The sequence below is a fragment of the Heteronotia binoei genome, chromosome 2 (genome assembly GCF_032191835.1).
Source record: "Heteronotia binoei isolate CCM8104 ecotype False Entrance Well chromosome 2, APGP_CSIRO_Hbin_v1, whole genome shotgun sequence".
Classification (NCBI taxonomy): Eukaryota; Metazoa; Chordata; class Lepidosauria; order Squamata; family Gekkonidae; genus Heteronotia; species Heteronotia binoei.
The window spans coordinates 9,178,822-9,249,465 of NC_083224.1; the positions used below are offsets into that span (position 1 = coordinate 9,178,822).

Here is a 70,644-nt window from a genome sequence, read left to right on the forward strand (position 1 = left end):
AATCTGAACCCCTAGACTGAGCAGGTGGTGGCAGCGAGCCCAAGGGGCAGGAGGAGAAATAGCTCCCTCCAGGAGTTGGCGACTCGATAGGGAGCTGACGGGACCGGGTCTGAAGGCAGAATCGGGCCGGTTCCGTCACAAACATTATTATTATTATACCTCTCCTGGTCAGTTTCCACCAGTGCAGACCCCATCAATGTGCATGCATAGATGATTTTGGACTCCGATGTGCATTACTTTGCACTTGCCCATGTTGTACCTCGTATGCTACGCTGATGCCCACTGAGAGCCAGTTTGGTGTACTGGTTAAGTGTGCGGACTCTTATCTGGAACAACCGGGTTTGATTCCCCACTCTTCCACTTGCAGCTGCTGGAATGGCCTTGGGTCAGCCATAGCGCTCTTATCTGGGAGAACCGGGTTTGATTCCACACTCCTCCACTTGGAGCTGCTGGAATGGCCTTGGGTCAGCCAGAGCTCTCTTATCTGGGAGAACCGGGTTTGATTCCCCACTCCTCCCCTTGCAGCTGCTGGAATGGCCTTGAGTCAGCCAGAGCTCTCTTACCTGGGAGAACCGGGTTTGATTCCCCATTCCTCCCCTTGCAGCTGCTGGAATGGCCTTGAGTCAGCCAGAGCTCTCTTACCTGGGAGAACCGGGTTTGATTCCCCATTCCTCCCCTTGCAGCTGCTGGAATAGCCTTGGGTCAGCCATAGCGCTCTTATCTGGGAGAACCGGGTTTGATTCCACACTCCTCCACTTGGAGCTGCTGGAATGGCCTTGGGTCAGCCAGAGCTCTCTTATCTGGGAGAACCGGGTTTGATTCCCCACTCCTCCCCTTGCAGCTGCTGGAATGGCCTTGAGTCAGCCAGAGCTCTCTTACCTGGGAGAACCGGGTTTGATTCCCCATTCCTCCCCTTGCAGCTGCTGGAATGGCCTTGGGTCAGCCATAGCGCTCTTATCTGGGAGAACCAGGTTTGATTCCAGACTCCTCCCCTTGCAGCTGCTGGAATGGCCTTGGGTCAGCCATAGCTCTTGCAGAGGTTGTCCTTGAAAGGGCAGCTGCTGTGAGAGCCCTCTCCAGCCCCACCTACCTCACAGGGTGTCAGTTGTGGGGGAGGAAGATAAAGGAGATTGTGAGCCGCTCTGAGACTCTTGAGTGGAGGGTGGAATATAAATCCAATTTCGTTGTCGTCAATAGGAGCCCTTCAGGGCCCGATTTGGCCCCTGAACTGCATGTTTGACACCCCTGACTTAGGGTCATCTGCAAACTTAGCCACTTGGATGCTATCTGGAGAAGTGAGCATGACTCATGAAAGCTCCCGTCCAGCCACAAACGTTGCTGGCCTTTCAGATCCTCCTGGACTCTGGATCTTTTCTACCATCGCAGACTAACACAGCTACGCATCTCGATCTATTGCAATGAACTGAGACACCGAATCTCTTCAGTCCAGCTAGGGCTGTTTTTAATGGAACTTAATTCTGGCTGGCAGGGTCAGTGTGGGGGGGGGGGAACCAACAGTTCCTAGATGGGAGGTTTAAAACCTCCAACGTGGGGCAGTTCGGCTGCGCAACGGTCCCTGCGTCAGCTCTGCCTAGCGACGGGGCAGCTGCGGTCTACGAGGCTGTCGTTTCGGTGACGGAGGCGGGTCCGTTCGGCTCCTTTCTGGCAACTACAGGATCAGTTCCTCCTCTGTGGGGATGTTGAGGACGACGTCCATATCGGGGGTGCATCTGGAGGGAAACGGCGAAGAAGAGATCAGGAGCCCCCCCCCGCAGATCAGCATCTTAAAAATCTTAATAAAGAACACCCCTCCCCCCCACCCCAGCCTGAGACCCTGGACAGCTGCTGGCAGTCTGAGTATGCAGTGCTGACCTCAAGAACATCACATCAGAAGAGCCCTGCTGGATCAGACCAGGGAGGGTCCATCTAGTCCAGCCTCCTGTCTCACACAGTGGCCAACCAGTTCCTCTGGAGGGCCAACAACAGGGCAGAGAGGCCGAGGCCTTCCTAAGAACATCAGAAGAGCCCTGCTGGATCAGACCAGGGAGGGTCCATCTAGTCCAGCCTCCTGTCTCACACAGTAGCCAGCCAGTTCCTCTGGAGGGCCAACAACAGGGCAGAGAGGCCGAGGCCTTCCTAAGAACATCAGAAGAGCCCTGCTGGATCAGACCAGGGAGGGCCCATCCAGTCCAGCCTCCTGTATCACACAGTGGCCAGCCAGTTCCTCTGGAGGGCCAACAACAGGGCAGAGAGGCCAAGGCCTTCATAAGAACATCAGAAGAGCCCTGCTGGATCAGACCTGTGAGGGTCCATCTAGTCCAGCCTCCTGTCTCACACAGTAGTCAGCCAGTTCCTCTGGAGGGCCAACAACAGGGCAGAGAGGCTGAGGCTTTCCCCTGAGAAGAACATCAGAAGAGCCCTGCTATCAGACCAGTGAGGTCTATCCAGTCCAGCCTCCTGTCTCACACAGGGGCCAATCAGTTCCTCTGGAGGGCCAACATCAGGGCAGAGAGGCTGAGGCCTTCATAAGAACCTCAGAAGAGTCCTGTTGGGTCAGACCAGTGAGGGTCCATCTAGTCCAGCCTCCTGTCTCACACAGTGGCCCACCAGTTTCTCTGGAGGGCCACCAACAGGGCATGGAGGCCGAAGCCTTCATGAGAACATCAGAAGAGCCCTGCTGGATCAGACCAATGAGGGTCCATCTAGTCCAGCCTCCTGTCTCACACAGGGGCCAACCAGTTCCTCTGGACAGCCAACAGCAGGGCATAGAGGCTGAGGCCTTCCCCTGATGCTGCCTCCCGACTCTGGGATTCATAGTCTTAGTGCTTTTGAATGCAGAGTTTGGCTGATTGATTCAGCTTAACGAATTGCCTCATTCCAGCCCGTGCCAGGCTCTAGGCGATGTATGACGACGAGTTAAAACACACACATTTGAAACAGTGCAACCGATTAAACGAAAAACGCATTACAAACCCCGACGACCTCTCATTAAAATGCTACTAAAGCAGATTTCCAGAAGCTGCATTGGCCTCTCCAATCCCTCCTTTTAAAGCTGTTTCTTCCTGCGGCCACATTCTCTGGCAGCAGATCCCACACCTGAATCACTCTCTGTGTAAAGAAGGCTTTCCTCCTGCCTGTCTTGACCCTACCGCCCATCAGCTTCGTCGGATGCCCTCAGCTCCTACGGTTCGGGGAGAGGAAGAAAAATCTCTCTTTTGTCCTCTCTCTCCTACCCTACATGGACGATTCGACAGGCTCCGGCTCAGCTCAATCCCGAACTCCTCCTATATGCTAAAACGACTCAACGACTGAAGCGACTGTACTTTGGCCGTATTCTGAGAAGACAAGAGTCATTGGGAAAAGAGGATCCTGCTAGGGAGAGCTGAAAGCGCCAGGAAAAGAGGACGACCCAGCTCCATCAGAAGGAACCATCAGAGGAGCTCCATCAGTAGGAACCGAGGAAGCTGCCTTCTACCGAATCAGACCCTCAAAGGTCCATCAAAGCCAGTCTTGTCTACTCAGACTGGCAATGGCTCTCCAGGATCTCAAACTGAGGTTTTTCACACCTATTTGGCTGGACCCTTTTTAGTTGGAGATGTTGGGGACTGAACCTGGGACCTTCTGCTTCCCAAGCAAATGCTCTACCACTGAGCCACCATCCCTCCCCTGCTCTCCAGGGTCTCCAGCTGAGGTTTTTCATGCCTACTTGCCTGGACCCTTTTTAGTTGGAGATGCCGGGGATTGAACCTGGGACCTTCTGCTTACCAAGCAGATGCTCTACCACTGAGCCACCCTCCCTCCCCTGCTCTCCAGCTGAGGTTTTTCATGCCTACTTGCCTGGACCCTTTTTAGTTGGAGATGCCGGGGCTTGAACCTGGGACCTTCTGCTTACCGAGCAGATGCTCTACCACTGAGCCACCGTCCCTCAAGGAAGCCACAAGGGCCCTCCATTTGCAAGATCAGAGCAAGGCTGCGGGACGAGAGGACGTCTTGGAGACCATTAATTCATAAGGTCAACTTATTAATTCCTAAGGTCATCAATCAGTCAAACCCGCGAACGGTGTGCCTTTTTTTCTTTCTTGTTTAGCTCTACATTGACAGTCATCAAATATTTATTAATAATTTTTCAATGTTCCATCTATCCTTAATTATCTTCATCCTTCCCTACTATCTTATCAGTTTTGCTATCGCTACTGCTGCTAGGCATGCTAATTCCTAATTTAAATTTTATACCAAAATATCTTTAGTTGGATCATTTACACTCCTTTAGTATATTAATACTGGCAATATTGTTCTTATCATGGTACTGGCGCTGGCTGTACATCGTGTTTTGCAATAAACATGGTTTGCAAACGAAAAAAGAAATACATTTCGTTAGGTCAATTCATAAGAAACAAGTAGGTGGCACTTCACACATACACCCCTACATAAACCCCACAGCTCTCCAGACGGTTTTTTCTTTTTGCCTACAACTCCCATCACTCCCAGCCAGCATAGCCAATGGCTGGGGCTGATGGGAGTTGCAGGCATGTTTATGTAGAGGTGTTTATTAATAAGTTGACCTTATGTATTTATGTTACCTGTTAAAAGGTAATTCAGTTACATGTTACATGCTAAACGTTACATGTTAAAAGGTAAATTAGTTGGACGGGAAAAACTTCTGGGAAAGAAATGCCCTCATTTGGACTCAGGCGAATTAGCAATTAAATAATTAACAGACATTCTCACATTCTGACCTGTTACTGGTTTATTGGTTTGCCACGCCGATGCAACCCAGATCAAAGGTTTTCCCAATTTGTTAATTTTACTATTCTATTGGATTTTAACTTTGTACCACTTTGCCTTCTAAACCTCACAAGCTCTATGTAGCTCTGCTTACTGTACCTCATTCCTCGTCTGAAGAAGTGCGCCTGCATGCACGAAAGGTTACATTCTAAATAAAACTTCGTTGGTCTTAAAAGTTGCTACTGGACCTTTGTTCCCCTACGTCCGGGGTGGCCAACGGCAGCTCTCCAGACGTTTGGGGGGTTTTTTGCCTACAACTCCCATCACTCCCAGCCAGCATAGCCAATGGCTGGGGCTGATGGGAGTTGCAGGCAAAAAAAAAAAAAACATCTGGAGAGCTACCGCTGGCCACCCATGCCCTACGTAACTAGTTCCTGTTCTGGACACTGATTTTGTCCATTAGGGATTAACTCCATTGCATCCTTAACCTTCGGTGGATTCTTTTGCTAACCTGATGTGAAATGCATTGTGGGGAAAGGGGAGGGGCCTACAGGATGCACAAAAGACCCAAGGCCCATTAAGCCAAATCAATGGCTCCAGCCGCAGGTACTTACATGGGTCTCCGGAGCAGGACATCCTCAAAGATCACGTCGCGAGGGTGCCGGATGCACTCGTGGAGTATCACGGTGCCCTTCTGCAGCATGTTGATTTCTTTTCCCAGGTCATCAATTATCTGAAAAGAGTTCAGGAAGAAGGCAGCCGGTCAGGAGTTCTGACGCTCCCCGCGGGGGAATTAATTCCGGTCCTTCTGGAGCTTCCTCAAGGACGACCGTCGGATGCCAACTGAGCCACCTTCAACCCTTCTGAGGAACGAGGCCTGCCTAGGTAACTAGGTAGACAGAGCGCAGCCAAAGAGTGCTTGCGAATGGCTCCTCATCCTCTTGGAGAGGAGCGACAAGTGGAGTGCCTCGAGGGTCTGTCCTGGGACCTCTTTCGTTCGACATCTTTCTCAACGATTTGGGTGAAGCCATAGAGGGAATGCTTATTAAATTTGCAGGCGATACTAAATTGGGAGGGGGTTGCAAACACAGTAGAGGACAGATACAGAATGACCTTGACAGGCTGCAAAACGGGGCTAAAGCCAATAAAATTCACTGCCACAGGAGGTGGTGGCAGCTATAAGCATAGCCAGCTTCAAGAGGGGATTGGATAAAAATATGGAGCAGAGGTCCATCAGTGGCTGTTAGCCACAGTGTATTGTTGGAACTCTCTGTCTGGGGCAGGGATGCTCTGCATTCTTGGTGCTTGGGGGGAGGCACAGTGGGACGGCTTCCAGCCCCACTTGTGAACCTTCTGATGGCTCTTGGTTTTTTATGGCCACTGTGTGACACAGAGTGTTGGACTGGATGGGCCATTGGCCTGATCCAACATGGCTTCTCTTATGTTCTTCTGTGACACAGAGTGTTGGACTGGATGGGCCATTGGCCTGATCCAACATGGCTTCTCTTATGTTCTTCTGTGACACAGAGTGTTGGACTGGATGGGCCATTGGCCTGATCCAACATGGCTTCTCTTATGTTCTTCTGTGACACAGAGTGTTGGACTGGATGGGCCATTGGCCTGATCCAACATGGTTTCTCTTATGTTCTTCTGTGACACAGAGTGTTGGACTGGATGGGCCATTGGCCTGATCCAACAGGGCTTCTCTTATGTTCTTATGTGACACAGAGTGTTAGACTGGATGGGCCATTGGCCTGATCCAACGTGGCTTCTCTTATGTGACACAGAGTGCTGGACTGGAGGAGCCACTGGCCTGATCCAACATGGCTTCTCTTATGTACTTATGTCTGAGGCAGTGATGCTCTGTATTCTGGGTGCTGGAGGGGGCACAGTGGGAGGGCTTCTAGTGTCTTGACCCCACTGGTGGACCTCCTGATGGCACTTGGGTTTTTTTGCCACTGTGTGACACAGAGTGTTGGACTGGATGGGCCATTGGCCTGATCCAACATGGCTTCTCTTCTGTTCTTATGTGACACAGAGTGTTGGACTGGATGGTCCACTGGCCTGATCCAACAGAGCTTCTCTCATGTTCTTATGTGACACAGAGTGTTGGACTGGAGGGGCCACTGGCCTGATCCAACAGAGCTTCTCTTATGTTCTTATGTGACACAGAGTGTTGGACTGGAGGGGCCACTGGCCTGATCCAACATGGCTTCTCTTATGTTCTTATGTGACACAGAGTGTTGGACTGGAGGGGCCACTGGCCTGATCCAACATGGCTTCTCTTATGTTCTTATGTGACACAGAGTGTTGGACTAGATGGGCCACTGGCCTGATTCAACATGGCTTCTCTTATGTTCTTATGTGACTCAGAGTGTTGGACTCGATGGGCCATTGGCCTGATCCAACATGACTTCTCTTATGTTCTTATGCCCCCAATCTGGAAGAGAATCCTGAAGCTGGATTCGACTTGTCGATGCCCGTGCTGTGGTTAACTAAGGGGGCTCGGAAGCCAGTGCACTAAACTGTGGTCTTCGAGTGTGGTTTGGGGTCTCTTGCACATGATTGTGGTTGTGGGGGGTAAAGAGAAGAAGAAGACTGCAGATTTATATCCCGCCCTTCTCTCTGCCACAGGAGGTGGTGGTGGCTACAAGCATAGACAGCTTCAAGAGGGGATTGGATAAACATCTGGAGCAGAGGTCCATCAGGGGCTATTAGCCACAAGGGGTAGATGGAACTCTCTGTCTGGGGCAGTGATGCTCTGTATTCTAGGTGCTTGGTGGGGGCATAGTGGGAGGGCTTCGAGCCCCACTGATGGACCTCCTGATGGCCCCAGGGGTTTTTGGCCACTGTGTGACACAAGAGCGTTGGGCTGGTTGGGCCACTGGCCTGATCCAACATGGCTTCTCTTATGTTCTTATGTAAATGAGTTTTAACGGGGATAATTGTAAAGTTCTGCATTTAGGGAGGAAAAATCCAATGCATGGCTACAGGATGGAGGAGATTTGTCTTAGCAGTAGTCTGTGCGAAAAGGATCTAGGGGTCTTAGTGGATCATACGCTGAACGTGAGCCAACAGTGTGATGCGGTGGCTAAAAAGGCAAATGCAATTTTGGGCTGTGTCAACAGAAGTATAGTGTCTGGATCACGTGATGTGGTGTCACTTTACTCTGCTCTGGTAAGACCTCACCTAGAGCAAAGTTCCCTGTAAGCTGTGGAATCTTGTGAGCATAAATTCTACTTTGTGAGCAACTGGCATTCAAGTTGTGGGCTGCTGCATGAATTTGTTTGCTCTGGGGCCATTTTTCCTGAGCGAAGACAAAAATGTGTGAGCCAGAGGCAAAAAACCCCCCTGTGAGCTACCTCACACTAACTCAGCTTAGAGGGAACACTGACCTGGAGTCTTGTGTTCAGTTTTGGGCACCACATTTTAAGAAGGATCTAGACAAGCTGGAACAGGTCCAGAGGAGGGTGACGAAGATGGTAAGGGGTCTGGAGACCAAGTCCTATGAGGAAAGGTTGAAGGAGCTGGGGATGTTTAGCCTGGAGAGGAGGCGGCTGAGAGGTGACAGGATCACCACCTTCAAGGACTTGAAAGGCTGTCCTGTACAGGATGGTGCAGAATTGTTTTCTGTGGGCTCAGAAGGGACTGATTCAATAGAAGGCAACTCCATGTGTTCCCTAGCTGGATACACCCCTGGCTACACACCAGACACCCACCTTCCTTTACACATCATTCAAGTTACATGCTGCTCTTGTTCCAGTTCCAGCAAGAAGAAGAATTGCAGATTTATACCCCGCCCTTCTCTCTGAATCAGAGCGGCTTACAATCTTCTTTATCTTCTCCCCCCAGAACAGACACCCAGTGAGGTGGGTGGGGCTGAGAGAGCTCTGACAGAAGCAGCCCTTTCAAGGACAACCTCTGCCAGAGCTCCAGCTGACCCAAGGCCATTCCAGCAGGTGCAAGTGGAGGAGTGGGGAATCAAACCCGGTTCTCCCAGATAAGGGTCCGCACACTTCACCACTACACCAAACTGGCAAGAAGATGATCCCAAGGGAAGCCGCTTAAATGACAGAGCAGCTATCGTCTGGTGTGGGAAGATGCAAGCCCTCGCCGAGCCCTGCCAGCCGCAAGGAGTCCCTGGCCGCTGCCCCCACCTTCTTTTGCGTCTGGATCTGTCGCCGCAGTTCCCCGTTGTTCCTTGCCATCTGCTTGAGGCCATCCTGGTACTCCAACACTTTCTCCTGCGTGGGGAGAGGGAAGGATACACGTGAGCGGAGGTGGAATCGCCTGACACTGAATCACACCACTGGCGCATCCAGGTCAGTATTGCCCGCTCAGACTGGCAGCAGCTCTGTGGCAGAGGTCTAACACGTCACTTATTATTACCTGAGCCCTTCGAAGTGGCGATGCCAGGGATTGAACCTGGGACCTTCTGCATCCCAAGCGGATGCTCTACCACTGAGCCACCGTCCCTCCCCACATAATATGTGACTTGCCAACACCTGGCTCACATCACACACTGAGATACATATGAACATATGAAGCTGTCTTCTACTGAATCAGACCCTGGGTCCACCAAAGTCAGTCTTGTCTACTCAGACTGGCAACGGCTCTCCAGAGTCTCAAGCGGAGGTTTTTCACACCTATTTGCCTGGACCCTTTTTTGGAGATGCCAGGGATTGAACCTGGGACCTTCGGTTTATCAAGCAGATGCTCTACCACTGAGCCACCCTCCCTCCCCTGCTCTCCAGAGTCTCAAGCTGAGGTTTTTCACACCTACTTGCCTGAACCCATTTTAGTTGGAGATGCCGGGGATTGAACCTGGGACCTTCTGCATCCCAAGCGGATGCTCTACCGTTGAGCTACAGCAGCCCCCAAAAGCGGAACACGTGAAGCTGCCTTCTACTGAAGCAGACCCTCGGTCCATCAAGGTCAGCCTTGTCTACAGTACTGTGAACTGGCAGGGACTGACCAAGAGAGATCTTGGGGTCATGGTAGAGAACTCACTGAAAATGTCAAGACAGTGTGTAATTGCAAAAAAAAAGGCCAACACCATGCTGGGAATTATTAGGAAGGGAACTGAAAACAAATCAGCCAGTATCATAATGCTCCTGTATAAATCGATGGTGCGGTCTCATTTGGAGTACTGTGTACAATTCTGGTCACCGCACCTCAAAAAGGATATTATAGCATTGGAAAAAGTCCAGAAAAGGGCAACTAGAATGATTCAAGGTTTAGAACACTTTCTCTATGAAGAAAGGTTAAAACGCTTGGGGCTCTTTAGCTTGGAGAAACGTCGACTGCGGGGTGACATGATAGAGGTTTACAAGATAATGCATGGGATGGAGAAAGTAGAGAAAGAAGTACTTTTCTCCCTTTCTCACAATACAAGAACTCGTGGGCATTCAATGAAATTGCTGAGCAGACAGGTTAAAACGGATAAAAGGAAGTCCTTCTTCACCCAAAGGGTGATTAACATGTGGAATTCACTGCCACAGGAGGTGGTGGTGGCTACAAGCACATCCAGCTTTAAGAGGAGATTGGATAAAAATATGGAGCAGAGGTCCATCAGTGGCTATTAGCCACAGTATATATGTGTGTGTGTGTGTGTGTGTGTATACACACACACACATATTGGCCACTGTGTGACACAGAGTGCTGGACTGGATGGGCCATTGGCTTGATCCAACAGGGCTTCTCTTATCTTCTTATGTGACACAGAGTGCTGGACTGGAGGGGCCATTGGCCTGATCCAACATGGCTTCTATTATGTTCTTATGTGACACAAAGTGTTGTACTGGATGGGCCACTGGCCTGATCCAACAGGGCTTCTCTTATGTTGTGACACAGAGTGTTGGACTGGAGGGGCCATTGGCCTGATCAAACATGGCTTCTCTTATGTTCTTCTGTGACTCAGAGTGTTGGACTGGAGGGGCCACTGGCCTCATCCAACAGGGCTTCTATTATGTTCTTCTGTGCCACAGAGTGTTGGACTGGATGGGCCATTGGCCTGATCCAACATGGCTTCTCTTATGTTCTTCTGTGACACAGAGTGTTGGACTGGAGGGGCCACTGGCCTGATCCAACATGGCTTCTCTTATGTTCTTCTGTGACTCAGAGTGTTGGACTGGAGGGGCCACTGGTCTGATCCAACAGGGCTTCTATTATGTTCTTCTGTGCCACAGAGTGTTGGACTGGATGGGCCATTGGCCTGATCCAACAGGGCTTCTCTTCTGTTCTTATGTGACACAGAGTGTTGGACTGGATGGGCCATTGGCCTGATCCAACAGGGCTTCTCTTCTGTTCTTATGTGACACAGAGTGTTGGACTGGAGGGGCCATTGGCCTGATCCAACATGGCTTCTCTTATGTTCTTCTGTGACATAGAGTGTTGGACTGGAGGGGCCACTGGCCTGATCCAACAGGGCTTCTCTTATGTTCTTATGTGACACAGAGTGTTGGACTGGAGGGGCCACTGGCCTGATCCAACAGGGCTTCTCTTATGTTCTTTACTCAGACTGTTCTTTACTCAGACAGACACCCTGTGAGGTAGATGGGGCTGCGAAGATCCTGGATTTATACACCCCGCCCTGCACTCTAAATCTCAAGAGTCTCTGAGCCGTCACAATCTCCTTTATCTTCTCCCCCCACAACAGATACCCTGTGAGGTGGGTGGGGCTGAGAGAGCTCTGGCAAAAGCTGCCCTTTCAAGGACAACTCCTGCGAGAGCTGCGGCTGTCCCAAGGCCCTTCCAGCAGCTGCAAGTGGAGGAGTGGGGAATCAGACCCGGTTCTCCCAGATAAGAGAGCTCTGGCTGTCCCAAGGCCCTTCCAGCAGCTGCAAGTGGAGGAGTGGGGAATCAAACCCGGTTCTCCCAGATAAGAGAGCTATAGCTGACCCAAGGCCCTTCCAGCAGCTGCAAGCGGAGGAGTGGGGAATCAAACCGGGCTCTCCCAGATAAGAGTCCGCGCATGTCACCACGGCACCCAACTGGGTCTCACTCACCGCGACGACAGCCTGCAAGATGTGCTCCGTTTCCTCCTGGGTCCTCTTCACGATTGTCTCCAAGAAGTGCTTGGCCATCTCCTCGGCCTCCTCCAGCTCATCCTGGGAAGGGGAGGAGACGGGCCGAAGCCCCCGGGGTCAGGAGGCGGAGGAGGGAGACCCCCGCAGCCGCGCCCGCCTCTCCCTTCCCCGCCCACACCTGCTGCTCCTCGCTCAGGTCCTGGATGCTGCGCAGCAGAGAGGCGATCTGAACGGATTTCACCGGGTACTCCTTGTCCATGTACGTCCGCAGGAAGTTGAGCTCTTCCTGGAAAGCCCGGACTTTGGCGTTCATCCGGCCCAGCTCCAGCTCCAGTTCTGGCCAGGGAAGAAATCAAGGAGAGGAAGAGGCTGGAGGCTGCTCTCATCTAAGGGAATGGAGAAGCTGACTTCTGACGCCTCTAGCTCTCTTCAGCAGGGAAGGGCTGCCTAGCTCTGGGACACGAGGCGGCGGCTGCAGGTGGAAATCCTTCCCTGGACATGGAATCATAGAATTGGAAGGGACCTCCCAGAGTCATCTAGTCCAACCCCCTGCGCGATGCAAGAAACATAGAATTGGAAGGGACCCCCCAGGGTCATCTAGTCCAACCCCCTGCGCGATGCAAGAAACATAGAATTGGAAGGGACTCCCCAGGGTCATCTAGTCCAACCCCCTGCACGATGCAAGAAAAAATAGAATTGGAAGGGACCCCCCAGGGTCATCTAGTCCAACCCCCTGCGTGATGCAAGAAATTCACAAATAAAAAAGTAAAGGTGTGCAAGCACCAGTCGTTTCCGACTCAGGGGTGACGTTGCTTTCACGTTTTCATGGCAGACTTTTTTACGGGGTGGTTTGCCCTCGCCTTCCCCAGTTGTCTACACTTTCCCACCAGCAAGTTGGGGACTCATTTGACCGACCTCGGAAGGCTGGAAGGCTGAGTCAACCTCGAGCCAGCGACCTAAAAAACCAGCTTCCTCCGGGGATCGAACTCAGGTCGTGAGCAGAGCTTAGGACTGTAGCACCGCAGCTTTAACACTCTTCGCCACAGGGCTCTATATATATTATGTTAAAGGTAAAGGTAGTCCCCTGTGCAAGCACCAGTCATTTTCGACTCTGGGGTGACGTTTCTTTCACGTTTTCACGGCAGACTTTTTACAGGGTGTTTTGCCATTGCCTTCCCCAGACATCTACGCTTTCCCCCCAGCAAGTTGGGAACTCATTTGACCTACCTCGGAAGGCTGAGTCAACCTCGAGCAGGCGACCTAAAAACCCGGCTTCCACCGGGGATCGAACTCAAGTCGCGAGCAGAGCTTGGACTGCAGTACTGCAGCTTGACCACTCTGCACCACGGGGCTCTTAATTTCACAAATAAAGGTAAAGGCAGTCCCCTGTGCAAGCACCAGTCGTTTCCGACTCTGGGTTTCCGACAGAGCACCACTGCCCCAGACATAAGAGAAGCCATGTTGGATCAGGACAATGGCCCCTCCAGTCCAACACTCTTGTCACACAGTGGCCAAAAAAACCAGGGGCCATCAGGAGGTCCACCAGTGGGGCCAAGACACCAGAAGCCGGGGTGGTTTGCCCTTGCCTTCCCCAGTCCTCTACACTTTCCCCCCAGCAAGCTGGGTCCTCATTTCACCGACCTCGGAAGGACGGAAGGCTGAGTCAACCTCGAGCCGGCTACCTGAACCAGCTTCCGCTGGGATCGAACTCAAGTCGTGAGCAGAGGGCTCCGACTGCAGTACTGCAGCTTTCCCACTCTGCGCCACGGGGCTCTTAACGGAATTCACAAATCCCTTCCCCTAAATTCACAGGACCGACACTGCACGATAGTCAGACTACGACTCTTGGCAATTCAGGTTCCAAGTCCCACCTCTGCTTTGGAAGCTTGCTTGGGCGACCTTTGGCCTGTCACAGACTCCCTACCTGGCCCCCCTCATAGGGTGGTTGCTGTGAGAAGACAGGGAACAGAAGAACGATATCCTAAACAGTTCTCCTAACTGGGGAGAAAAGCGGGATATAAATAAAGCAAAAAAATAAATAAATAAAGGCCCGGAGACGGGGCTCTTCTCCCCACCTTGATGGAGCACCTTCTGGGACTCTCACAACTACGATCTGCACCTTCTCAAACCAGGACATGATCTGTGTGGGTGCCAAGGGGACAACAGGCCCTCAAACCAAGCTATACTGGCTGGGGCAAAGGAAGAGGAGAAGAAGGAAGAGAAGGAGGAGGAGGAGGAGAAGGAGAAGCAGGAAGAGGAGGAGAAGGAAGGGAAGGAGGAGAAGGAAGAGGAGAAGGAGGAGGAGGAGAAAGAGAAGGAGAAGGAGAAGAAGGAGGAGAAGGAGAAGAAGGAAGAGAGGAGGAGAAGGAAGAGAAGAAGGATTAGGAGAAGAAGGAGAAGAAGGAAGAGAGAAGGAGGAGGAGAAGGGGAAAAAAAGAAGGATTTATACCCTGTCGTCTTCTCTGAATCAGAGTACCAGAGCAGCTTACAATCTCCTTTATCTTCTTCCCCCACAACAGACACCCTGTGAGGTGGGTGGGGGCTGAGAGAGCTCTCCCAGAAGTTGCCCTTTCAAGGACAGCTCTGCGAGAGCTATGGCTAACCCACGGCCATTCCAGCAGCTGCAAGTGGAGGAGTGGGGAATCAAACCCGGTTCTCCCAGATAAGAGTCCGCGCACTTCACCACCACACCAAACCGGCTCGCAAGCAGGACAATGCTTACTTCCCATATTCTTCTCCACCATTTTCTCAGTCTCTAGGAGCTCCGCTTTAGCCACGCCCACTTGGTTCTGACTGAGTCCTGGAGGGTGGTGATGATCGTCTGCGGGGACAGAAGCCCGGGTGTCAGGACCTTGGGGCTGTGCTCAGAACAGTGCGGACCAAACTCCGGCTCCTGGGCAGTTTGGCGGCCACTGGAACGTGAAGAAATGCCCCACCGCCGCCCCCAGCAAACTGAAGCAGGGGTGTGGCAGAGACATGCTTCCTTCATTCCCTGCCTGTTGCCCACTCAGAGGATGACAAGGAGGCAGAGACCCCCTGGGTGATTCCATTCCTCCAAAAGGAGGGGAATCAGCATCATGGCCTGCGGGAGACAGGCGACAGGGCTTCTTTTGCAGCAGGGACACCTTTGCATATTTGGCCACACCTCCCCGATGTAGCCGATCCTCCTGGAGCTTACAGTAGGCCCCGAACTAAGAGCCCCATAAGCTCCTTTGCATATTTGGCCACACCTCCCTGATGTAGCCGATCTTCCTGGAGCTTACAGTAGGCCCCGCACTAAGAGCCCCGTAAGCTCCTTTGCATATTTGGCCACACCTCCCTGATGTAGCCGATCCTCCTGGAGCTTACAGTAGGCCCCGCACTAAGAGCCCCGTAAGCTCCTTTGCATATTTGGCCACACCTCCCTGATGTAGCCGATCCTCCTGGAGCTTACAGTAGGCCCCGTACTAAGAGCCCCGTAAGCTCCTTTGCATATTTGGCCACACCTCCCTGATGTAGCCGATCCTCCTGGAGCTTACAGTAGGCCCCGCATTAAGAGCCCCGTAAGCTCCTTTGCATATTTGGCCACACCTCCCTGATGTAGCCAATCCTCCTGGAGCTTACAGTAGGCCCCGTACTAAGAGCCCCGTAAGCTCCTTTGCATATTTGGCCACACCTCCCTGATGTAGCCGATCCTCCTGGAGCTTACAGTAGGCCCCGCACTAAGAGCCCCGTAAGCTCCTTTGCATATTTGGCCACACCTCCCTGATGTAGCCAATCCTCCTGGAGCTTACAGTAGGCCCTGCACTAAGAGCTCCGTAAACTCCTTTGCATATTTGGCCACACCTCCCTGATGTAGCCGATCTTCCTGGAGCTTACAGTAGTCCCCGCACTAAGAGCCCCGTAAGCTCCTTTGCATATTTGGCCACACCTCCCTGATGTAGCCGATCCTCCTGGAGCTTACAGTAGGCCCCAAACTAAGAGCCCCATAAGCTCCTTTGCATATTTGGCCACACCTCCCTGATGTAGCCGATCCTCCTGTAGCTTACAGTAGGCCCCACACTAAGAGCCCCGTAAGCTCCTTTGCATATTTGACCACACCTCCCTGATGTGGCCGATCCTCCTGGAGCTTACAGTAGGCCCCGAACTAAGAGCCCCATAAGCTCCTTTGCATATTAGGCCACACACCCCTGATGTTGCCAATCCTTCTGGAGCTTACAGTAGGCCCCGCACTAAGAGCCCTGTAAGCTCTTGGAGGATTGGCTACATCTGAGGGGTGTGGCCTAATATGCAAAGGAGCTCCTGCTATCAAAAAAAGCCCCGGGCGTTTCTATTGCTGCCGCTCCTCCAACCCCCAGCCGCCCATCCTGGGCTTACCCCAAACATGTCGTACTGCTGGAGGAGGTCTCTGGCTTGCCGAGCGGTGTCCGCATCCTTCTCCTGGATGTCCTCCCTCAGATGCCGGTTCTTCTCCAGGAGGAAATGGGAATGGCGCTTCAGTTCCTCCAAGGAGCTCATTTTGGCCTTGGAAAGTCTCTGCGGAAGGAAGGAGGGATGAACACATGAAGGCTGCCTTACACTGAATCAGAGGCTTTGGTCCACTGAGGTCAGTCTTGTCTAGTCAGACCGGTAGCTGTTCTACAGGGTCTCCAGCGGAGGTTATGACCTTTAAATCCCTGTATGGCCCAGGGACCGCCACTCCCCAGATGAACCTCAGAGAGCACTTTGATCAAGTACACACAATCTCCTTATAAGCCCCGGGCCAAAAGAAACATGGCTGGCCACGACCATTTTCTGATCACCAAAATGTGGAAGCACAGTGGTGAATTCTGAATATAAGAACAGAAGAGAAGCCATGTTGTATCACGCCAATGGCCCATCCAGTCCAACACTCTGTGTCACATAAGAACAGAAGAGAAGCCATGTTGGATCAGGCCAGTGGCCCATCCAGTCCAACACTCTGTGTCACATAAGAACAGAAGAGAAGCCCTGTTGGATCAGGCCAATGGCCCATCCAGTCCAACACTCTGTGTCACACAGGGGCCAAAAAATCAGGTGCCATCAGGAGGTCCATCAGTGGGGCCAGAACACCAGAAGCCCTCCCACTGTTGCCCTACCCACCAAGCATCAAGAATACAGAGCATCACTGCCCCAGACAGAGAGTTCCATCCATACCCTGTGGCTAATAGCCACTGATGGACCTCTGCTCGATATGTTGATCCAACTCTCATAAGAACATAAGGGAAGCCGTGTTGGATCAGGCCAGTGGCCCATCCAGCCCAACACTCTGTGTCACACAGGGGCTAAAAAACCAGGTGCCATTAAGAGGTCTGTCAGTGGGGCCAGGACGCTAGAAGCCCTCCCACTGTCGCCCCTCCCAAGCACTAAGAATACAGAGCTTCACTGCCCCAGACAGAGAGTTCCATCTATAAGAACATAAGAGAAGCCCTGTTGGATTAGGCCAATGGCCCATCCAGTCCAACACTTTGTGTCACACAGGGACCAAAAAACCAGGTGCCATCAGGAGGTCCACTAGTGAGGCCAGGACACTAGAAGCCCTCCCACTGTTGCCCCCCCCCCCCCAAGCACTAAGAATACAGAGCTTCACTGCCCAAACATAAGAGAAGCCATGTTGCATCAGGTCAGTGGCCCATCCAGTCCAACGCTGTGTCACACAGGGGCCAAAAAACCAGGTGCCATCAGGAGGTCCACTAGTGAGGCCAGGACACTAGAAGCCCTCCCACTGTTGCCCCTCCCAAGCACTAAGAATACAGAGCTTCACTGCCCAAACATAAGAACATAAGAGAAGCCATGTTGGATCAGGCCAGTGGCCCCTCCAGTCCAACACTCTGTGTCACATAAGAACATAAGAGAAGCCCTGTTGGATCAGGCCAGTGGCCCCTCCAGTCCAACACTCTGTGTCACATAAGAACATAAGAGAAGCCATGTTGGATCAGGCCAATGGCCCACCCAGTCCAACGCTGTGTCACACAGGAGCCAAAAACCCAGGTGCCATCAGGAGATCCACCAGTGGGGCCAGGACACTAGAAGCCCTCCCGCTGTTGCCCCTCCCAAGCACCAAGAATACAGAGCATCACTGCTCCAGACAGAGTTCCAACAATATGCTGTGGCTAATTGCTACTGATGGACCTCTGGATATTTTATTGTATTCCTTTTTCCTATGGCAAACCAGAATTATGTTAACATGTTAAAAAGTAAATTAGGTGGACAAGAACATCACTATCCAATGTATTTCTGGACTTCCTGTTTGGCTGGAAGACAGTCTGCAGCTCCCTAACAGAGGGGGATTTTATTGTCACTGTTCAGGGTATTAAAGACCCCTGATAAGGTCTATGCTCATTAACCCTAGGCAAGGGTTAACCCAAGACGACTTATCTTCCTTTAATGCTGTTGATATCGAACTGGAGGAGTCAGGAAGCTGGCTCCTTCAGTTCTTGATGTCCGGCAATGGAATTTGTCAACCATCGTCTGCAGTGACTCTAAAGTGACTTCGGTCACTCAAGGCTGTCGGAATCCAAGCACTCTAGAAGGACGGATTTTAATTGCAAGAAAATAGCAGCCGGGGGAGTTGAGAACATCTAAAAGGTACACTCATCATTCTTATCTTCACTCTGAGAGACTTTGAATATAGTTTAAATACTGAGTGGATTAACAACAGACGAAGGCAAAGCATAATTGAATGGAAAAAAAACAAAAAACTTTTACCTTGTTAAGCTGAGCTCTGTGGCTTTGGAAGTGAACAACAGCAAAAAATAAAAAAACCCTTCAAGATAAGAGTGAAAGTTGGCAGTCGGAGGCTGGTGACGCAGAAGAAAGAAAAGAGAGTTGCCGTGTATATATGCCCATAAACTGCAGAACCTTGAATGAACTGAGCTGAGTGGGGGCATAGTAGGAAAAGAATTCAGCTTGTGAAAATTGAACGCCGTAAAAATAATTGCCTTCAAAGATATTTGGAGAAAAGACATATTGTTGTGGATTTTTGTGGTTGCGGTTTCTTCATGCAGCTCAAAAAACTGCGAGACTAGACACGAGATCAGTCTAAGCTGTGACAGGAAGTGAAACTAAAAGGGGCTGGACAATAAATCAGAGCCTATAAGGATAACAAGAGCTGTGACATCCGACCTTTGAACTAGGAAGGAATTGAGTCCAAGACTCAGACCAAGAAAGACGAAGAGAGACCTCTCTAGGCTGGAACTGTACCATAGAGAAATAACGATTGCCATTTTAAAAGGGAGAAAAACTGTCAAAATTGTTAAAATTCAATATCTTTGCTCAGGAAGAAGGGAGAAAAACGAAACTAGTCTCATCTGAAAGAACTGGCTCTAAGCTATTGGATTGGATGCTAAACTTTATGTGGGGATTTTTTTAAGGTTTGGTGATTTTTTATATGTCAGTAGAAAGAATAACACGTGCAAGAGCCCAATCATTTGACAAGATGCAGTCTCAATTTGACGCTCTGGAGGCAAAAATGTTAAAAGCTATGGACAAATTGCATTTGGCAATAAAAAAAGATATTAAAAAAGAAGTTGGAGACCTTAGGAAGGAGATAGAGAGTTTTAAGGAAGAGACTCAAAATAAAGTGAAAGAGGTAGAGATGAAAGTGGATACACAGGTCTCTGCCTTGCTAAAAATTCAAGAAAAGGTCATAATACACGACTGTAAGTTGCTGGAGTCACAAGTGCGTCTAAGAGGGGTACCTGAAAAAGAAGAGACAGATTTAAAAGGCTATATGGTGGATATCATCACTGAGTACATAGAAGAAGACCCTGACAGATTTAAGAGTATGTTGGAGGGTGCCTATAGAGTCAACTCAGTTTATGCGAAAAATAAAGGCCTGCCAAGAGACATCGTCATAAGATTAAGATCAAAAGAGGTGGCAGAGAAAATCGTGAGAAAAGGGTACCAAAAAGCCTGGGCAATAGAAGGGAGCAGAGTTAAAATAATGAAAGAGCTACCAAGAGAAGTGATCAGCGATAGGAAAAAGTACAAGAAGCTAACCGATCAGTTACGTGCAGAGGGCACAAGATATAGATGGATAATACCAGAGGGTCTTGGATTTGAACAAAATGGCAAAAGGATTACAATAAGAAGCGAACAAGAGATGCATAGCTTTTTTGAAGAAAATAAAGAACCAACATCATAATGGAGTACAAATTACTATCTTGGAATATAAATGGACTAAATTCACCACAGAAAAGAAGGAGAACATTTCATTGGATTAAAAAGCAAAAATGTAATATAATTTGTTTACAGGAAGTTCATATACAACGCAAGGACAGTAAATTTTTGTGGAATAGAAATTTGGGGTTGGAATTTTTTTCACTAGCAGAGCAAAAGAAAAGAGGGGTGGTTTTTTACATTAAAGAACAACTTGACCCAAAATTAATCTTTAAAGATAAAGAAGGAAGATATATTGCTGTTGAGGTGACGATAGAGGCGAAAAAAACGTTACTACTAGGACTTTATGCACCCAATGGAGCGAAAGACAAATTCTTTAAAGACATAAATCGACAAATGGACGAAGAGATCTATGACCAGGTATTGATGATGGGCGATTTTAATGGGACAATACAAAATAACCTTGACAGATCAAGTCCAAAGAAGAATGATAAAGAAGGGAAGCTGCCCAATTCTTTCTTTGAGTTGATTAAACAGGAAAATCTAGAAGACATTTGGAGAAAGTTCAACCCTGAGGTAAGAGACTATACATTTTTCTCAGCAAGGCATAATTCTTTTTCCAGAATTGACATGTTGTGGGGTTCCCAAGGCTTGGGCCTCATAACAAAAAAAATTGAGATTCTTCCAAAGGTTTGGGCGGACCATAATCCAATATGCTGGTCCACAAAATTGCAAAGAAAATCAAGAAGATGGAGAATTAATGAGGATTTACTACAAAATAAAGACACTGTGTCATTCTTAGAAAAGGAGACTGCAGCATTCTTCCAAATAAATGAAACGGATGATATGGAGTATCAAACAGTATGGGACACTTATAAAGCAGTAATGAGGGGTATATTAATTACATTGAATAATAAAGACAAAAGAGCAAGAGAAGAAAGGCTGTCAGCACTGCAAAATGAAATAAATAAAAAAGAAAAGGACTTAAAAAAAAGACCAGGGAAGAAAAAATTAATAAAAGAAATTACGATATTACAATCCCAAGTTAAACATTTGCTGAATAAAGAACTAGAATGGAATTTAAAAAATTTGAAACAGAAATCGTTTGAAAGTGCAAACAAACCTGGTAAATACCTGGCCTGGCAATTAAAAAAGAAGAAAGAAAATAAGACTATAAATAAAATCATGGCAAATGGGAAAACAGTAGTGGACCAAGAAGGAATTAAAAGAGAATTCTTTAAATACTATGCAAATTTATTCAAGGGTGTGAACGTAAGTAAAGAAAAAGTGGAAGAGTATCTACGAAACATTCAGGTGGCACCTTTGACGGAATATATGAAAAAGATATTAAATGACCCAATAGAGAAAATTGAAATAGAAGCAGCAATAAAAGCAATGCAAGAGGGTAAAGCTCCAGGGCCAGATGGATTTACATCAAAATTTTACAAATCTCTTAAGGATGAATTAACACCCAAACTGTTGAAGTTGTTAAACACGATAAGAGAAGAAGGGAAAATCCCAAAGACTTGGAGGGAAGCTGTAATCTCTTTGATTCCTAAGGAAGATAAAGATAGCACAAACGTAAAAAATTATAGACCAATCTCATTGTTGAATAATGACTATAAGATCTATACAAGAATCTTAGCAGAGCGACTGAAACAATACCTGACCAACTTTATAAACAAAGACCAAGCGGGATTTCTTCCTAAAAGACAAATAAGGGACAATGTAAGAGCTGTTATTAATGTCGTGGAATACTATGAAAAGCACCCGGAAAAAGAAGTGGCCTTATTTTTTGTTGACGCAGAGAAAGCCTTTGACAACTTAAATTGGGACTTTATGTTTGCGGTAATGGAAAAAATTAATTTAGGGGAACCATTTATAAAAATGACAAGAGCAATATATACAGATCAGCATGCAAAATTGTGTATAAATGCAGACCTTACCAAAGAATTGAAAGTGAGCAAAGGAACAAGGCAAGGATGCCCGCTATCACCATTGTTGTTTATAATGACTCTTGAAATTCTGTTACAACAAATTCAAAAAGATGAAAAAATAGAAGGTCTAAAAATTAGAAGATTCTCTTATAAATACAAAGCTTTTGCAGACGATATAGTGTTCATAATGGAGAATCCGGTTCAAGTGTCACCACTGCTGTTAGCTAAGATAAAAGAATACGGAGAACTAGCAGGATTATACATAAATAAGGAGAAATCGAAATTCCTCTGTAAAAACATGCAACCAAATAAAACAAAAGAACTACAAAAGGTGACAGGTTGTGAAGTCACAACCAAAGTTAGGTACCTTGGAATAGAGATAACAATGAAGAACATCGATTTATTCAAAAACAATTATGAAAAACTGTGGTGTAAGATGGACAAAGATTTGATGAAATGGAATAAACTCAACTTGTCCTTACTGGGCAGGATAGCTGCAATCAAAATGAATATTTTGCCAAGGATAATGTATTTGTTTCAAACCATCCCGATTGTAAAAGAAGCAAAACAATTCAACAAATGGCAAAGGAAAATTTCTGATTTCATTTGGGCCGGAAAGAAACCAAGGATAAAGATGAAGATCTTAACGGATGCCAAAGAGAGAGGAGGTTTTCAACTTCCCGATCTAAGACTATATCACGATGCAGTTTGTTTGACATGGATAAAAGACTGGATAATGCTGTTAGACAAAAAACCTTTGTGGTTAGAAGCTCACGGAAATAGATTCGGCTGGCATGCATACATGTACTATGGGAAGAATAAAATGGATGGTTTTTTCTCTCACCACTATGTCAGAAATACATTACTAAATACTTGGATAAAATACAAGAAATACGGGGACGAGAGAAAACCACTATGGATAGTGCCAGCAGAAGTAATAAAAATAACAGCTGATTCTGAAGAAAAAAGAGAAATGTCATATAACCAACTGCTTAAGATTCAAGGAGATAAAATTGAATTAAAAACCTCAGAAGAGTTAAATAACAATTATGACTGGTTTCAAATGCAACAAATTAAAAGTTTGATGGAAAACGACATAAAATCAGAGGGAATTAGACGAGAACAAACAGAACTGGAAAGGGTCCTGTTAGGTGACAATGAAAAATTGATATCAAAAGTATATGTTATTATTGAAATGGTCTACAGAAGAAGAAGTAGTAAAGTCTCAAATGGTCAAATGGGCAATTAATGTGAATAGAGAAATACAAATGGAAACATGGGAGCACCTCTGGAAGAACTCAATGAAGATATCAACTTGTCAAAGCATTAAGGAGAACTGTTTTAAAATGATGTATAGGTGGTATATGACTCCGAAAAAATTGGCTAAGATAAGTAAGAAAATGTCGGATAGATGTTGGAAATGTAAAGAACATGAAGGTTCTTTCTTCCATATGTGGTGGACATGTGAAAAAGCGAAAGAATTCTGGAAGATGATACAACAAGAAATCACCCAAATTTTGGGTTATGATTTTAAGAAAATTGCAGAGACGTTTTTACTTGGATTACAATTAGAAAAATACCCAAAAGAAGATAGGACTTTAATTTGGTACCTGTTATCAGCTGCTAGGACTTTGTACGCGCAGCTTTGGAAGCAAGAAAAAATACCAGAGAAATGGGAATGGACCATGAAAGTTTTATCGTGGTGTGAAATGGACAAATTAACCAGAACACTAAGAGACTATGATCTAGAGATATTCAAAAGGGAGTGGAGAAAATTTAAAGGATACATGGAGAAAACTTGGAAAGTAAAGAAATATTGGACAATTTTTTAGTTGTAAGAATATATATATGGAACCTTGAGCAGTCAGAAGTGCCTTTAGCACGGATTTGAACTTATAACCTCGGGGAAGTCAACATTGGAGGGAGGGGGGATGGAAATGTCATATGGGTTAATGTGAAAAAAGGAAAAAAAATTAAGAAATAGATAAGTTTTGTAACCATATGCTACCAATAAATTGTTTAAAACACTATCCAATGTATTTCTCTTTTAGACTTTGGTTGCCTATCCTATTACATATATTGAACCCATCTCCCATTGTCATTGACAGACAATCTCACAGTTTGACATACTACTGTTTTGTTGCTTTCGCATGCTCACGCTACTCAGATCAAAGCTTTGCTCCATTTGTTAATTTTACTATTCTGTCATTGTACCGTTTTACATTCTAAACCACCGCCTACCAGATAATTTCACTTCACTGTCATTGGTGCTTAAATCTGTACCATGTTGCATTCCGGGGCACTGTCTACCAGCTCTGTATGGCTTTGCTCCCTGTGCTGGATTCCTCGTCTGATGAAGCGTGCTTAAGAGCACACAAAAGCTGACGTTCTCAATAAAAATGGGTTGGTCTTAAAGGTGCACCTTGACTCCTGCTTTGTTCTATTACTACATTGTAATATATAATGAAATAATTATACAACTCAAGCCTGGTTACTAACAGGCCATGGCTGGTGCTGGTCCATGGTCTGGGGGTTGGGGACCCCTGGTCTTGTCCACTCAGACTGGCAGTGGCTCTCCAGGGCCTCAAGCTGAGGTTTTTCACACCTATTTGCCTGGACCCTTTTTAATTGGAGATGCCGGGGATTGAACCTGGGACCTTCTGCTTCCCAAGCAGATGCTCTACCACTGAGCCACCATCCCTCCCCTGCTCTCTGGGGTCTCAAGCTGAGGTATTTCACGCCTACTTGACTGGACCCTTTTTAGTTGGAGATGCCGGGGATTGAACCTGGGACCTTCTGCTTCCCAAGCAGATGCTCTGCCACTGAGCCACCGTCCCTCCCCTGCTCTCTGGGGTCTCAAGCTGAGGTATTTCACGCCTACTTGACTGGACCCTTTTTAGTTGGAGATGCCGGGGATTGAACCTGGGACCTTCTGCTTCCCAAGCAGATGCTCTGCCACTGAGCCACCGTCCCTCCCCTGCTCTCCAGGGTCTCAAGCTGAGGTTCTTCACACCTACTTGCCTGGACCCTTTTTTGGAGATGCCGGGGATTGAACCTGGGACCTTCTGCTTCCCAAGCAGATGCTCTGCCACTGAGCCACCGTCCCTGGTGCTACTGGTAGTGGCGGTTCCACATACCTGCAGGATCCTGATGTTGATCATGCTCTTGGTAAGCTTCGCTTCAGCTCCCTTCGCTGTGCGCTGACCTGCCTTCCCCCTCCTCGAATGCATATTTTTCGAACGGGATGCCGAAGAGGATTTCCTCCCTAAAACGAAACAGGGCGTTATTCCTCTGGGTCACAGCTCAAGGGAAGCCCTCAGACATGATACAAATTATGGCGGTGAGCAGCTTTTAGGAAGGAAAAGCCAGTGTGGTGTACTGGTTAAGAGTGTAGGACTGGTACCCGGAAGACCCAGGTTCGAATCCTCACTCATGTCACAGAAGCTCTTGAGGGGGGGGCTCAGACTAACTTACCTCACAGTGTTGTTGTGAGGATAAGGATGGAAAAAAGGAGGAGGAAGATATTGGATTTATAGAAGAATTGCGGATTTATACCCCGCCCTTCTCTCTGAATCTGAGACTCAGAGCGTCTTACAATCTCCTATATCTTCTCCCCCCACAACAGTCACCCTGTGAGGTGGGTGGGGCTGAGAGGGCTCTCACAGCAGCTGCCCTTTCAAGGACAGAATCTCAGAGCGGCCTACAATCTCCTTTCCCTTCCTCCCCCACAACAGACACCCTGTGAGGTGGGTGGGGCTGGAGAGGGCTCTCACAGTAGCTGTCCTTTCAAGGACAGAGTCTCAGAGCGGCCTACAATCTCCTTTCCATTACTCCCAAACAACAGACACCCTGTGAGGTGGGTGGGGCTGGAGAGGGCTCTCACAGCAGCTGTCCTTTCAAGGACAGAGTCTCAGAGCGGCCTACAATCTCCTTTCTCTTCCTCCTCCACAACAGACACCCTGTGAGGTGGGTGGGGCTGGAGGGGGCTCTCCCAGCAGCTGCCCTTTCAAGGACAGAGTCTCAGAGTGGCCTACAATCTCCTTTCCCTTCCTCCCCCACAACAGACACCCTGTGAGGTGGGTGGGGCTGAGAGAGCTCTGACAGAAACTACCCTTTCAAGGACAACCTCTGCCAGAGCTATAGCTAACCCAACCCAGCAGTGGAGGAGTCAGGAATCAAACCCAGTTCTCTCAGATAAGCACTTAACCACTACACCAAACTGCCTACTCGACTCTTCTCTCTGAATCAGAGTGGCTCACAATCTCCTTTATCTTCCTCCCCCACAACTGACACCCTGTGAGGTGGGTGGGGCTGAGAGGGCTCTCCCAGCAGCTGCCCTTTCAAGGACAGAGTCTCAGAGTGGCCTACAATCTCCTTTCCCTTCCTCCCCCACAACAGACACCCTGTGAGGTGGGTGGGGCTGAGAGAGCTCTGACAGAAACTACCCTTTCAAGGACAACCTCTGCCAGAGCTATAGCTAACCCAACCCAGCAGTGGAGGAGTCAGGAATCAAACCCAGTTCTCTCAGATAAGCACTTAACCACTACACCAAACTGGCTACTCGACTCTTCTCTCTGAATCAGAGTGGCTCACAATCTCCTTTATCTTCCTCCCCCACAACTGACACCCTGTGAGGTGGGTGGGGCTGAGAGGGCTCTCCCAGCAGCTGCCCTTTCAAGGACAGAGTCTCAGAGCGGCCTACAATCTCCTTTCCCTTCCTCCCCCACAACAGACACCCTGTGAGGTGGGTGGGGCTGGAGAGGGCTCTCCCAGCAGCTGCCCTTTCAAGGACAGAGTGTCAGAGTGGCCTACAATCTCCTTTCTCTTCCTTCCCCACAACAGACACCCTGTGAGGTGGCTGGGGCTGAGAGGGCTCTCACAGAAGCTGCCCTTTCAAGGACAAGCTCTGCCAGAGCTCTGGCTGACCCAAGGCCATTCCAGGAGATGCAAGTGGAGGAGTGGGGAATCAAACCCGGTTCTCCCAGATAAGAGAGCTCTGGCTGACCCAAGGCCATTCCAGCAGATGCAAGTGGAGGAGTGGGGAATCAAACCCGGTTCTCCCAGATAAGAGAGCTCTGGCTGACCCAAGGCCATTCCAGGAGATGCAAGTGGAGGAGTGGGGAATCAAACCCGGTTCTCCCGGATAAGAGAGCTCTGGCTGACCCAAGGCCATTCCAGCAGCTGCAAGTGGAGGAGTGGGGAATCAAACCCAATCTCCCAGATAAGAGAGCTCTGCCTGACCCGAGGCCATTCCAGGAGATGCAAGTGGAGGAGTGGGGAATCAAACCTGGTTCTCCCAGATAAGAGAGCTCTGGCTGACCCAAGGCCATTCCAGCAGATGCAAGTGGAGGAGTGGGGAATCAAACCCGGTTCTCCCAGATAAGAGAGCTCTGGCTGACCCAAGGCCATGCCAGCAGGTGCAAGTGGAGGAGTGGGGAATCAAACCCGGTTCTCCCAGATAAGAGAGCTCTGGCTGACCCAAGGCCATTCCAGCAGCTGCAAGTGGAGGAGTGGGGAATCAAACCTGGTTCTCCCAGATAAGAGAGCTCTGGCTGACCCAAGCCCATTCCAGCAGCCGCAAGTGGAGGAGTGGGGAATCAAACCCGGTTCTCCCAGATAAGAGAGCTATGGCTGACCCAAGGCCATTCCAGCAGCTGCAAGTGGAAGAGTGGGGAATCAAACCCGGTTCTCCCAGATAAGAGAGCTCTGGCTGACCCAAGGCCATTCCAGCAGCCGCAAGTGGAGGAGTGGGGAATCAAACCCGGTTCTCCCAGATAAGAGAGCTATGGCTGACCCAAGGCCATTCCAGCAGCTGCAAGTGGAGGAGTGGGGAATCAAATCCGGTTCTCCCAGATAAGAGAGCTATGGCTGACCCAAGGCCATTCCAGCAGCTGCAAGTGGAGGAGTGGGGAATCAAACCCGGTTCTCCCAGATAAGAGAGCTATGGCTGACCCAAGGCCATTCCAGCAGCTGCAAGTGGAGGAGTGGGGAATCAAACCCGGTTCTCCCAGATAAGAGAGCTCTCGCTGACCCAAGGCCATTCCAGCAACTGCAAGTGGAGGAGCGGGGAATCAAACCCGGTTCTCTCAGGTAACAGAGCTATGGCTGACCCAAGGCCATTCCAGCAGCTGCAAGTGGAGGAGTGGGGAATCAAGCCCGGCTCTCCCAGATAAGAGAGCTATGGCTGACCCAAGGCCATTCCAGCAGCTGCAAGTGGAGGAGTGGGGAATCAAACCCGGTTCTCCCAGATAAGAGAGCTATGGCTGACCCAAGGCCATTCCAGCAGCTGCAAGTGGAGGAGTGGGGAATCAAACCCGGTTCTCCCAGATAAGAGAGCTATGGCTGACCCAAGGCCATTCCAGGAAATGCAAGTGGAGGAGTGGGGAATCAAACCCGGTTCTCCCAGATAAGAGTCCACATGCTTAACCGCTACACCAAACAGGCTCTCCGGATTGGGTCCCAATTTTGGGGAGAAAGGCGGGGTACAAATGAATTAAATCTCAGGAGTACATGGACTGAAAGTCCTCTGGGCCAAGAAAAGCCATAGCATCCAAGGGCTCCTCCAAGAAGGCCAGTGGGCAGAGGTCAAGCAGCCGTCCAGACCTGATGGTTTGTCTTTGGGCTTCTGGGGGGAAGGCCTCCTGCTTTCTTTCTTCGTAGCCCCTGCTGCAACAGGCGGCAAGTAAACCTTGACAGAAGCTGCCTTCTTTGTTGCGCCGTACCGTTGCCATTGGCTATAGTCCTGAGCATGAGCACAAAAAAGACACACTTTCATCGCACTCAGAAACAGAAACTCTCTGGTAAGGAAAAGCAACAACATTTTTTCCCGAAAAGGATTCCGGGGGGAACAAAGTTAGAGTCCCATGGCACCTTCAGGACCAACAAAGTTTTATGCAGAGTGTTGTTAAGTGCTGCACAGACTTCATTGATGATGAGCTCTGGGTTCCTTTAATCAGAACATCAGCCCAGCCTCCTGTCTCACTCAGTGGCCAACCATTTCCTCTGGAGGGCCAGCAACAGGGAACAGAGGCCACGGCCTTCAAATAACATCAGAAGAGCCCTGCTGGGTCAGACCAGTGAGGGTCCCTCTAGTCCAGCATTCTGTCTCACACAGTGGCCAACCAGTTCCTCTGGAGGGCCAACAACAGGGCAGAGAGGCTGAGGCCTTCGTAAGAACATCAGAAGAGCCCTGCTGTATCAGACCACTGAGGGTCCATCTAGTCCAGCCTCCTGTCTCACACAGTGGCCAGCCAGTTCCTCTGGAGGGCCAACAACATGGCAGAGAGGCTGAGGCCTTCAGAAGAACATCAGAAGAGCCCTGCTGGATCAGACCACTGAGGGTCCATCTAGTCCAGCCTCCGGTCTCACACAGTGGCCAGCCAGTTCCTCTGGAGCGACAACAGGGCCTTCAAAAGAACATCAGAAGAGCCCTGCTGGATCAGACCACTGAGGGTCCATCTAGTCCAGCCTCCGGTCTCACAGTGGCCAGCCAGTTCCTCTGGAGCGACAACAGGGCCTTCAAAAGAACATCAGAAGAGCCCTGCTGGATCAGACCACTGAGGGTCCATCTAGTCCAGCCTCCGGTCTCTCACAGTGGCCAGCCAGTTCCTCTGGAGCGACAACAGGGCCTTCAAAAGAACATCAGAAGAGCCCTGCTGGATCAGACCAATGGTCCATCTAGTCCACCACCCTGTCTCTCACAGGGGCCAACCAGTTCCTCTGGAGGGCCAGCAACAGCCGGGCATAGAGGCCGAGGCCTTCCCCTGATGTTGCCTCCTAGCACTGGGATTCAGAGGCTTACTGCCTCTGAATGTGGAGGTTCCCCTCAGTGAACATGACTAGTAGCCACTGATGAATCTTTCCTCCGTGAATTTGACTAATCCCCTTTTAAATGGCACCCCCACCTTCATACTCCTCCATTAAGTTACAGAGCAGCACTCTGCACACGAACTTGTATTCACAGCACCAAGGACTAGGGTTTGGAGGCCCTCCTCCCACTTCAGGGTCATCAGAAAGTGGGGGGGGGGGAAGGGAAACGTCTGCTGGGCACTCCATTATTTCCTACAGAGACCGATTTTCATAGGGGATAATAGAGAATTGTCCCATAGGCCTCTGGGTGGGTGGCTGTTTTTTAAGGTAGAGGCACCAAATTCTCAGCATAGCATCCAGTGCCTTTCCCCAAAGTACCCTCCGAGTTTCAAAAGGATTGGACCAAGGGGTCTAGTTCTACGAGCCCCCAAAGAAGATAACCCTATCCTTCATTATTTCCAATGGAGGGAAGTAGGGTTGCCAATCCCCAGGTGGGGGCAGGGGATCCCCCGGTTTGGAGGCCCTCCCCCCGCTTCAGGGTCATCAGAAAGCAGGGAGAGGGGAGGGGAGGGAAATATCTGCTGGGAACTTCATTATTCCCTATGGGGATGTATTCCCATAGGAAATAATGGAGAATTGATCCGCGAGTATCTGGGGCTCTGGGGGGGCTGTTTTTTGAGGTAGAGGCCTCAAATTTGCAACGTAGCATCTGGTGCCTCTCCTCAAAATACCCTCCAAGTTTCAAAAAGATCGGACCAGGGGGTCCAATTCTACGTGCCGCAAAAGAAGGTGCCCCTATCCTTCATTATTTCCTAATGCATTTAAAAGGTGTTCAGTCCCTTGAAATGTCATGGCTAGAACTCCCTTTGGAGTTCAATTGTGCTTGTCACAACCTTGCTCCTGGTTCCACCCCCAAAGTCTCCTGGCTGCACCCCCAAAGTCTCCTGGCTCCACCCCCAAAGTCCCCAGATATTTCTTGAATTGGACTTGGCAACCCTAGAGGGAAGGCATTTCAATGTGATGGCCAGCACTCCCTTCGGAGTTCAATTATGCTTGTCACGCCCTTGTTACTGGCTCCACCCCCAAAGTTTCCGGGCTCCACCCCCAAAGTCCCCAGATAGTTCTTGATTTGGACTTGGCAACCCTACCAAGGACTCATCACGCATGCATGAGCACATCACTATGAATGCAGCTTAGGCTTCCTGATCCCCAGGTCCCAGAGGGGGATCCCCCACTTTTACAGGCTTCCCTCCTCCCCCAGCCAGCTGGCCGGCGGGGGAAGCCCCGCCCCCACAGCCATCATGCACCTCCATGAACGATTCCCATAGGGAACTATGGGGAATTGATCTGCGGGTATCGGGGGCTCCGGGGGAGGCTGTTTTTTGAGGTAGAGGCACCAAATTTTCCTTATAGAATCTAGTGCCTCTCCCCAAAATACCTCCCAAGTTTCAAAAAGATCGGACCAGGGGGGTCCAATTCTATGAACCCCCAAAGAAGGTCCCCCTAGCCTTCATTATTTCCTATGAAAGGAAGGCATTTTAAAAGATGTGCTGCCCCTTTCAATGTGATGGCCAGAACTCCCTTGGAGTTCAATGATGCTTGTCACACCCTTGTTCCTGGCTCCGCCCCCAAAGTCTCCTGGCTCCACCCCCAAAGTCCCCAGATATTTCTTGAATTGGACTTGGCAACCCTAATGCAGCTGTCACACACCCCCCCCCCCAGTATCATCTCCCAGCTGGCTCACAACTGTAGACCTGTGCCCCAACAAGAACTGCCTGTGTTTGCCTCATGAGCCCTGCTGCCGCGTTCCTCTCAACACGCCCTTTCCGCGTGCATCTTTCTAGCCACGGCAGAGGTCAATCCACGGTGCAGAGGCCCCAGACTCTGGCCCCAGCAGAAGAAGAAGATATTGGATTTATATCCCGCCCTCCACTCCGAAGAGTCTCAGAGCGGCTCACAATCTCCTTTCCCTTCCTCCCCCACAACAGACACCCTGTGAGGTAGATGAAGGTATTGGATTTATATCCCGCCCTCCAATCCGAAGAGTCTCAGAGCGGCTCACAATCTCCTTTCCCTTCCTTCCCCACAACAGACACCCTGTGAGGTAGATGAAGGTATTGGATTTATATCCCACCCTCCACTCCGAAGAGTCTCAGAGCGGCTCACAATCTCCTTTACCTTCTTCCCCCACAACAGACACCTGTGAGGTAGGTGGGGCTGAGAGAGCACTGCCATAAGCTGCCCTTTCAAGGATCTCCAGCGAGAGCTCTGGCTGACCCAAGGCCATTCCAGCAGGTGCAAGTGGAGGAGTGGGGAATCAAACCCGGTTCTCCCAGATAAGAGTCCGCACACTTAACCACTACACCAAATTGGCAGGGGGCAGACAACAAGAACAAGCAGAACTCCTGTATATTTAATTTGTGTTGCCATCACGGGCACGAGCGTGTCTTTCCGATCGAGGCCGAGGCAGCCGGAGAGGATCTGAGTGCCATCGCTGCGTTTCTGGGACTCACGGTCGCTTTCAAGGTACTGAGGAAGCTCTTGGGAAAAGCATCTAGTTTCTTCAGGGCCATCTTTGGAGCTGCTCCGAAGCACTGCAGAAAGAAACACACCGGGGCATTTCTTAAAAATGCATGGCCATCGCTATATCGCTATTAAAACCAGGGGTCATTTTGTTGAAAAAGAGGTGGTGGAGCTCATCCAGGGATTGTCATGCAGCTGCACATACTATTCAATGGACAAGGAGGTGGAACTCTCAGAAGGGTTCAGGAGCCGTGCTCCTGGGAGCGCCCACTGAATCTGAGGCCTGATTAAAACAGAAGACGACCACCACCACAGATTTATATCCCGCCCTCCACTCTGAATCTCAGAGTCTCAGAGTGGCTCACAATCTCCTTTATCTCCTTCCCCCGCAACAGACACCCTGTGAGGTAGGTGGGTCTGAGAGGGCTCTCACAGCAGCAGCCCTTTCAAGGACAGCTCCTGAGATAGCTATGGCTAACCCAAGGCCACTCCAGCAGCTGCAAGTGGAGGAGTGGGGAATCAAACCAGGTTCTTCAAGATAAGAGTTCACGCACTTAACCACCACACCAAACTGGCTCTCTTACAGCCCAAACACGTGGTTACCCTCCAAATGCCTTGAAACTTCAGCTGACCATTTATGGTTGCCAATCTCCAGGAGGGAGCGGGAAACAGACACAAGTCTCTGTGAAAAACCAGCCTCAAAAGTAATTACAAATAGTACAAGACGGGATCCCATCTCTCTCTGTCCCCATAAGGGCTGCCGAGACAGCTAAGAAATACATCATACTTTGAAAGCGTTTGAAGCTCCTGAGAATAATTAACTGAGACCCTGCAGCTTGCAGAAGCCGTTTTGTGAAACAGGGGGTCAAGTGCGGCCCTGTCGCGTTGTGTGCCTTGCTGCACTGAATTATCTTACTGAAATATTGTTGAAGAGACCTTGGAGCGCTGGACCCCTTAGAAGAACCTACCTTCACCACAACCTGAACTGCATTTCTGGACTCTCTCAGCATTGATTTGTTTATTGGGAAACTTGAGCACCGGTATGGCCACTCTATATTATTACTTTGTATTTACTTATAAATCACTTGTACGCTTTGTAATTAATTTTGAGGCTGGTTTTTCAGAGACTTGTGTCTATTTCTCGCTCCATTTTTCTGTGATTCTCTCTTGGTTGCCTAATCTCCAGAGAGCCAGTTTGGTGTAGTGGTTAAGTGTGCGGACTCTTATCTGGGAGAACCAGGTTTGATTCCCCACTCCTCCACTTGCACCTGCTGGAATGGCCTTGGGTCAGCCAGAGCTCTGGCAGAGGTTGTCCTTGAAAGGGCAGCTGCTGTGAGAGCCCTCTCTAGCCCCACCCACCTCACAGGGTGTCTGTTGTGGGGGAGGAAGGGAAAGGAGATTGTGAGCTGCTCTGAGACTCCTCGGAGTGGAGGGCAGGATATAAATCCAATATCTTCATCTACCTCACAGGGTGTCTGTTGTGGGGGAGGAAGGGAAAGGAGATTGTGAGCTGCTCTGAGACTCCTCGGAGTGGAGGGCGGGATATAAATCCAATATCTTCATCTACCTCACAGGGTGTCTGTTGTGGGGGAGGAAGGGAAAGGAGATTGTGAGCTGCTCTGAGACTTCTCGGAGTGGAGGGCGGGATATAAATCCAATATCTTCATCTACCTCACAGGGTGTCTGTTGTAGGGGAGGAAGGGAAAGGAGATTGTGAGCCGCTCTGAGACTCTTCGGAGTAGAGGGCGGGATATAAATCCAATATCTTCTTCTACCTCACAGGGTGTCTGTCGTGGGGGAGGAAGGGAAAGGAGATTGTGAGCCGCTCTGAGACTCTTCGGAGTGGAGGGCGGGATATAAATCCAATATCTTCTTCTTCTTCTTCTTCTATCTTCTTCTTCCAGGAGGGGGCAGGGGATCCCCCAGTTTGGAGGTCCTCCCCCTGCTTCAGGGTCACCAGAAAACCAGAGGGGGGGGGGGAGGGAGATGTCTGCTGGGCGTGTGAGACTGATTCCCATAGGGAATAATGGAGAATTGATCTGCGGGTATCTGGGGCTCTGGGGGGGGGGCTGTTTTTTGAGACAGAGGCACCAAATTTGCAGCATAGCATACAACCCCTCTCCTCAAAAGACCCTCCAAGTTTCAAAAAGATAGGACTGTGGGGTCCAGTTCTATGATCCCCCAAAGAAGGTGCCCCTATCCTTCATTATTTCCAGGGGAAGGAAGGCATTGAAAAGGTGTGCAATGCTCACATTCAATGTGATGGCCAGAGCTCCCTTTGGAGTTCAATTATGCTGGTGACAACCTTTTTCCTGGCTCCACCCCCAAAGTCTCCCGGTTCCACCCCCAAAGTCCCCAGATTTTTCTTGAATTGGACTTGGCGACCCTGCCAGAGACTGGGCTTTTGGGTTCCAATGCACCCAAAATCTTTGTCCCATCTTCAGCTCAATACAAACTTCCTTAATGCAGTTAACCGGTGATACGCTGTATGCCCTGTGGTTTATGGTCTTATGTTCCACAGCAGGCATCCAGAAAGCCTATGAGCCGCCCCTGTGTGGCTTGGGACCAGAGTTCTTGAAGGACTCCCACTTTTTTTCCATTCCTCCCATTCCGAAGAGTCTCAGAGCGGCTCACAATCTCCTTTCCCTTCCTCCCCCACAACAGGCACCCTGTGAAGTAGATGAAGATATTGGATTTATATCCCGCCCTCCAGTCCGAAGAGTCTCAGAGCGGCTCACAATCTCCTTTATCTTCCTCCCCCACAACGGACACCCTGTGAGGTGGGTGGGCCCGAGACAGCTGACAGAAGCTGCCCTTTCAAGGACAACTCCTGCGAGAGCTATGGCTGACCCAAGGCCATTCCAGCAGCTGCAAGCGAGGAAGTGGGGAATCAAACCTGGTTCTCCCAGATAAGAGTCCGCGCACTTAACCCCTACACCAAACTGGCTCACCTCTACCCCCCTCACCTCTTCAGGGAGCCCATCCCACAGAGCCAGACGCAGGGTGGAAAGTTGAGTTGTCTGTTTTTAAAATATTTTTATTGTATTTTATTGTTTTATCCCATGTTGTACTCCGCCCTGAGCCCTATGAGGAAGGGGCGGAATAGAAATATACCAGGGGTGGCCAACGGTAGCTCTCCAGAAGTTTTTTGCCTACAACTCCCATCAGCCCCAGCCAGCATCACCAATAGCTGGGGCTGATGGGAGTTGTAGGCAAAAACATCTGGAGAGCTACCCTTGGCACCCCTGAAATATACTAAAACAAATAAAATAATAAACAAAGTTGTGGCCCTCCTCTCCAGCCCTGCTCCCTGCCCACACAGGTGAGACGGGATGAGCCAAGGAAGGGCTTTCTTGGCAACCTGCGGGCCCTGACCAAAATGCAGGCTGCAAAGTCTTGTAAGGATGGATCCCAGGCAACTGCAGCTTGATTGGTTCACGTAGCTTTGGCTTTTGTTTTAAGTGGGTCTTCAAAGGAAGAAAGGAAGCAAGAGAGAGGGAGAAAGGAGATAACAGCTTAGGGTTGCCAATCCCCAGGTGGAGGCCAGGAATCCCCCAGTTTGGAGACTGTCCCCCCCCCCCAGCTTCAGGGTCATCAGAAAGCGGGAGGGGGACATCTGCTGGGCACTCCATTATCCCCTATGGAGACTGATTCCAATAGGGTATAATGGAAAATTGATCCGCGGGTATCTGGGGCTCGGGGGGGGGGCACAGTTTTTTGAGGTAGAGGTACCAAATCTTAAGCATAGCATCTAGTGCCTCTCCCCTAAACACCCTCCAAGTTTCAAAAGGATTGGACCAGGGGGTCCAATTCTATAAGCCCCAAAAGAAGGTGCCCCAATCCTCCATTATTTCCAGCGGAGGGAAGGCATTTAAAAGGCGTGCGGTCCCTTTCAATGTGATGGCCAGAACTCCCTTTGGAGTTCAATTGTGCTTGTCACACCCTTGCTCCTGGCTCCACCCCAATGTCTCCTGGCTCCACCCTCAAAGTCTCCTGACTCCACCCCAGTCTCCTGGCTCCACCCCCAAAGTTTCCTGGCTCTACCCCAAAGTCTCCTGGCTCCACCCACAGTCTCTTGGCTCCACCCCCAGTCTCCTGGCTCCACCCCCAGTCTCCTGGCTCCACCCCCAGTCTCCTGGCTCCACCCCAAAGTTTCCTGACTCCACCCCAGTCTCCTGGCTCCACCCCAGTCTCCTGGGTCCACCCCCAGTCTCCTGGCTCCACCCCAAAGTTTCCTGACTCCACCCCATCTCCTGGCTCCACCCCAAAGTCTCCTGGCTCTACTCCAAAGTCTCCTGGCTCCACCTCAGTCTTTTGGCTCCACCCCCAAAGTCTCCTGGCTCTACTCCAAAGTCTCCTGGATCCACCCACAGTCTCTTGGCTCCACCCCCAGTCTCCTGGCTCCACCCCAAAGTTTCCTGACTCCACCCCAGTCTCCTGGCTCCACCCCCAGTCTCCTGGCTCCACCCCAAAGTTTCCTGATTCCACCCCAGTCTCCTGACTCCACCCCAGTCTCCTGGCTCCACCCCCAGTCTCCTGACTCCACCCCCAGTCTCCTGACTCCACCCCCAGTCTCCTGGCTCCACCCCAAAGTTTCCTGACTCCACCCCAGTCTCCTGGCTCCACCCCCAGTCTCCTGGCTCCACCCCAAAGTTTTCTGACTCCACCCCATCTCCTGGCTCCACCCCCAGTCTCCTGGCTCCACCCCAAAGTTTCCTGACTCCACCCCAGTCTCCTGGCTCCACCCCCAGTCTCCTGGCTCCACCCCAAAGTTTTCTGACTCCACCCCATCTCCTGGCTCCACCCCCAGTCTCCTGGCTCCACCCCAAAGTCTCCTGGCTCTACTCCAAAGTCTCCTGGCTCCACCCCCAAAGTCTCGTGGCTCCACCCCCAAAGTCCCCAGATATTTCTTGAATTGGACTTGGCAACCTTAGGACAGCCAGTTGCTCGGGGGTCTGATAATTCTTCTAGCGTGCAGATTGGAATGGATATATAACGGTTTAGTTATTTATTCCTATACAACGGCTGTTTGGAGACTGGCAACCCCGCCCAGAGGCCTCCTGCCCCAACCTCCTGCTTCCTCCAGACGCCCGCCACGAGCCCCGAAAGGCCCAGCCGCCCTCCCCGGGCCTTGCCCCCCAGCAGCCGGCCTCCTGAGATAGACTGCCCCCTGAGGCGGAGGCTCCGCCGTCGAAGGCCTCCTCCATCTCCCCCTTTACCTGCCGCCCTTTCTCGAGTTATCCCGTCTCCTAGCAACCAGCGCCACAGCGGCTCCATGACTACCGCGCGAACTACGGAAGCCCCAGCGGCAGATATGGAGCGCGTACGAAGAGGGCAAAGCGGGGAACGGAGTTAAGGGACAGTCAATAAAGTACATCGGGCTTCTAAAAAAATACGTTTCTTTTGCTTTTCCTGCTTTGACTGGAAGCCTTCGTCTTCCGCGCGCTCTTCGTGTTCTGGAGGTTTTCTGAAGGCATGGTCCCGTCCCTTCCTACAGGTCCCCGAACTTCCGCCGGCCAAAAACCAAGTAGTTTGTGGATGACCCCCCTGAGGCGACCACGGCGGGCGCTGAACCCTCGCCACGCCCACTCCGTCGGCAGCCTGCGCATGCGTACTCTTTTTCTCTTACTGGGCAGATCCAAGCGGGTAGCCGTGTTGGTCTGGAGCAGTAGAACAAAGTAGGAGTCAAGTCGTACCTCTAAGACCAACAAAAGATTTTTCAGAATAGAAGCTTTCGTGTGCATGCACACTTCTTCAGATGAGAAATCAGATGCATATCTGAGAGCAGAGCTACATATAGCTGGTAGACAGTGGCTTGGAATGCAAAACGGTACAAATTTAAGATCCAACGACAGAATAGTAAAATTAACAGATTGAGCAAACCTTTGATCTGGGTAGCATGAGCAGGAGAAAGCAATAAAACAGTAACATGTCAAAATGGGAGAATGTTAATCACTCTATTGTTATAAGCCTGGGCCAAAAATGAGGGCATTTCTTTCTCAGAAGTTTTTCCCATCCGACTAATTTACCTTTTAACATGTAACATACATATAGTTTGCCATTAGCAGAAAAATACATTAAAATATCGTGGAAGATGGGTTTAGTATGTGCGCTTTGCAAGCAATGTGCTTTTTGCAAACGACATTGAGTGTTTTAACAATTTATTGATATCATATGGTTATACAACTTAGTTATTTCTTAATTATCTCAATATTAATCCGTATGACATTTCAATCCCCCCTCCATCCAATATTGTATTTTAACAATTTATTAATAACCTACGGTTACGATGTTTAGTTATATCTTTTCTATCCCTAACCCATATATTTTCAATCCCCCCTCCCTCCGACATTGAATGGGAATTATTTCTGCGATTTCTCCTTCAGGACTTTGCAAACCGAATGTAAAAGCGGAGAATTTTTTTTTTTTTAAAGAAGACGACATTGGATTTATATTCCGCCCTCCACTCAAGAGTCTCAGAGCGGCTCACAATCTTCTTTATCTCCCTCCCTCACAACAGATACCCTGTGAGGTGGATGGGGCTGAGAGGACTCTCACAGCAGCTGCCCTTTCAAGGACAACCTCTGCCAGAGCTATGGCTGACCCAAGGCCACGCTAGCAGGTGCAAGTGGAGGAGCGGGGAATCAAACCCGGCTCTCCCAGATAAGAGTCCGCACACTTAACCACTACACCAAACTGGCTCTCCAAACTGGCTCTAGATCCAAGCGGGCAGCCGTGTTGATCTGAAGCAGCTGAACAATCTCTTTTTGTTGAGAACAATGACAATAAATTTTAAAAAAAAAAAAATAAGAGTCTGCACACTTAACCACTACACCAAACTGGCTCTCGAGGCACTGGACTCTGTCTTTTGGATTCCCACATTGAGTTGCCATCTCCAGGGTGGGAAAATCCTGGAGACAGAGCCTGGGGAAGATCGTAGTTTCTGGAGGGAAAGGACCTCGGAGGGGTAGAATGCCATAGAGCAGCGGTGTCAAACATACAGTTTGGGGGTCAACTCAGGCTCCCAAGCAACTGGCTGTCATCTTCTTCCTTCTCCCTCTCTCTTGCTTCATTTTGCATAACAGCTTGCTTTGCAAGGCTTGCTCAATTGCACAGGAGCTACAGAGCAAAACCTTGATTTTCTCCATTGGCTGAGGCTCCTCCCTTGTTGAGGAATAGCTTGCTTTGCCAGGCTCTCTCAATCGCACAGCAGAGCTACTGAACTAAGCCTCTCTTCCTTCTATTGACTGAGGCTTCTCCCTCACCTAGTCCCTGGGGAAGGAAGGAAGGAAGGAAGGAAGGAAGGAAGGAAGGAAGGAAGGAAGGAAGGAAGGAAGGAAGGAAGGAAGGAAGGAAGGAAGGAAGGAAGGAAGGAAGGAAGGAAGGAAGGAAGGAAGGAAGGAAGGAAGGAAGGATCCCATGGGAGAAATTCAAAGAAAGCACCTTTAGGACCAATGAGTGCTAACGTTTTAAGCATGTTTTAAGTACTGAAAAAATATATTTGTGTTTGTCTGTGTTCTTTATAAAATGTATATCTCTGCTACCTAATCTTAAATAAGCACACACATGGCCTGGCCCAATATGGCTTGGCCCAACCCGACATGGCCCGGCCCAACAAACTCTCTTTTATGTCCGATCCGGCCCTCATAACAAACGAGTTTGACACCCCTGCTAGAGCCTTCACTCTGTGAAGTGGCCATCATATTATCCTGGGCGATTGATCTCCGGAGTTTGGAGAGCAGTTGTAATCGCAGACCAGCCAGTATGGTGTAGTGGTTAAGTGTGCGGACTCTTCTCTGGAAGAACAGGGTTTGATTCCCCACTCCTCCACTTGCAGCTGCTGGAATGGCCTTGGGTCAGCCATAGCTCTGGCAGAGGTTGTCCGTGAAAGGGCAGCTGCTGTGAGAGCCCTCTCAGCCCCACCCACCTCACAGAGGGGGTCTGTTGTGGGGGGAGAAGATCTAGGAGATTGTAAGCCGCCGCTCTGAGTCTCTGATTTAGAGAGAAGGGCGGGGTATAAATCTGCAGTCTTCTTCTAGAGGGAGTCTTGTGGAGATCCATACAGTAAGCTCTGGCCGCCATTTTGTGGCTGGCTCCCCCTCTCAGCCCTGTGTCGGTTGCAGGGGGAGAAGATATAGGAGATTGTAGGCCACTCTGAGTCTCTGTTTCAGAGAGAAGGGTAGGGTATAAATCTGCAGTTTTCTTCTTCTTTTCCTTCTATAATGTCAACCAGTGCTCGGTTCTGAACAGAGCAGGAAAATGACTAAGCCCACCCACACTGTAATTGCTATAATAATGTTTTGTCTTGGTTCCTTGCTTTTGGCTGTACTGCTTTTTTTCCAGTGCTATCCAGAGTTCTGCTGGGGGGTGGGGGGGTGGGCTCCCTCTGGGTGTCCTACCCCCCCAGGGAAAGTGTATGCGCAATACATAGCCTCTCCTCTCCCGGTGTAGTGAACGCCGCGTGGTCACTGTCTGGCTATGCCTGGCAGATGGTCACTGCAATGGCCTCTCCTGAATTACTGCATCCGTAGCAACACCTTCTCGCTGGTCCCCCCCGTTTTTCACAGAGTTTGCTACGTCATGGTGCGACCGAATTGTCCGGCGGTATAACCGGATGGGCAGGCTGGGCCCACCAACCTCGCCAGCCAAGAGAAGGAAAACTCTAACATCAAACCCGGGCAGATAGAGCTCGTTAATGTAACACCTACCACCTGGAGGACTCGCTGCCGGCGTCCCGGCTTACTGGGCCATGGCAGATGCCCCCCAGGTGAAAGGGTGGAGCCAGTACCGCGCACACTGCGCTTCACCTAAAAAATTCCTCTGCGCAGGCCTGAAGGGCATATCCACATACACCCAGAGTTCTGTTATTTATTTACTTCGTTTGTACCCCCACCTTCCTCTACTAATGGGGACCCATTTACACGATTCTTCCTCCCTCCATTTTATCTTCACAACAACCCAGTGAGGTAGTTTAGGCTAGGCTTGCCAATCCCCAGGTCCCAGCGGGGGTTCTTCCGCTTTCCCAGACTCCTTCCCGCCCCCAGTCAGCTGGCCAGCAGGGGAAGCCCCGCCCCCAGAGGACCATGTGCCTTTCCACCTCCGGAGGCTCCAGTCTCCGATTGAAAGGCTTCCTCTTGGGATGGTGTGTCTGTGTTACTTGGAAGAAGTTGGCAGCAACTCGTGAGTAGAGAGGCCAATCCCTCACTTCAGAGTCGCCAGAAACAGGGGGGGGGGGAGGGAAACGTCTGCTGAGCACTTCATTATTCCCTATGTGGAGATCGATTCTCATAGGGTATAATGGGGAATTGATCTGGAGGTTTCGGGGGCTCTAAGGGAACTGTTTTTTGAGGTAGAGGCACCAAATTTTCAGTATAGTATCTAGTGCCTCTCCTCAAAGTACCCCCCAAGTTTCAAAACGATTGGACCAGGGGGTCCAATTCTATGAGCCCCAAAAGAAGGTGCCCCTATGCTTCATTATTTCCTATGGAAGAAAGACATTTAAAAAGGTGTGCTGTCCCTTTAAATGTGATGGCCAGAACTCCCTTGGAGTTCAATGATGCTTGTCACACCCTTGTTACTGGCTCCGCCCCCAATGTCACCTGGCTCCACCCACAAAATCCCCAGATATTTCTTGAATTGGACCTGGCAACCCTAGGTTAGGCTGAGAGGGTGTGACTGGTCCAAGGTCACCTAGTGAGCTTCTACAGCACAAGCGAGGATTCGAACCCAGGTCTTCCAGATACTAGTCAAACACTCTTCACCGCTACACCACGCTGGCTCTCTCTGTTAGAATATTTTATTCCTGCCCACCCCCACTTTCTTAAGAACATAAGAGAAGCCCTTATGTTAGATCAGGCCAATGACCCATCCAGTCCAATACTCTGTGTCACACCATGGCCAAAACTCAGGTGCCCTCAGGAGATCTCCACCAGCCAGGTCAGAATTCCAGAAGTCCTCCCACTGTTGCCCCCCAAGCCAGGGCATCACTACCCCAGACATAAGAATATAAGAGAGAAGCCATGTTGGATCAGGCCAATGGCCCATCCAGTCCAACACTCTGTGTCACATAAGAACATAAGAGAAGCCATGTTGGATCATACCAATGGCCCATCCAGTCCAACACTCTGTGTCACATAAGAACATAAGAGAAGCCCTGTTGGATCAGGCCAGTGGCCCATCCATTCCAACACTCTGTGTCACATAAGAACATAAGAGAAGCCCTGTTGGATCAGGCCAGTGGCCCCTCCAGTCCAACACTCTGTGTCACATAAGAACATAAGAGAAGCCCTGTTGGATCAGGCCAGTGGCCCCTCCAGTCCAACACTCTGTGTCACATAAGAACATAAGAGAAGCCCTGTTGGATCAGGCCAATGGCCCATCCAGTCCAACACTCTGGGTCACACAATGGCCAAAAAAACCAGGGGCCATCAGGAGGTCTACCAGTGAGGCCAAAACTCCAGAAACCCTCCCATTGTGGCCCCCAAAGCACCAAGAAGACAGAGCATCACTGCCCCATATAAATCCCCTCTTGAAGCGGTCTATGCTTATAGCTGCTACCACTTCCTGCAGCAGTGAATTCCATGTGTTAATTTTTCTTTGGGTGAAGAATTCCAGAAAGCAAAGCAGCTAAGCCAATAAAAGTTATTCTAGTGCTTTACAGCCTGCATTTTCAAGTTCATTTGTTTATAAAGCTTGTTCTCTGGAAGGAGCACATCTCTGGTTCTCAGAAGTGATCCGGAGGGGAAAAATGTCCAGAGCAGGGGCGTCAAACTCATTTGTTATGAGGGCTGAATCTGACATAAATGAGACGTTGTTGGGCCGGGCCATGTTAGGTTGGCTGGGCCATGTGTGTATCTCTTTATGATTAAGTAACAGAGATACAGAGCCCCATGGCGCAGAGTGGTAAAGCTGCAGTACTGCAGTTGGAGCCCTCTGCTCACGACCTGAGTTCGATCCCAGCGGAAGCTGGTTCAGGTAGCCGGCTCCAGGTTGGCTCAGCCTTCCATCCTTCCGAGGTCGGTCAAAGGAGTCCCCAGCTTGCTGGGGGGAAAGTGTAGATGACCGGGGAAGGCAATGGCAAACCACCCCGTCAAAAGTCTGCCGTGAAAACGTTGTGAAAGCAACGTCACCCCAGAGTCGGAAACAACTGGTGCTTGCACAGGGGACTATATGTCTGTCTGTCTGTCTGTCTAAGAGCCTCGTGGTGCAGAGTGGTAAAGCTGCAGTACTGCAGTCTGAACTCCCTGCTCACACCCTGAGTTCGATCCCAATGAAAGCTGGGTTTTCAGATAGCCAGCTCGAGGTTGGCTCAGCCTTCCATCCTTCCGAGGTCGGTCAAAGGAGTCCCCAGCTTGCTGGGGGGAAAGTGTAGATGACTGGGGAAGGCAAGGGCAAACCACCCCGTCAAAAGTCTGCCGTGAAAACATTGTGAAAGCAACGTCACCCCAGAGTCGGAAACGACTGGTGCTTGCACAGGGGACTACCTTTACCTTTATCTTTTAGCGGAGGTATAAACTTTATAAAGGCAAACACAAAGATTTTTTTAAAAAAAATCTTAAAACATTACCACTCATTGGTCTTAAAGGTACTTTCTTTGTATCTCTTCCACGGGATCCAGGGAACTGGGCAAAGGAAGCTCTGGCCCTTTCCTTCCTTCCCCAGGGGACCAGGAGGAGCCTCAGCCAATAGAAGGAAAAGAGACTTGGCTCACTAGCTCTGGTGTGTGGTTGAGCGAGCCTAGCAAAGCAAGCTATTCCTCCCCCTTCCTCCCCAAGGGAGGAGCCTCAGCCGGTGGAGAAAAGAGAGCTTTTGCTCTGTAGCTCCAGTACAATTGAGCAAGCCTTGCAAAGCAAGCTGTGATGCAGAAGGAAGCAGGAGAGAGGGAGAAGGAAGCAGATGACAGCCAGATGCTCAGGGGCCTGATAGTAGCCCTCCGGGGGCCTGATTCGGCCCCCGAACTGCTTTTTCGACACCCCTGACATAGGAGACTGTAAGCCGCTCTGAGTCTCTGATTCAGAGAGAAGGGCAGGGTATAAATCTGCAGTCTTCTTCTTCTAGACATCTCTAATTCATTTCAAAGGTGATTGTGGGGATGTGTCTGGCCTGGTTTGTCCACTTATCTTAAAACAGCAGGATCAGAGAAGCTGGTGGCCCTCAACCTTTTGCGGCGTTTATCATGTTCCTCAGTGGACTTGGAAGGAGGAAGAAGAAGAAGAGATTGCCCTTCACTTCACTTGGAGTCTCAGAGCGGCTCACAGTCTCCTTTCCCGTCCTCTCCCTACGACAGACACCCTGTGAGGTAGGTAGGGCCGAGAGAGCTCTGACAGAAAGTGCTCTTGAGCAGAACAGCTCTGCGAGAACTTGTGACTGACTCAAGGTCACTCCAGCAGGTGCACATGGAGAAGTGGGGAATCAAACCTGGTTCTCCCTCCCAGATTAGAGTCCACGCACCTAAACACTACACCAAACCAGCTCTCTGAGGAAGAAGGAAAAGGAAAGGAAAGGTCCCCTGTGCAAGCACCAGTCGTTTCTGACTCTGGGGTGACGTCGCATCACGACGTTTTCACAGCCGACTTTTTTTACGAAGTGGTTTGCCCTTGCCTTCCCCAGTCATCTACGCTCCCCCCCCCCCGCAAGCTGGGGACTCATTTGACCGACGTCGGAAGGATCAAAGGCTGAGTCAACCTCGAGCCGGCTACCTGAACCCAGCTTCCACCGGAATCAAACTCAGGTCGTGAGCAGAGAGTTCAGACCGGGGTACTACAGCTTTACCACGCTGCATCACGGGGCTCAGAAAGAAAAGGGCACGTTATAACAAAGGAGAAGTCTTTCCTTGTGAAATAAAACAAAAAAACAGCGTTACCCAAAGGAGCCGATTGCCTGGTGTGTCGATGCCCACAAAGGACACAACAAGGAGATTCCAGAAGCAGACAGAACTTTATTGCAATAAAGGGAGTCACCAGACAACAAAGAGCTACAAAGTCCAATATGCTTCCTTCGGCTGTTGCATTTTATACAGTGAAGGAAACAACTTCTGGGCATGCACACACGCCTCGGATTCAGCGGGAGCTCACAGGAGCCTAGCTCCTGAACCTTTTTGAGAATCCCACCTCCTCCTTCCCACCTTGTCCAGGAGGTGCAGCTGCATAACAATCCCTGGATTAGGAGAGGGGGCAGCCAGCCAGCCACCAGGGGCTTTGCCACGCCCCCAGCAGCCCTCATGAACCCCTAGTAGGGTTGCCAAGTCCAATTCAAGAAATATCTGGGGACTTTGGGAGTGGAGCCAGGAGACATTAGGGGTGGAGCCAAGATCGAGGCTGTGACAAGCATGATTGAACTCCAAAGGGAGTTCCGGCCATCACATTTAAAGGGACGGCACACCTTTTCAATTCCTTCCTTCCTAGGAAATAATGAAGGATAAGGGCACCTTCTTTTGGGGCTCATAGAATTGGACCCCCTGGTCCAATCTTTTTGAAACTTGGGAGGTATTTTGGGGAGAGGCACTAGATGCTATACGGACAATTTGGTGCCTCTACCCCCAAAAACAGCCCCCCCCCCAGAGCCCCAGATACCCGCGGATCGATTCTCCATTATTTTCTATGGGAATAAATCTCCATAGGGAATAATAAGAGTTCCCAGCAGACATTTCCCTCCCCTCCCCCCGCTTTCTGACGACCCTGAAGCGGGGGGAGGGCCTCCAAACTGGGGGATCCCCTGCCCCCACCTGGGGATTGGCAACCCTAACCCCTAGACAGGCCCACGCCACCCTTTCTACGGTTTCCCCAGACGTTCTAGCCATTCGGGAGGGAAAACTCTATGGTACAATAGGCGATGGTGCGGTGACATCACTCCCGGAGAACACCGGGGACTCGGCAACCCTATGAAGAGTTGATGGAAATGGTGTCACAGGCTGCCAAGTCCAACTCTAGAAATATCTGGGGACTTTGGGGGTGGAGCCAGGAGACTTTGGGGGTGGAGCCAGGAGACACTGGGGTGGAGCTAGCGGGGAGGGGGGGAAACGGCGCCGGGGAGCATGGCGAGGCGCCCCGTCTCGGAGCGGGCGACTCCGCTGCGCGGCTGCCGCCTCTTCTCCGCTCGCCGTGGCTGCTCCTCTGAGATGGGCTCAGGCTGGGCCCATCTCGGAGGAGCAGCTGCAGTGGAATCGGAGGGGTGGGGTGGAGGCGGGCAGGGGGCGTGGCGAGCCGCGAGTCCAGGTCCTAGAAGGGCCCGGATTTGTGGCTCGCCATGCTCCTGGCCTGCCTACGCCCTCCCCTTCTCTGGTTTGCCTCGGAGGCGGGGCGGGCGATGCCGCTGCGCAGCTGCCGCCTCTTCTCCGCTCGCCGTGGCTGCTCCTCGAGATGGGCTCAGCCTGGGCCCATCTCGGAGGAGTAGCTGCAGTGGGCGGGGAGGGGGCGGTAGCGACGTGGCGGCGTCGCCCGCTCCCGGACGGGGCGGCTCGCCATGCTCCTTGGCGCCGTTTCCCCCCTCCCCCCGCTTCCATTTTTTTGGGGAGCGGGGGAAGAGGCTGGAAATCCTGGGGTCCCCCGCCAGGGCGGGAGGGTTGGGAAGCCTACGTTTCCCTCAGAGGAGGATTTATGCTCGCACCGAAGTGAGAGCTCAATATTTTGAAAACTAGAAGTTGGGAGCAACGTTTGAGAACTAGAGACAATTATCTTGATGAGGATACAAAGTTCTTAATAAGACTTGTTGTCAACGGCAGGCCTCAGATTCAGCAGGAGCTCACAGGAGCACAGCTCCTGAACCTTTCTGAGTTTCCCCCCTCTTCCTCCCCTCCTACCTTGTTCACTGAATAGTAGGTGCAGCTGCATAACAATCCCTAGATTAGGAGAGTGGGCAGCCAGCCAGCCTCCAGGGGCTTTGCCAAGCCCCCAGCAGCCCTCATTAACCCCTGGAGAAACCCACGCCACCCTTTCTCCAGTTCTGATGTGATTTTGGGTGGCAGGTGGCTTGCTGGCCTTTTAACTGTGGGGGGCTCTCCTTTTTAGCATAGGGTTGCTTTTGGCTGGGGGGTGGCATATGCTAATGAGTTATGCTAATGAGCTCCACCACCAATTTTTCTACAAAAGGATCCCTGGTCAACGGAACGGGCACTAGCACTTTAAATTAGTTCACTGGAGCGACGGGACTGTCTTTAAAACCTTTACTCCTTTGGAAGGCTTTACTGTGATGTACGCTGAATGACCGAAATGAAGAAAATAATTTTGGGCTTGACACCTTTGTATGGAAAACTGCACTTTATTCTTGTAATCTGTTGAATAGCATGTCAACTTCACACGAAGAACAATGCACGTAGGGTTGCAAACAAGAGCACTGTGTATTTCTATGAAGGTATTTCTATGAAGGTATCCGGGAGGGAGGGTGGCTCAGTGGTAGAGCATCTGCTTGGGAAGCAGAAGGTCCCAGGTTCAATCCCTGGCATCTCCAAAAAAGGGTCCAGGCAAATAGGTGTGAAAAACCTCAGCTTGAGACCCTGGAGAGCAGGGGAGGGATGGTGGCTCAGTGGTAGAGCATCTGCTTGGGAAGCAGAAGGTCCCAGGTTCAATCCCTGGCATCTCCAAAAAAGGGTCCAGGCAAATAGGTGTGAAAATCCTCACCTTGAGACCCTGGAGAGCAGGGGAGGGTTGGTGGCTCAGTGGTAGAGTATCTGCTTGGGAAGCAGAAGGTCCCAGGTTCAATCCCTGGCATCTCCAAAAAAGGGTCCAGGCAAATAGGTGTGAAAAACCTCAGCTTGAGACCCTGGAGAGCAGGGGAGGGACGGTGGCTCACTGGTAGAGCATCTGCTTGGGAAGCAGAAGGTCCCAGGTTCAATCCCTGGCATCTCCAAAAAAGGGTGCAGGCAAATAGGTGTGAAAAACCTCAGCTTGAGACCCTGGAGAGCCGCTACCAGTCTGAGAAGACAATACTGACCTTGATGGACCAAAGGTCTGATTCAGTATAAGGCAGCTTCATATGTTCATATTGTCAACAGGAGCAGTAAGTGAGTGCTTTAAAATTTGTGATTCCTTCGTTATTTTCCCCGCAGTTATATTGTTAGTATATTACCCTATCTGGTGGGTTGGCAACTCTACAGTCTTCCTCTGGAGAGTCTGCATTTGAGCTCCGGAGCGTTCAGGTTCCGTTCTGACACGCGGTCTCCTTGTCTTCCGGGTCGCTGTCGATCCACTCCAGCTGGCCTACGAGTTCTGTGAGGAATCTCTGGAGGACGGAAGCTTGCCTCTGGCTCACCTCCAGCACGTGGAGATGGTCCACGACCTCCTGGGCATCGTACTCCTTGGTCACCTTGTTAGTGATCAGCGACAGACCAAAGACCCGTAATCCGCAGTGCCTGGCCACTACCACCTCGGCCGCAGTGCTCATCCCTGCAAGGAAAGGAAGTCGAGTGTCCAGATCACGTGAAGGGATGGGATCGCTCTACTCTGCTCTGGTAACACCTCCCCTGGAGTCTTGTGTTCAGTTTTGGGCACCGCATTTGAAGAAGGATCTAGACAAGCGGGAAGGGGTCCAGAGGAGGGCGACGAAGATGGTGAGGGGTCTGGAGATCAAGTCCTACGAGGAAAGGTTGAACGAGCTGGGCATGTTTAGCCTGGAGAGGAGGCGGCTGAGAGGTGATAGGATCGCCATCTTCAAGCGCTTGAAGGGCTGTCCTATAGAGGATGGGGTGGAATTGTTTTCTGTGGCCCCGGAAGGTAGAACCAGAAACAATAGGTGGAAATTAAATCAAAAAAGAGTTTCCGGCTCGACATTAGGAAGAACTTCCTGACCGTTAGAGCGGTCCCTCAGCGGAACAGGCTTCCTCCTTGGGAGGTGGTGGGCTCTCCTTCCTTGGAGGTTTTTCAACAGAGGCTAGCTAGCCATCTGACAGCAATGAAGATCCTGTGAAATTAGGGGGAGGTGTTTTTGAGTTCCCTGCATTGTGAAGCGGGTTGGACTAGAGGACCCTGGAGGTCCCTCCCAGCTCTAGGATTCTATGCTTTAACTGGGCTCTCCTTCCTTGGAGGTTTTTCAACAGAGACTGGATGGCCATCTGACAGCAATGAAGATCCTGTGAATTTAGGGGGAGGTGTTCGTGAGTTTCCTGCATTGTGCAGGGGGTTGGACTAGATGACCCTGGAGTTCCCTTCCAGCTCTATGATTCTATGAAAGGTTGAAAGAGCTGGGCATGTTTAGCCTGGAGAGGAGGCGGCTGAGAGGTGACAGGATCACCATCTTCAAGTCCTTGAAGGGCTGTCCTATAGAGGATGGGGTGGAATTGTTTTCTGTGGCCCCGGAAGGTAGAACCAGAAACAATAGGTGGAAATTAAATCAAAAGAGTTTCCGGCTCATCATTAGGAAGAACTTCCTGACCGTTAGAGCGGTTCCTCAGTGGAACAGGCTTCCTCCTTGGGAGGTGGTGGGCTCTCCTTCCTTGGAGGTTTTTCAACAGAGGCTCTTATCTCTTAAATGCCAGACTTTACTGTGAGCAGGGGTGGAATTCTAGCAGGAGCTCCTTTGCATATAAGGCCACACACTCCTGATGTAGCCTGTAACGAAATGGTTAAAGTGCTGGCAGTTGGCTGGTTTTAAAATGGATGCTGTTTGTAATCTTAGCGGGCCCCGTAGTGCAGAGTGGTAAAGCAGCAGTACTGCGATCTGAACTCTCTGCTCACGACCCGAGTTTTATCCCAGCAAAAGCTGGTTCAGGTAGAAGGCCCAAGGTTGACTCAGCCTTCCAGCCTTCCGAGGTCAGTCAAAGGAGTACTCAGCTTGCTGAGGGGAAATAGGGTTGCCAAGTCCAATTCAAGAAATATCTGGGGACTTTGGGGGTGGAGCCAGGAGACTTTGGGGGTGGAGCCAGGAGACATTGGGGGAGGAGCCAGGAACAAGGGTGTGACAAGCATAATTGAACTCCAAGAGAGTTCTGGCCATCACATTTAAAGGGACAGCACACGTGCTTACATTTCAATATTGATCTTTATCTTAGTCACTGGTTTCCTTACCAGCCCACTCCTCAGAACTTCACTCACACCCCCAACCAAGCTAAGGGAGCAAAGGCTACTCAGCTCTTGTTGAGCCCCACCGGCCCCCATCATTAGGGAAGCGGACAGCGCTGAGGGCACCGGTCTGCCCTGAGATCCCTCCTACTCCCCGAGAAGAGCAGACTACTATTAAAACCCCCAGCCTCCCCTCAGAGCCCCACAGCCAGGCCCAGCGCCAGCGGCACTGCTTAACTTTCCGGTGGGGCGGTGTGGCGGAGAGCCAGCGCGACCACTTACCTCTCCGGTGGGGCGGCGTGGTGGAGAGCAGGAACCCCGCAGCCAGGCCCAGCGCCAGCAGCACCGCGGGCAGCCTCGAGGCCCCCCGCCGGACCCAGCAGCCACCAGTCAAGGCCATGTGCAGCTGCAGCCCCGAGGGGAAGGGAGGGGAGGCTGCCCCAGAGTGCCATCAAGGGCCGGTTGGTGGCAGCGTGGACGGCCCACTGGCTGCCTCCTCCTTTACCTCAGCCTGAGCCTTGGCGCCGTTTCCCCCCCCCCCCGCTTCCGGTTTTTTGGGGAGCGGGGGAAGAGGCTGGAAATCCTAGAGTCACCCGCCAGGGCGGGAGGGTTGGGAAGCCTAGGGGGGAAGTGTAAAAGACTGGGGAAGGCAATGGCAAACCACCCCGTCAAAAGTCTGCCGTGAAAACATTGTGAAAGCAACGTCACCCCAGAGTCGGAAACGACCGGTGCTTGCACAGGGGACCTTTCCTTTCCTTGTCGTCTTAGATGTAAAATGCTCTCCTCCTCTGACCTACAAGGCCCAGCAGCCTTTGGGCCTAAAAAGCGCCAGGGGGAGTGGGCGGAGAAGAGAACTTCCCCAAGGGGTGGGGCAACCTTTATATATTCCTATCCAACCAGGAAGCAGGCAATCTTTGAGCTACTGAAGAATTGGAGAGACTCCTGTGGAAGGGCTGTGCAGGGTGACCAGGCCGCAGAGGTGGAGAATTGTAATGTATGCGGGCTCAAGTAGGACCCTGCAAGTCAGTGGTGGGAACCCAAGGGATTCAGTTGCAACCAGTCTGGGGTGGACTGGACGTTTCTTTGCCCTCCCTGGAGAGGGAGAGGCGAAGGAGAGCTGAAGGCCTGTTGGAGAAGAGACCCTGTCTTGCACTGCAACCTCCCAGGGAGAGAAATTAGGGAAGTCCAAGCGGGCCGCCGTGTTGGTCCGAAGCAGTTGAACAAAGCGGGAGTCAAGGTGCACCTTTAAGACCAACCCATTTTTATTGAGAACGTCAGCTTTCGTGTGCTCTTAAGCACACTTCATCAGAAGAAGGAATCCAGCACAGGGAGCAAAGCCATACAGAGCTGAGCAGAGCCATACAGAGCTGGTAGGCAGTGGCCCAGAATGCAACATCGTGCAGATTTAAGAACCAATGACAGTAAAGTACTTTTCACGGCAGACGTTTGACGGGGTGGTTTGCCCTTGCCTTCCCTAGTCTTTTACACTTTCCTCCCCAGCAAGCTGGGGACTCATTTGACCGACCTCAGAAGGCTGAGTCAACCTTGGGCCGGCTACCTGAACCAGCTTTCACTGGGATAGAACTCAGGTCGTGAGCAGAGAGTTCAGATCACAGTACTGCAGTACTGCTGCTTTTTTACTCTGCACCACGGGGCCACTTCCAGTTCTATGAGCCCCCCCAAAATTCTACTTTGTGAGCTCCTGGCATTAAAGTTCTGAGCTGCTGCATCCATTAGTGTGCTCCGGAGTCATCCTTCCTGAGCTAAGACAAAAATGTATGAGGTGGTGGCTAAAACTCTGTGAGCTGGCTCACGCTCACTCAGCTTAGAGGGAACGCTGTCTCTGAGTGGTGGGAGAGCTTGGGGTTGTTGGCGGCGAAAGTTCTCTGGGCCGTGCCATTCCTTACCCACAGCATCAGCTCCCAACAAGTGCAGCAACCGGGCCTCCGCGATGGATTCGAAGTTGGGACCTCCAACCATGCAGTAGACTCCCTCTTTGACGAAGGAGGCATAGCCGAGGCGCCTGGCTATCTGCAGGGCCAACGCGCAGATCTTCCTGTCGTAGGCATCGGAAAGAGCTGGGAAACGGGCTCCAAACCTGATGGAGGATGAAGATGCAGTGAGCAGCCAGGAAAACTGGGGCGGGAGTTTGGAGCCAGACGGAGCTGAAGGGGCAATAGGAGCCCGCCTATTTACATCTTCTCCAGCTTCTGGGAAGAAAGGAGGAGGAGGAGAAGAGGACTGCAGATTTATACCCCACCCTTCTCCGTGAATCAGAGACTCAGAGAGGCTTACAATCTCCTTTATCTTCCTCCCCCACAACAGACACCCTGTGAGGTGGGTGGGGCTGAGAGAGCGCTGACAGAAGCTGCCCTTTCAAGGACAGAGTCTCAGAGCGGCTCACATTCTCCTTTCCCTTCCTCCCCCGCAACAGACACCCCGTGAGGTGGGTGGGGCTGAGAGGGCTCTCACAGCAGCTGCCCTTTCAAGGACAACCTCTGCCAGAGATATGGCTGACCCAAGGCCATGCCAGCAGCTGGAAGCTGATGTTGTCAGACAGCACTTGTAGACTGTAAAGTAGCTGTATTCCTTGCCGCCTCTTTTTTGAAAGAAATACAGCTACTCCCCAGACACCGCCTGCAAATCTCCAGGAATCTCCCAAGCCAAAGCTGGCAACCCTATGGCTGCTATGACCTAATCAATGGGGACTCCTGAAATGAACTCTCAGAAAGCTGGCGAGCAAGAAGGAAGAGCTTATGTTCAAGAGCAAGACCGGGGCACAAAAGTTCTGGTCAAGCCCTGGGGCACATCGTACCTCTCTTCGTTGGGCCCAAGCAGTGGGTTTTGGCCAGCCAAGCCCAGCAAGTTGATGTGGTCCCGGATAACCATGAAGTCCCCAATGTGGTATGAGTCTTCCAAAGCTCCGGCTGCGTTGGTCACCAGCAGTATTTTGATGCCCAGGAGCTTAAACACACGGATCGGGAAGGTGACCTGTGGGAGAGAAGGAGAAGAGAAGGAGAAATCTTTACCTTCCCCCCACGCACACACACCCAACACACACCCTGTGAGGTGGGTGGGGCTGAGAGAGCTCTCCCAAAAGCTGCCCTTTCAAGGACAACTCCCGTGAGAGCTGTGGCTGACCCAAGGCCATTCCAGCAGCCGCAAGTGGAGGAGTGGGGAATCAAACTCGGTTCTCCCAGATAAGAGCTGTGGCTGACCCAAGGCCATTCCAGCCGCTGCAAGTGGAGGAATCAAACCCGGTTCTCCCAGATAAGAGAGCTATGGCTGACCCAAGGCCATTCCAGCAGCTGCAAGTGGAGGAGGGGGGGGGGAGAATATGCTGCAAGCCAGCATCAGATTCAGCAGGAGGTCCCAGAAGCACAGCTCCTGAACCTTTCTGAGTTTCCCCCCTCTTCTTCCCCACCTACCTTGTTCACTGAATAGGAGGTGCAGCTGCATAACAATCACTGGATCAGGAGAGTGGGCAGCCAGCCAGCCACCAGGGGCTTTGCCACACCCCCAGCAGCCCTCATTAACCCCTGGAGAAGCCCGCGCCACCCTTTCTCCACTAATTATGTGATTGTGGGTGGCAGGTGGCTTGCTGGCCTTTTGACCCACACATGGATCTCTAGCCAGCCCTAGCAGGCCTCGCTCACCAGGGGCTCTCCAAGGAAGGAGAGCCCACCACCTTCCGAGGAAGCCTATTCCACTGAGGAATCAATGTTGAGCCAGAAACTCTTTTGGTTTAATTTCAACCCATTAGTTCTGGCCCTACCTTCTAGGGCCACAGAAAAGAGTTCTACACCCTCCTCTAGAGGACAGCCCTTCAATATGGTGATCCTATCACCTCTCAGCTGCCTCTTCCCCAGGCTAAACATCCCCAGCTCCTTCAACCTTTCTTCATAGGACTTGGTCTCCAGACCCCTCACCATCTTTGTTGCCCTCCTCTGGACCCGTTCCAGCTTGTCTAGATCCTTCTTCAAATGTGGTGCCCAAAACTGAGCACAATACTCCAGGTGAGGTCTTCTCAGAGCAGAATAAAGCAAAACGATCACATCGCATGATCTGGACACTATACTTCTGTTGATACAGCCCAAAATTGTATTGCAAGATGATCCAACATGGCTTCCCTTATGTTCTTAGGTTCTGAATGGCGCGAAGGCTCGTGGTGGAGGAAAGTTTTATAGTCAGGTGGGAACACCTTATTGAGATATTTGGTTAATATAGCAGAGTATTGCCCAGTCCGAGAAGCATGAGCCTGAGCGTAGTAACTAAATCTCCCAAAAAGTATGTTGCAAAAAAGGTAAACTTGCATTTATTCAAGTAGATCCATTTATTCAAGTAGATCCAGTGAGGGAGAAGACCAAGTAGATCCAGTTCACGTTCAGGTTGCAGTTAAAAGGAGAGGGAGTAATCTAAAGAGTACTTAAGAGTAATCTAAAGAGCCAGTTTGGTGTAGTGGTTAAGTGTGCGGACTCTTATCTGGGAGAACCAGGTTTGATTCCCCACTCCTCCACTTGCAGCTGCTAGCATGGCCTTGGGTCAGCCAAAGCTCTCTTATCTGGGAGAACCGGGTTTGATTCCCCACTCCTTCACTTGCAGCTGCTGGAATGGCCTTGGGTCAGCCAGAGCTCTCTTATCTGGGAGAACCGGGTTTGATTCCCCACTCCTCCGCTTGCACCTGCTGGAATGGCCTTGGGTCAGCCATAGCTCTCTTATCTGGGAGAACCAGGTTTGATTCCCCACTCCTCCACTTGCAGCTGCTGGAATGGCCTTGGGTCAGCCATAGATCTGGCAGAGGTTGTCCTTGAAAGGGCAGCTGCTGTGAGAGCCTTCTCAGCCCCACCCACCTCACAGGGTGTCTGTTGTGGGGGAGGAAGGGAAAGGAGATTGTAGACCGTTCTGAGACTCTGTCCTAGAAAGGGCAGCTGCTGTGAGAGCCCTCTCCAGCCACCTCACAGGGTGTCTGTTGTGGGGGAGGAAGGTAAAGGAGACTGTGAGCCGCTCTGAGACTCTTCCGAGTAGAGGGCGGGATATAAATCCAATATCTTCTTCTTCTATCTACTTTCCCTATCGCAATGGCCACCTTGTCTAGCATCACTTGTGTGGGAGTATGAGGCCGTTCTCTCTACAGGAGAGACCTGCAGAGACGTGTGTCTCCATGGAAGGCCATGTGCAGCGAGGGAGAGGACAAAGGGGGAGAGGAGGGGGGTCAAAGGGCAACTCTACCCACTTAGGAGGAGGAGGAAGAAGAAAAGGAAGAGGAGGAGGAGGAAGAAGAGGTAGAGGAGGAGGAAGAAGAGGTGGAGGAGGAGGAAGAAGAAGAGGAAGTAGAAGAGAAGGAGGAAGAAGAAGAGGGAGGAAGAAGAAAAGGAGGAAGAAGAGGAAGTAGAAGAGGAGGAGGAAGAAGATGTAGAAGAGGAAGAGGAAGTAGAAGAGGAGGAAGGAAGAAGAGGAAGTAGAAAAGGAGGAAGAAGAGGAAGTAGAAGAGGAGGAGTAAGGAGAAGAAGAGGAGGAAGAGAAGGAAGAAGAGGAGGAGGACGTCGAAGAGGAAGAGGAGGAGGAAGAAGAGGAAGTAAAAGAGGAAGAAGAGGAGGAAGAGGAAGAAGAGGGGGAAGGAGGAGGAGGAGTCACAGCGCAGCCAGCAGCCTACCTTCCAAAGAGGGTATCCCTCATAAAGATGGAAACGCCCCTTCATACAAACACATGGCTTGCCTTGCAGCTCCCCAAAGATGAGACGTCCTTCGTGGCCCGGCACTGTGGAGAGAGTGGGGACAGGGGTCATTACCTCAGGTGGTGGGGCTTTCCCCGCTTTGTCCTTGCTAGGGTGGCCACCTCTGGGTTGGGGAAATCTTGGTGGTTTGGGGATGGCCCAGGCCCCACCTGGAGGTTGGGAACCCTACCTGAGAGCAAATATGTAAAGGCCAGGTGGAAAGGGAAGGGTTGGAACTGCGGGAAGGATGGAGGGATACCTGTGCTGTGTGGAAAGTTGGGGATGTCAGTGTACTGGAAAGACTCTTGGTTCTTCAGGTTGTCGGCCAGCAAACCCAGCCCGGAGCCACAGACGATGGCGATCTGAGGCCGCTGTTTCGTGTGACCCAGGAGCCAATCCGCCGTCTCTTTGCAGAGCTCAAAACTGCAAGGAAAGAATCCAGCACTGAGAATGATTTGAGTCTGGGGTAAGGAGAAGATCCGGACGTACCTGTTTTCCTGTCTAGAAACACACAGATGCGGTGAAAAGTTTCCGATGCCATTGCTCATTTTAGACTTTGCTGAAATGGCAAATGTCCATGCAAGGGCAATACTTCGTGACTGCAGCAAGGGCAGTACTTCCTGACTGCCCCAAGGGCAGTACTTCCTGACTGCCGCAAGGGCAATACTTCCTGACTGCCGCAAGGGCAATACTTCCTGACTGCAGCAGGGGCAATACTTCCTGACTGCCACAAGGGCAGTACTTCCTGACTGCCGCAAGGGCAGTACTTCCTGACTGCCGCAAGGGCAATACTTCCTGACTGCCGCAAGGGCAATACTTCCTGACTGCAGCAGGGGCAATACTTCCTGACTGCCACAAGGGCAGTACTTCCTGACTGCCGCAAGGGCAGTACTTCCTGACTGCAGCAGGGGCAATACTTCCTGACTGTCGCAAGGGCAGTACTTCCTGACTGCAGCAAGGGCAATACTTCCTGACTGCAGCAAGGGCAATACTTCCTGACTGCAGCAGGGGCAATACTTCCTGACTGCCGCAAGGGCAGTACTTCCTGACTGCAGCAAGGGCAATACTTCCTGACTTCAGCAAGGGCAGTAGTTCCTGACTGCAGCAAGGGCAGTGCTTCCTGACTGCAGCAAGGGCAATACTTCCTGACTGCAGCAAAGGCAATACTTCCTGACTGCCGCAAGGGCACTTCTTTCTGACTGCAGCAAGGGCAATACTTCCTGACTGCAGCACGGGCAATACTTCCTGTCTGAAGCAAGGGCAATACTTCCTGACTGTAGCATTGAGTGAAGATCTGCATGCAGGAATAAGTAAGAATATATACCACCTGCGCACTTCACGAAGGGAACTTTGGCTCTCAAAAGCTCATAGCCCAAAAGTCTTGTTGGTCTTTATGGCACTTCCAGACTTGAATCCAGCTCTTCTATGACAGACCAACATGGCTGCACTCTAAAACAGTGGTCCCCAATCTTTTTGGCACCAGGAGCCAGTTTTGTGGAAGACAATTTTTCCACAGACTGGTGGGGCGGGGGGGATGGTTTCAGGATGATACAATTCTGCACTTTATTTGTATTAGTTTTGTGTAGTGGTTAAGTGCGCAGACTCTTATCTGGGAGAACCGGGTTTGATTCCCCACTCCTCCACTTGCACCTGCCGGGATGGCCTTGGGTCAGCCATAGCTCTCGCAGAGTTGTCCTTGAAAGGGCAGCTTCTGGGAGAGCTCTCTCAGCCCCACCCACCGCATAGGGTGCCTGTTGTGGGTGAGGAAGATAAAGGAGATTGTGAGCCGCTCTGAGACTCTGAGATTCGGAGTGGAGGTCAGGATATAAATCCAGTGTTGTATTGTTGTTGTTGTTGTTGTTATTACATTGTAATATATAATGAAGTAATTATACAACTCACAGCCCGGTTGCTAACAAGTCACAGACTGGTACCAGTCCACGGACCAGGGACTAGGGACCCCTGCTCTAAAACACACATACACTAAAGTTTGAGTCCAGGGATACCTTAAAGTAAAGACCAACAAAATTTAATTCCGGGTATAAGCTTTCGTGTGCAAAGAAAACTTTGTTGGTCTTAAAGGCACCAGTGGACTCAATATAATTACACCCAGAATTAAACTTTGTTGGTAAATGCAAAAAGGCAAATGCAATTTTGGGCTGTATCAACAGAAGTCTAGTGTCCAGATCACGTGATGTGATGGTATCGCTTTACTCTGCTCTGGTAAGACCTCACCTGGAGTCTTGTGTTCAATTTTGGGCACCACAATTTAAGAAGGATCTAGACAAGCTGGAATGGGTCCAGAGGAGGGTGACTAAGATGGTGAGGGGTCTGGAGACCGAGTCCTATGAGGAAAAGTTGAAGGTGCTGGGCATATTTAGCCTGGAGAGGAGGCAACTGAGAGGTGATAGGATCACCATATTCAAGTACTTGAAGGGCTGTCATATAGAGGATGGTGTAGAATTGTTTTCTGTGGCCCCGGAAGGTAGGACCAGAACCAATGGGTTGAAATTAAATCAAAAGAGTTTCCGGTTCAACATTAGGAAGAACTTCCTGACGGTTAGAGCGGTTCCTCTGTGGAACAGGCTTCCTCGGGGCTCTCCTTCCTTGGAGGTTTTTGAACAGAGGCTAGATGGCCATCTGACAGCGATGAAGATCCTGTGAATTTAGGGGGAGGTGTTTGTGAGTTTCCTGCATTGTGCAGGGGGTTGGACTAGATGACCCTAGAGGTCCCTTCCAACTCTATGATTCTATGATTGGTCTTCAGGGTGCCACTGGACTCAAATTTTGTTCTGTTGCTTCTAGGGCTGTCATCCCCAGGTGGGGGCAGGGGATCCCCCAGTTTGGAGACCCTCCCCCAACTTCAGGGTTATCAGAAGGGGGGGGGATGTCTGCTGGGCACTCCGTTATTCCCTGTGCAGACCGAGTCCCATAGGGTATAATGGAAAATTGATCCATGGGTTTCGGGGGGGGGGGTCTGTTTTTTGAGGTAGAGGCACCAAGTTTTCAGCATAGCATCTGGTTCCTCTCCTCAAAAATCCCCCCAAGTTTCAAAAAGATTGGACCAGGGGGTCCAATTTTGTGAGCCCCCAAAGAAGGTGCCCTTATCCTTCATTATTCCAAATGGAGGGAAGGCTTTTAAAAGGTGTGCGGTCCCTTTAAATGTGATGGCCAGAACTCCCTTTACGGTTCCATCGTGCTTGTCTCACCCTTGCTCCTGGCTCCACCTCCAAAGTCCCCAGATATTTCTTGAGTCGGAGTTGGCAACCCTCATTGCTTCAGACCAGCACAGCTACCCACATGAATCTACACACACACACACACACACAGAGCTCCACATCACTTCAAATCACAACGTTTTTAAACAGCTAGATCCCTGTGGGCAACCGTGTTGGGTGGACTACAACTAGGATACACATGTTCTTTTGGGATTTACCTCGATTTGCAGAAACGCCATGTGGCAGGGAACTTTATTCCCTTTAGTGGCTATCCAGACCAAATGGCCAAGCCACACTGTTTCACGTGACCATGTGATCGGTTAGTTTGCCCTCTTCATCAGCAAACGGCATGTATTCCAGCCACAATCCCTGATCCCCTCGTCTGAGGAAGTGTGCTTAAGAGAGCATGCGAAAGCTGACGTTCTCAATAAAACTTGGTTGGTCTTAAAGGTGCCGCTTGACTCCTGCTTTGTTAAATTTTTAAACAGAAGCTGCCAGATAATGGTTGACTTTTCAAGGAATTAGCATAGGGTTGCCAATCCCCAGGTGGGGGCAGGGGATCCCCCGGTTTGGAGGCTCTCCCCCCCGCTTCAGGGTCGTCAGAAAGCAGGGCGGGGAGGGAAATGTCTGCTGGGAACTCTGTTATTCCCTATGGAGACTTATTCTCATAAAAAATCATGGAGAATTGATCCGCGGGTATCTGGGGCTCTGGGGGGGCTGTTTTTTGTGTGTTTTAACAATTTATTGATAACATATGGTTACAAAACTTAATTATAAATTTCCTGTACTAACCCATATGATATTTCAATCCCCCCTCCCTCCCTTGTTTGACTTCCCCGAAGTTATATGTTTAAGTTCAATACTAAAGGTACCACTAACTGATCAAAGTTCAATTTTTTTTCCTCATCAATACTAAAAAATTGTCCAATGTCTTTTTACATTCCACTTTTTCTCCATATATCCTTTAAATTTCTTCCACTCCTTTTTGAATATATCTAGATCATAGTCTCTTAGAGTTCTAGTTAGTTTGTCCATCTCACTCCACGATAAAACTTTCATAATCCAGTCCCATTTCTCTGGTATTTTTTCTTGTTTCCACAGCTGCGCATACAATGTCCTAGCAGCTGAGAGCAAGTACCAAATTAATGTCCTGTCTTCCTTTGGAAATTTTTCTAATTGTAATCCAAGCAAAAAAGTCTCTGCAGTTTTTTTAAAGTCATAACCCAAAACTTTGGAGATTTCTTGTTGTATCATCATCCAAAATTCTTTCGCTTTTTCACAAGTCCACCACATGTGAAAAAAAGAACCTTCATGTTTTTTACATTTCCAACATCTGTCCGACATCTTCTTACTCATCCTAGCCAGTTTTTTCGGAGTCATATACCACCTATACATCATCTTAAAACAGTTCTCTTTGATACTCTGACAAGTTGAAATCTTCATCGAGTTCTTCCAAAGGTGCTCCCACGTATCCATTTGTATTTCTCTATTCATATTGATTGCCCATTTGAGACTTTACTACTTCTTCTTCTGTAGACTATTTCAATAAAAATTTATATACTTTCGATATCAATTTTTCATTATCTCCAAGCAGGACTCTTTCCAATTCTGTTTGCTCACGTCTAATTCCGTCTGATTTAATATCATTTTCCATCAAGCTTTTAATTTGTTGCATTTGAAACTAATCATACTTATTATTTAACTCTTCTGAAGATTTTAATTCAATTTTGTCTCCTTGAATCTTGAGCAGTTGATTATATGACATCTCTCTTTCTTCATCGGATTCAGCTGTTATTTTTATTACTTCTGCTGGCACTATCCACAGCAGTTTTCTCTCGTCTCCATATTTTTTATATTTTATCCAAGTATTTAATAAACTGTTTCTAATATAATGGTGAGAGAAAAATCCGTCCATTTTATTCTTCCCATAACATAAATACGCGTGCCAGCCGAATTTATTCCCATGAGCTTCTAACCATAAAGGTTTTTTGTCTAACAGCATTATCCAATCTTTAATCCATGTCAAACAAATCGCATCATGATACAATCTTAAATCCGGGAGTTGAAGACCACCTCTCTCTTTAGCATCTATCAAAATCTTCATCTTAATCCTTGGTTTCTTTCCGGCCCATACAAAATCAGAAATCTTCCTTTGCCATTTGTTAAATTGTTTGGTAATACCCCCCCAAGTTTCAAAACGATTGGATCAGGGGGTCCAATTCTATGAGCCCCAAAAGAAGGTGCCCTTATCCTTCATTATTTCCTATGGAAGGAAGGCATCGAAAAGGTGTGCCGTCCCTTTCAATGTGATGGCCAGCACTCCCTTTGGAGTTCAATGATGCGTGTCACAGCTTCGATCTTGGCTCCACCCCTAATGTCTCCTGGCTCCACCCCCCAAAGTCCCCAGATATTTCTTAAATTGGACTTGGCAACCCTAAATTAGCAATTTAAAAAAAAGTGCATGTGAACTGGCAAGCCAAGTTGTAAACAGTGTGGTTTTTGCTGCTCATTTATTTTTCGGTGGGGGTGGAAAAAGCCCTTGAGTCCCAGCGGAATGCTGGCTTCCCTGTAGGCAAGAGGCGTTCAGAGGTGGTTTGCTATTGCATGCCTGTGCATAGCGCCCCTGGTATTCCTTGGTGGTCTCCCATCCAAATACTGACTGGGACTGACCCTGTTAGGGTTGCCAAGTCCAATTCAAGAAAAATCTGGGGACTTTGGGGGTGGAGCCAGGAGACTTTGGGGGTGGAGCCAGGAGACATTGGGGGCAGAGCCAGGAACAAGGGTGTGACAAGCATAATTGAACTCCAAGAGAGTTCTGACCATCACATTTAAAGGGATAGCACACCTTTTAAAATGTCTTCCTTCTATAGGAAATAATGAAGGATAGGGGCACCTTCTTTTGGGGCTCATAGAATTGGACCCCCTTCGTCCAATCGTTTTGAAACTTGGGGGGTACTTTGGGGAGAGGCACTAGATACTATACTGAAAATTTGGTGCCTCTACCTCAAAAAACAGCTCCCCCAGAGCCCCCGAAACCTCCAGATCAATTCCCCATTATACCCTATGAGAATCAATCTCCACAAAGGGAATAATGAAGTGCTCAGCAGACGTTTCCCCCCCCACCACCCCATTTCTGGCGAGTCTGAAGCAGGGGATTGGCCTCTCTACTCACGAGTTGCTGCCAACTTCTTCACAGCAACACAGACACCCCATCCCAAGAGGAAGCCTTTCAATCGAAGACTGGAGCCTCCGGAGGTGCAAAGGCACATGGTCCTCTGGGGGCGGGGCTTCCCCCCATTGGCCGGCTGACTGGGGGCGGGAAGGAGCCTGGGAAAGTGGAAGAACTCCTGCTGGGACCTGGGGATTGGCAAGCCTGCCTGCATAGTACTTCTGAGATCTGATGAGATGAGGCTAGCTAGACCATCCAGGTGAGCACGCGGATGAACCGAAGTGGTTTGCATTGCCTGCCCCTGCGTAACAATCCAGAACTTCCTTAGGGGTCCTTCAGGAAGTATGCCAACCAATGTCTCATTTCTTTGGCGTAGTCCTCAGGACATACGTTGAATAAAAAATCGTTCTGGTTTGAAATGAATCTGTGCCTTCGTAATCTTCTGTAATATTTCATGCGCCACTTTGCATTCCAAACCCCACCAGCTCGATGCAGCTCTGCTCACTGTACCTCCTTCCTCGCCTGAAGAAGTCTGCACGCACACGAAAGCTTCCCTTCTAAGTAACACTTTGTTGGTCTTAAAGGTGTGGCTTCACTCCTGCTTTGTTCTACTGCCTCAGACCCACACGGCCGCCCACCTGGATCCACATTCGGTTAATGGTTCCCTTTAGCGTTTCCGCTTGGCAGGCTGGCTAAACATTAACAAAATTTCCTGAAGGCTCAGCCAAGATTGAATTCAACGACCAGGAGTTAGTGCAGTGGACTGAATGCAAAACGCCTCTTTTGTCTCAGGCTAATCCAGTCTCATCAGATCTTGGAAGCTAGGGAACATCAGCCCTGGACAATATTTTGATGGGAGACTCTATGACAGAGGTGTCAAACGGGCAGTTCAGGGGCCGAATCAGGCCCCCGGAGAGTTCCTATCAAGCCCCCGAGCAACTGGCTGTCATCTGCTTCCTTCTCCCTCTCTCTTGCTTCCTTCTGCGTCACAGCTTGCTTTGCAAGGCTTGCTCAATCGCACAGGAGCTACAGAGCCAAACCTCTATTTTCTCCATGGGCTGAGGCTCCTCCCTCGGGGAGGAAAGGGGGAGGAACAGCTTGCTTTGCCAGGCTCTCTCAGTTGCACAGCAGAGCTACCGAGCCAAACCTCTCTTCCTTCTATTGGCTGAGGCTCCCCCCCTCTCCCCAGTCCCTTGGGGAAGGAAGGAAAGAGCCAGAGCTTCTTTTGCCTGGTTCCCTGGATCCCATGGAAGAAATCAAAAGAAAGCATCCTTAAGACCAAAGAGGGCTAATGTTTTAAGTTAAAAAAAATGTGTTTGTCTGTGTTCTTAATAATATTTATATCTCTGTTACCTAAACTTAAATAGGTACACACATGGTGTACCTATTTAATAGGTACACACACTTCTTCACCCAAAGGGTGATTAGCATGTGGAATTCACTGCCACAGGAGGTGGTGGCGGCCACAAGCATAGCCACCTTCAAGGGGGGTTTAGATAAAAATATGGAGCAGAAGTCCATCAGTGGCTATTAGCCACAGTGTGTGTGTATGTATAAAAATTTTTGCCACTGTGTGACACAGAGTGTTGGACTGGATGGGCCATTGGCCTGATCCCACAGGGCTTCTCTTATGTTCTTATGTGACACAGAGTGTTGGACTGGATGGGCCACTGGCCTGATCCAACAGGGCTTCTCTTATGTTCTTATGTGACACAGTGTTGGACTGGATGGGCCACTGGTCTGATCCAAAATGGCTTCTCTTATGTTCTTATGTGACACAGAGTGTTGGACTGGATGGGCCACTGGCCTGATCCAACAGGGCTTCTCTTATGTTCTTATGTGACACAGAGTGTTGGACTGGATGGGCCACTGGCCTGATCCCACAGGGCTTCTCTATGTTCTTATGTGACACAGAGTGTTGGACTGGAGGGGCCACTGGCCTGATCCAACAGGGCTTCTCTTATGTTCTTATGTGACACAGAGTGTTGGACTGGAGGGGCCATTGGCCTGATCCAACAGGGCTTCTCTTATGTTCTTATGTGACACAGAGTGTTGGACTGGATGGGCCACTGGCCTGATCCAACAGGGCTTCTCTTATGTTCTTATGTGACACAGAGTGTTGGACTGGAGGGGCCACTGGCCTGATCCAACAGGGCTTCTCTTATGTTCTTATGTGACACAGAGTGTTGGACTGGAGGGGCCACTGGCCTGATCCAACATGGCTTCTCTTATGTTCTTATGTGACACAGAGTGTTGGACTGGAGGGGCCACTGGCCTGATCCAACAGGGCTTCTCTTATGTTCTTATGTGACACAGAGTGTTGGACTGGAGGGGCCACTGGCCTGATCCAACATGGCTTCTCTTATGTTCTTATGTGACACAGAGTGTTGGACTGGATGGGCCACTGGCCTGATCCAACATGGCTTCTCTTATGTTCTTATGTGACACAGAGTGTTGGACTGGAGGGGCCACTGGCCTGATCCAACAGGGCTTCTCTTATGTTCTTATGTGACACAGAGTGTTGGACTGGAGGGGCCACTGGCCTGATCCAACAGGGCTTCTCTTATGTTCTTATGTGACACAGAGTGTTGGACTGGATGGGCCACTGGCCTGATCCAACATGGCTTCTCTTATGTTCTTATGTGACACAGAGTGTTGGACTGGATGGGCCACTGGCCTGATCCAACATGGCTTCTCTTATGTTCTTATGTGACACAGAGTGTTGGACTGGAGGGGCCACTGGCCTGATCCAACAGGGCTTCTCTTATGTTCTTATGGTCTGGCCCGACATGGCTTGGCCCGACCCAACATGGTCTGCCCCAACAAGGTCTCATTTATGTCAGATCCGGCCCTCATAACAAATTAGTTTGACACCCCTGCCCTACGAGGTTGCGGTAAGTCAACTGTGACAGTCTGTCATATCTTTTTCAAACCAACATACAAGTTATGTTATTATTAGAGATTCTTATTACTGAGTCTTAAGAGCGCCGTGGGGCAGCGCGGTCAAGCTGCAGTACTGCAGTCGGAGCCCTCTGCTCATGACCTGAGTTCGATCCCAGCGGAAGCTGGGTTCAGGTAGCCGGCTCGAGGTTGACTCAGCCTTCCATCCTTCCGAGGTCAGTCAAAGGAGTCCCCAGCTTGCTTGGGGGTAAAGTGCAGATGACTGGGGAAGGCAAGGGCAAACCACCCCGTCAAAAGTCTGCCGTGAAAACGTGAAAGGAACGTTACCTCAGAGTCGGAAACACCTGGTGCTTGCGCAGGGGACTACCTTGACCTTTGCCTAATAGTATTAAAAATCAATATTTTATATATAACTGGAAAACAAATATGAACAGTCGTTATTCTAAAAATGAAATCTTCATCTAATTGCGAATATCAAGATCCAAGTAGGCAGCCGTGTTGTTCTTCTGAAGTAGTAGAACAAAATAGGAGTCGATTACACCTTTAAGACCAACTTAGTTTTATTCAGAACGTAAGCTTTTGTGTGCTCTAAGCACACTTCATCAGACGAGGAATCCAGCACAGTGAGCAGAGCTACACATAGCTGGTAGGCAATGGCTCAGAATGTAAAATGGTACAGATTTATGATCCAATGACAGCTGGGTTCAGGTAGCCGGCTCAAGGTTAACTCAGCCTTCCATCCTTCCAAGCTCAGTAAAATGAGTCCCCAGCTTGCTGGGGGGAAAGCGTAGATGACTGGCGAAGGCAATGGCAAACCACCCCGTTAAAAGTCTGCCGTGAAAACGTTGTGAAAGCAACGTTACCCCAGAGTCGGAAACGACTGGTGCTTGCACAGGGGACTGCCTTTACCTTTAGAAAGGCCTGTGGTGCAGAGTGGTCAAGCTGCAGTACTGCAGTCGGAGCCCTCTGCTCATGACCTGAGTTCAATCCCAGCGGAAGCTGGGTTCAGGTAACCGGCTCCAGGTTGACTCAGCCTTCCATCCTTCCAAGGTTGGTAAAATGAGTACCCAGTTTGCTGAGGGGGAGAAAGCGTCGATGACTGGGGAAGGCAATGGCAAATCACCCCGTCAAAAGTCTGCCATGAAAATGTGAAAGCAACGTCACCCCAGAGTTGGAAACGACTGGTGCTTGCACAGGGGACTTTTCCTTTACTTTTACATTCCCCCTATAGACAGAGCACCGTGGTGCAGAGTGGTAAAGCTGCAGTACTGCAGTCCTAAGCTCTGCTCATGACCTGAGTTCGATCCCTGGCAGAAGCTGGGTTTTCAGGTAGCCGGCTCAAGGTTAACTCAGCCTTCCATCCTTCCGAGGTCGGTCAAAGGAGTACTCAGCTTGCTGGGGGGAAAGCGTAGATGACTGGGGAAGGCAATGGCAAACCACCCCGTCAAAAGTCTGCCGTGAAAACGTTGTGAAAGCAACGCCACCCCAGAGTCGGAAATGACTAGTGCTTGCACAGGGGACTACCTTTACCTTTAGAAAGCCCTGCGGTGCAGAGTGTTAAAGCTGCAGTACTGCAGTCGGAGCCCTCTGCTCATGACCTGAGTACGATCTCGGCGGAAGCTGGGTTCAGGTAGCCGGCTCAAGGTTTACTCATCCTTCCGAGGTCGGTCAAAGGAGTCCCCAGCTTGCTGGGGGGAAAGTGTAGAGGACTGGGGAAGGCAATGGCAAACCACCCCGTCAAAAGTCTGCCGTAAAAACGTTGTGAAAACAACAGGCGTTTTCGCACTGACCTTATGCCAGAGCGACGTCCCTCTTCACCGCGCAGCGTCTGCGCGGATTTCGCACTAATTGCTCCGCAGAACCCAGAAGAGCCGCAAAGTCCCGCGGCTTTTGCGTCGCAAATGTAAACTGGTTTTTGGCGGTTTACATTTGCGACGCAAAAGCCGCGGGACTTTGCGGATCTTCCGGGTTCTGCGGAGCAATTTGTGCGAAGTCCCGCGCAGACGCTGCGCGGTGAAGAGGGACGTCGCTCTGGCGTAAGGTCAGTGCGAAAATGCCCCCTGTCACCCCAGAGTCAGAAACGACTGGTGCTTGTACAGGGGACCTTTTTATTACTGAGTCCACTTGTGGAGAGGGCGGGATAAATATCTAAAGTAAGTGAGGAAATACACAAATACAACAACAAATTGTGGCAAGCTAACTAGTCAATGGAACAAAAGCGAATCTTTGGTTCTAGGATTCTCAAATTGAGATGTTTGTGAGGTTCACTGGAAAAAAAGGAACGTATCCAGGCTGACAGCTGATTCATCACATAATGTAATGACAAATTACCCTCAAATCGCTCTAGCCAATCTGTAATTTTGTCCAGCATAAAAATATCCCCAGGTCTTTAACTGCCACCAAACCACTGTCGCAATATTAGATCTCCAATTTGTAGCTAATACGTTCTTTGAAACTATGAATAAAGTCAAAATGAGGTAGCTGGTATCCCCAAGAGTCGAACTTAGATTTAACAAAATAAGTTTTGGATCCCGAGGTATAGCATATCTTTTTAAATTGACATAATATTATGAGATTATTACGGTAAATTGCCTCTGGAGCCAAGATTTTGGTTGGGCTGGAAAAAAGAATCATAGACTTGGAAGGGACCTCCAGGGTCATCTAGTCCAACCCCCTGCACAATGCAGGAAACTCACAAACAACTCCCCCTAAATTCATAGGATCTTCATTGCTGTCAGGTGGCCATCTAGCCTCTGTTGAAAAACCTCCAGGAAGGAGAGCCCACCACATCCTGAGGAAGCCTGTTCCACTGAGGAACCGCTCTAACGGTCAGGAAGTTCTTCCTAATGTTGAACCAGAAACTCTTTTGATTTAATTTCAGCCCATTGGTTCTGGTCCGACCTTCTGGGGCCACAGAAAACAATTCCACACCATCCTCTATAGGACAGCCCTTCAAGGACTTGAAGACGGTGATCCTATCTCCTCTCAGCCGCTTCCTCTCCAGGCCAAACATGCCCCAGCTCCTTCAAACTTTCTTCATCATAGGACTTGGTCTCCAGACCCCTCACCGTCTTCGTCGCCCTCCTCTGGACCCCTTCCAGCTTGTCTATGTCCTTCTTAAAATGTGGTGCCCCAAACTGAACACAAGACTCCAGGTGAGTTTTAAAAGGTACAGCAAGATTTTAAAAGGGTGCTTAAACCGCAGGCTTAGAACCGCAGCCTGCTGCTTAGGTAACCCACAAGCGCACACTGAAGAGACTGAAATTCTTACCTGAACTTCTCTGCTGCCTGCATCCTGGAGCACAGATGAGGAGGGAGAGAGGCAGAAAAGCTAGGCAGGTTTGTTGTCGCACTAACACTCGATCCTTGCCTGCAGCCAAACTTCTTTCTCTCGCTATATAAAGAGAGGTCTGTTTCCGGGAGGCTGCTGAGTGAGCCAAGGAGGCAAATGAGACGTCTCCTTTCTCAGAGACACGCCCCAGCTCAGTCTCTGCCTCCCTCCCTCTCTCTTCTTGCATTGAGACCTTGGGCAATAGCCAAGACATCCCATGGGCAGTAGGCACACCAGGAGATCCTATGAGAAACACATGATGACCGGGCCTTAATAAAGGAATTCACTGCCTTGCTCTCTGCCTGCCAATACTGGGGGAACCGCCGCTCACCCGTGTTCCCCCTAAGCTGAGTTAGTGTGAGGTAGCTCACAGTTTTTTAGCCTCCGGCTCCCACATTTTTGTCTTCGCTCAGGAAGAATGACCTCACAGCAGTGTTCCCACTAACCTGAGTTAGTGTGAGGTAGCTCACAGTTTTTTAGCCTCTGGCTCCCACATTTTGGTCTTTGCTCAGGAAGAATGACCTCACAGCAGTGTTCCCGCCAAGCTGAGTTAGTGTGAGGTAGCTCACAGTTTTTTAGCCTCCGGCTCCCACGTTTTTGTCTTCGCTCAGGAAGAATCACCTCACAGCAGTGTTCCCACTAAGCTGAGTTAGTGTGAAGTAGCTTACAGTTTTTTAGCCTCTGGCTCCCACGTTTTTGTCTTCGCTCAGGAAGAATCACCTCACAGCAGTGTTCCCGCTAAGCTGAGTTATTGTGAGGTAGCTCACAGTTTTTTAGCCTCCGGCTCCCACATTTTTGTCTTCGCTCAGGAAGAATCTCCTCACAGCAGTGTTCCTGCCAAGCTGAGTTAGTGTGAGGTAGCTCAAAGTTTTTTAGCCTCTGGCTCCCACATTTCTTTCTTCGCTCAGGAAGAATCACTTCACAGCAGTGTTCCCGCTAAGCTGAGTTAGTGTGAGGTAGCTCACAGTTTTTTAGCCTCCAGCTCCCATGTTTTTGTTTTCGCTCAGGAAGAATCACCTCACAGCAGTGTTCCTGCCAAGCTGAGTTATTGTGAGGTTGCTCACAGTTTTTTAGCCTCTGGCTCCCACATTTCTGTCTTCGCTCAGGAAGAATGACCACACAGCAGTGTTCCCGCCAAGCTGAGTTAGTGTGAGGTAGCTCACAGTTTTTTAGCCTCTGGCTTCCACATTTCTGTCTTCGCTCAGGAAGAATCACCTCACAGCAGTGTTCCCGCCAAGCTGAGTTAGTGTGAGGTTGCTCACAGTTTTTTAGCCTCCAGCTTCCACGTTTTTGTCTTCGCTCAGGAAGAATCACCTCACAGCAGTGTTCCCCCTAAGCTATTAGGGTGAGGTAGCTCACAGTTTTTAGCCTCTGGCTCCCACATTTCTGTCTTTGCTCAGGAAGAATGACCTCACAGCAGTGTTCCCGCCAAGCTGAGTTAGTGTGAGGTAGCTCACAGTTTTTTAGCCTCTGGCTCCCACATTTCTGTCTTCGCTCAGGAAGAATCACCTCACAGCAGTGTTCCCGCCAAGCTGAGTTAGTGTGAGGTTGCTCACAGTTTTTTAGCCTCCCGCTCCCACGTTTTTGTCTTCGCTCAGGAAGAATCACCTCACAGCAATGTTCCCCCTAAGCTATTAGTGTGAGGTAGCTCACAGTTTTTTAGCCTCTGGCTCCCACATTTCTGTCTTTGCTCAGGAAGAATCACCTCACAGCAGTGTTCCTGCCAAACTGAGTTAGTGTGAGGTAGCTCACAGTTTTTTAGCCTCCAGCTCCCACATTTTTGTCTTTGCTCAGGAAGAATCACCTCACAGCAGTGTTCCCGCCAAGTTGAGTTAGTGTGAGGTAGCTCACGGTTTTTAGCCTCCAGCTCCCACGTTTTTGTCTTCGCTCAGGAAGAATCACCTCACAGCAGTGTTCCCGCCAAGCTGAGTTAGTGTGAGGTAACTCACAGTTTTTTAGCCTCTGACTCCCACATTTTTGTCTTCACTCAGGAAGAATGACCTCACAGCAGTGTTCCCACTAAGCTGAGTTAGTATGAGGTAGCTCACACTTTTTTAGCCCCCGGCTCCCACATTTTTGTCTTCACTCAGGAAGAATGACCTCACAGCAGTGTTCCCGCTAAGCTGAGAGTGTAAGGTAGCTCACGGTTTTTTAGCCTCCGGCTCCCACATTTATGTCTTCG

General features: G+C 50.1%; 2 protein-coding genes across 2 annotated transcripts; both read right to left on the minus strand.

The window, feature by feature from the left end:
* Positions 1-1,440: 1,440 nt before the first annotated feature.
* On the minus strand, positions 1,441-37,426 carry C2H20orf96 (chromosome 2 C20orf96 homolog). The gene is given in 12 exon segments (XM_060233189.1): positions 1,441-1,730; positions 5,340-5,458; positions 8,883-8,969; positions 11,733-11,834; positions 11,932-12,089; positions 14,476-14,550; positions 14,553-14,574; positions 16,110-16,268; positions 24,946-25,073; positions 28,412-28,550; positions 32,131-32,211; positions 37,360-37,426. Coding segments are annotated over 11 exon segments (1,110 nt in total). The 5' UTR covers positions 32,191-32,211; positions 37,360-37,426; the 3' UTR covers positions 1,441-1,669.
* A 10,842-nt stretch (positions 37,427-48,268) lies between these two features.
* LOC132567510 (purine nucleoside phosphorylase-like) lies at positions 48,269-68,438 on the minus strand. The gene is made up of 6 exons (XM_060233190.1): positions 68,403-68,438; positions 56,103-56,266; positions 55,784-55,887; positions 52,946-53,121; positions 52,038-52,228; positions 48,269-48,519 (listed from the first exon to the last, which is right to left on the minus strand). Exons 1-6 carry the CDS (start codon positions 68,423-68,425, stop codon positions 48,269-48,271), a joined length of 909 nt encoding a protein of 302 aa, XP_060089173.1. The 5' UTR covers positions 68,426-68,438.
* Between the last annotated feature and the right edge of the window lie 2,206 nt (positions 68,439-70,644).

Excerpts from the sequence above, each read along its gene's own strand:
- LOC132567510 (XM_060233190.1), bottom strand. The coding sequence starts at position 68,425 with ATGCAGGCAGCAGAGAAGTTCAG. Across the intron at positions 53,122-55,783 it reads AGGGATACCCTCTTTGGAAG|GTCACCTTCCCGATCCGTGT; the intron begins GTAGGCTGCTGG and ends TCTCTCCCACAG. Across the intron at positions 52,229-52,945 it reads CTTGGGCCCAACGAAGAGAG|GTTTGGAGCCCGTTTCCCAG; the intron begins GTACGATGTGCC and ends ATCCTCCATCAG.